The sequence below is a fragment of the Pituophis catenifer genome, unplaced genomic scaffold (genome assembly GCF_029215685.1).
Source record: "Pituophis catenifer annectens isolate HBS135680 unplaced genomic scaffold, rPitCat1.0.hap2 SCAF_1, whole genome shotgun sequence".
In the NCBI taxonomy this organism is placed as follows: Eukaryota; Metazoa; Chordata; class Lepidosauria; order Squamata; family Colubridae; genus Pituophis; species Pituophis catenifer.
The window spans coordinates 239,610,241-239,671,188 of record NW_027256881.1 but is presented as its reverse complement, the minus strand read 5'-3'; the positions used below and the strand labels follow the sequence as shown (position 1 = coordinate 239,671,188).

Below are 60,948 nucleotides of genomic sequence, written 5' to 3'. Positions count from 1 at the left end.
GACCTGCCACTGACCATCGTCACGAAGCAGCTTCCCAGCCTTCTCGGCATGGGGTGGTTCTGAGCCCTCGGCATGGGCTTCACCGGCGTCCACCAGATGCTCAAGTCATCGTTAAAAGACAGTCTCCTGACCGAGTTCCAGGACGTTTTCGGGGACGCATTGGGCAAGTATGTGGGGACCCCTATCTCCCTTAATTTAGACCCCAACGTAGCCCAAATAAGACTCAAGGCCAGACGGGTGCCTTTCGCATTGAAACCAAAGATCGATGCGGAACTGGACAAACTAATTAAACAAGGGGTGTTGGTTCCCGTTGACCATGCCAAGTGGGAAACCCCTATAGTGACCCCAGTAAAGTCTGACGGCTCAATTAGGATCTGCGCCGACTACAAGTGCACGATCAACAAGGCTTTGCAGCCGAGCGCCTATCCGGTGCCGATCGTACATCATCTACTACACTCCCTGGGGCCCGGAAATTTTTTTGCCAAATTAGACCTGGCTCAGGCCTATCAACAATTACCAGTTGATGATGCCACGGCAGAGGCGCAAACGATTGTAACTCATAGAGGTGCATTCAAATGCACCAGGCTCCAGTTTGGGGTGAGCGTTGCACCCGGCCTGTTTCAAAGCACCATGGAGCACCTTCTGCAAGGGCTCCCCAGAGTGGTGCCCTATTTTGATGACGTTCTAGTCAGCGCTCAGGACGAACGTCAGTTAGGGGACAGAGTAAGGAATGTCCTTTCTAGATTTAGGGAAGCGGGACTAAAGTTAAAGAAAAATAAATGTATGATCGCTGTCCCCTCCGTTGAATTTTTGGGGTACAGGGTGGACGGCACAGGCATCCACCCTACCGAAAGCAAGGTGAGAGCGATTAAGAGCGCACCTGCCCCCAAGACCAAAGCAGAGCTCCAAGCCTTTCTTGGACTGCTCAATTTTTACTCAATGTTCCTGAAAGACAAAGCTACCGTCGCAGATCCCCTTCACAAACTATTGGGGAAGAATGTACCATGGGTCTGGGGGAAACCACAAGCAGCCGCTTTTGAGGCAGTAAAGAGACTTCTATCAGAAGACAGTTTCCTAATCCAATACAACGCAGCGCTACCGCTTGTATTGGTTTGTGATGCCTCCCCCGTAGGAATTGGTGCTGTCCTGGGCCATAGACTGCCGAACGGCCTAGAGGCGCCCATTGCGTTTTACTCTCGCACTCTGTCAAGCGCAGAGCGAAACTATAGCCAATTGGACAGAGAGGCTCTGGCTGCAATTGCGGGGGTTAAAAAGTTCCACGAATACCTTTTTGGCCGGCAATTCGAACTTGTGACTGATCACCGGCCCTTGCTAGGACTTTTGGCAGGCGACAGGCCCACCCCCGCTGCTCTTTCCCCACGTTTGACTAGATGGGCTATTTTTCTTTCGGCCTATTCATATCAGCTGGTACACCGACCCGGACGGACCCTGGGTCACGCGGATGCCCTCAGCCACTGTCCCCTACCTGACTTACTGACCAATCCAACACCAGAGGCCTCCGTCCTTCTACTGGACACATTAACTTTGGGACCTATTTCCTCTGCCGAAGTGGCAAAAGCCTCAGCCAGGGACCCGATCATTCATACTGTGATGGGGTGGGTGCTGAAAGGGTGGCCGGTCAAGGTGGACGGGGGGGACTACCAAGGTTTTGTAAACAAACGAAACGAACTGTTTATGCAAGGTGGTTGTTTGTTATGGGGTGACAGGGTGGTAGTGCCAACAAAACTACGAACAAGGGTCTTAGAATTGCTGCACGAAGGGCATCCGGGCATTGTCAGTATGAAAAGTTTAGCCCGCAGTTATGTATGGTGGCCCAACATGGACCAAGTTATCTCCGAGTGGGTGGGAAAGTGCAGACCCTGCCAGGAGTCTCGCCCCGATCCCCCGGTAGCGCCCATCCGAGAGTGGGAGAAACCAAAAGGGCCATGGGGGAGGATCCATATTGATTTTGCTGGCCCCTTCCATGGGCAAACATTTTTAATTGTAGTAGATGCCTTTTCGAAATGGCTTGAAATAATTCTAATGCCCTCTACCACAGCCGAGGCAGTTATTAAAGCCCTTCGCAAGCTGTTTGCCACACATGGCCTACCGGATACTCTAGTATCAGACAACAGCCCGCAATTCATAGCAACCCTGTTCGAGGGTTACTTGACCGGACTGGGCATCCGCCATGCCCTATCGGCCCCGTTCCACCCAGCTTCTAACGGATTGGTCGAACGTTTTGTAAGAACGGCCAAAGAGGCCCTATCCAGACTAGATAACGGGGACTGGCAGGCCAGGATAGACCAATTCTTAGCTGTCCAACATGCCACACCATGCACAGCCACAGGGAGAAGCCCAGCAGAGCTCCTCATGGGCAGGAAGCTTCGGTGCGTGTTAGATAGGCTTCACCCCAACTATTCGCATGAAAATTTCAAGGGAGAGACCTCTGGACTAAGACAGTTTCAGGTTGGGTCCCCGGTGTTCGCTCGAAACTATGCCAGCGGACCACTATGGGTTGCAGGAACCATAGTGGGCATAACTGGCCCGAAATCTTATACGGTAGATGTAGGGGTAGACAGACTCTGGAAGCGCCACATAGACCAACTGAGAAAAAGGGTAGTCGGCGAAGCAAACATAAATTTAGACATCTCCGAGCCTAACTATAACAACTTTCCCAAAACAGCTAACTCAAGCCCGGGTTCGCGAGAATACTTAGCTGACAAGCCCTGGTTCCAGCGCTGCCCCAGCAAGTCGCCACTCCCAACCGGGGATAACCACGCCCCGGACAAAATCCAGGAGGTTCCATTGGCGGAGCCGGGAGAGACAGAAAGTCCCTCCGACCAGCTTGATGCCCCACCAAACACTGAACTGCGCAGGTCAACTAGGACGAGAGCTCGGCCTGGGCACCTGCGAGATTTTGTGTGTAGTTATGTAAATTTTTGAATGTTAGTGCCTTCTGGGAAGGGAGGGGTGTTATGTATTGATACTTTTAAGCGGGAGTTTCAAACCTGCCTACGTTTCTGATCGGCTGACAGTCCCTCCAGGATTGTATATAAGGAGGGCTGCAGCCTCTGAGTTTTTGCTGAAGTCTCACTGTAAATTAAAGAGCTGTTGTCACTTGCTTGGTTGTGCCTCTCTTTATTCCCGGACCACTTCAGTCCATTCTCTAATGTGCTTGTAAGCATGTTGTTAACAGAGATTGGTTTTTGCTCGCTTTCTAAACAGACATCTCCTATAATGACCCATCCTAGGCTTAATTTCTGGACATATGGAGCATTGTGGGGACCACTAATCTGAGGTCTTGCTTTGTGGACTTGTAAGATATCTCTTCCTAGGAGCAAAATTATCTGAGCCTGAGGATCAAGCTCTGGTATCAGGTGTGCTATGCAGTTCAAATGTGGGTGATGAATTGTGCATCTGGTGTAGGGATTTCAGATCTATAGTCAGGAATCTGGTTGCACTCAATAAGAGCTGGTAAATTCAGGCATGTTTTCCATCTACTAATTCGACTTAGTAACAAGATACTAAAGTCCACAAAAACAGAGAAGGGGGGAAATGGAACATTGTACTTTCTTTTGTATTTGGAGTCCTGTGTGAGCCACTGTTTTTGTAAGTTATGGGATAATTTTTGTGCAATGGGGTTGACAACTCTGGCTGTGTCAAGAAATGCAAGTCCTGGCAAATCATCTTTCAACTTAGCTTGAAGTTCTGTCAGTAAGTCATTAAGTTCCCTAAGTTTCTGATAAGGTCTGTTAGCTATTTTTGGAAAGCTATCAAGTCTTTTGAATAGTGCATTTTCTACTGCTTCTGCTGAACCATAACACTCATCATGTCTGTCCCAGATCATTTTAAGGCCTGTCACAGAGTAATTTATGTTTATTGTCCTGATTTGTTTTGCATGCTATGCAGATCCAATTCTGAGCCATTTAATTATGATCTCTTCACTGCATGACAAATCTAAGCCTATGATGGCATTTTGAAAAGACAATCACTAGGCTCTATAGCTTTCAGGGTGACCATTAAACACCATAAAAGTCATGTTGTTCCAAAAACTTGGCAAATCCTATGGTGCAGTGGTGGGTTTCAAATTTTTTTTACTATCGGTTGTGTGGGTGTGGCTTGGTGGGCATGACTTGGTTCTGTGGGTGTGGCTTGGTGGGCGTGGCAAGGGAAGAATACTGTAAAATCTGCATTCCCACCCCAATCCAGGGGAAGGTTACTGCAAAATCCCCATTTCCTCCTGATCAGTGGGACTCGGGAAGCAGAGAATAGATGGGGACGGGGCCAGTCAGAGGTGATATTTACTGGTTCTCCGAACTACTCAAAATTTCTGCTACCGGTTCTCCAGAACTGGTCAGAACCTGCTGAAACCCACCTCTGCTATGATGGCTTGATTATCTGACTGTGTATTGCTGTGGTGAAAAAGTATTGTGTAGTCATACCGTTTAACCGTCTCTGGTTTCAGCTGGTCCTTTCTATGCTGCTCTGGCATGAAGGCTGATCCTTAGGCTAACTTGCAGACTCAGGTACCTTGGATGTAGGGTGCAGCTTTGCTTGGAGCTCTCTCATTTGTAGGCTTGAGGCTCATCATTGGCTTGTAGTGGTACTGTGTAGCATCTCTGGCTTGCTTCTTGAAGGTTGTCTTTTCCATCTAGGTGAGTATTGCTGCTTGGCCTGGAGTGTTGATAGATGCACTCTGAAATGCATTGCAAAGTATATTGGAGTTCAGTTGCTGCATTTGCTACAGAGGTGGGTTTCAGCAGGTTCTGACCAGTTCTGGCGAACCGGTAGCAGAAATTTTGAGTAGTTCAGAGAACCAGTAGTAAAAATTCTGACTGGCTCCGCCCCCATCTATTCTCTGCCTCCCAAGTCCCAGCTGATCAGGAGGAAATGGAGATTTTACAGTATCCTTCCCCTGCCACGCCCACCAAGCCACGCCCACCAAGCCATGCCACGCCCACCAAGCCACACCCACAGAACCAGTAGTAAAACATTTTGAAACCCATCACTGATTTGCTGCATTCATTGTCAGAACATACAGCTCTTTCTGGGGCTTTGCCTTTGGCTGTGACAGCTGCTACTTCTTTCTCTATAGCAAGCCACTCTAGGTTCACTTCTAACAGGGCTTCCTGCATTTCCAGGGATGCCTCTTGCTGCATTCTTTCAGATTCTTTCTGTATTCTTTTGGCCTCTAACCATGCTCTCTCTTTTTTCATTTCCATTTCTTGTTCAGTAAAGGATGCTCGTGCTTTTGCTGCTTCAGCCTTTGCACTGGCAATAGCAAGTGCATTACTTGCTGATGACTGTTTGGAAGAACTACAGATTTAAGACTTTGTATGAAGATGGCTAGTTATGTGACATGGTGCCTTCTGGAAGTGCTCGACTGTGTGGAGACTTCTGTATTGCCATATGCAGGTGACTGCAGTGACTGGGTAGCAGGCCTCTGTGTAGTCACTACCCCAGATCCCAGTTGCTGGGTAGCCACTGTTTCACTATTCTGTCCTTACTACATGTTACTTTGTGTGCAGCTTGACATGTAACTAAACCCATCTATCCTCCAATAAAACAGACCATGTGAATAGATCTGGATGATTTATTAAAGGGACAGGATGGGTGAAACTGGGGAAAAATAGAACTACATACAATAAGAACTCAAATACAAAGTAGGCAGTGTTGAGTTGCTGGTGGGCATAACAATTAACAAATGCAGATAAATCTAAATTTCACCAGTGATGCTGTGTGTATGGGATGTGGATTTTTGTCCTATGGTAAACATGTGTCATGGATTAGGCTGGATTCTTCCTGGTGCTTCAGTTTCTTCAGAATGCTAAAGGAAATGGAGTCTGGCTTCCCAGGATGCATTTGTTTTTGGAGTGAGGGTTGATGGGAAGATGTCTCTTAAAGGGCTAGGTCAGCTTCCGAATAATACAGATTGGTATTTGGTCCCAGCCACTAGATGCGGCCAAAGAAGAACAACAGTTTATACACAAATTATATGCTGAGGGCATGGCATATGGATTGGCATATACCATAGGTAGATATAGCAGGGATTCACATAGTTGGAGATTTGAGTTGAGCAAGATCCATGTTAAAGGATGTGCTTAACATATGCAAAGTAGTAAGTAGCAGACAGCTCCAATTAAAAATTGTTCTCAGTATAATTGCCTTGTATAACCGCAGCCCAGCTATCAATGTATGCAAGCAGTTCAAAGTTCAATTTATGGAAAAAGAAAGCCTCACTTCTATTTGAACTGCACCTTGAAGAGAGGGAGAGAGGAGGGGGAGAGAGAGAGAGAGAAAGGCCCTTCTTTAATTAATCATAGGCCATGTAAGAAACAGAGGCAGCAGTGAAAACCTTCTCCTCATCTATCTGTCACCATTTTTTTTTTTAATTTGATTTATATGCCGCCCTTCTCTGGAGACTCAGGGCGGCTTACAGTGCGTTAAGCAATAGCCTTCATACTTTTGTATATTTATACAAAGTCAGCTTATTGCCCCCACAAACTGGGTCCTCATTTAACCTACCTTAGAAAGGATGGAAGGCTGAGTCAACCTTGAGCCTTGGAGAGATTCGAACCAGCAGTAAATTGCAGGCAGCTGTGTTAATAACAGGGTGCTTTAAACCACTGTAGTACCAAGGCTCTTACCATTTGCCTTAGTGGTCAACAAGCTGTTAGGTGGAAATAGAGAGTACAGTTGCCAACAACATTTTTGAATGGGCTGATATTTACATTTGCCTCTGAATGCTGTGCAGGATATGCCACCTCAAAAACTGTAGGGAGGAATACAATTTATTTCATTCCATTTGTGTGTGTGTAACGTGTGTTTGGGTGCTTTCGTGTCATTTTTGACTCCTGGCAATTGCTTAGACAAGTCCCCACAGGTTTCTTGGTAAAGGGTTTTTTTTTTTTTTTGAAGTAGTTTGCCCTTGCCTGCATCCTACGGCTGAGAGAAAAAGACTGGACCCAGATCATCATGCTGGTTTTGTGACTAAAGCAGCACTAGAACTCACAGTCTCCTGGTTTCTCATCTGATGCCTTAAGCCATGGGTGTCAAACCCATGGCATCGTGGTTGCCGTCATGTGACATTTCATGACGTTTTCCCCCTTCATGGAGCTGGGGTGGGTGTGGCCTGCATGATGGATCCAGACCACGGGCCGCCAGTTTGATACCCCTGCCTTAACCATTATATCAAACTGGTTCTCACTTTCATTTCTATTTACTGTACTTAAAACTAAGGATAAATGCCTATTTTCCAGTCTTATATTTTAAAACGTTCTCTTCCTTTTCTTCTATCAAATTAAGATAACAATTGTTCTTGGACCCTCAAATTGTACATGTCTGGCCTTTAAGATTTCAGTGCCAGTCTCTTAGGCACAAGGCTTACTATACAAGGTACATTGTCTATTAGAGCTAGCCTGAGTCAAACGTTTACATTCAAATGTTTAGAAAACCCAGAATGAACAAAGAGAAACCAAACAGAAGTCCAGACCCACAAGCCAAGAATAAGAGTTTCTTGTTACAGAGTCTCCCTATGATAGGAAGCAACAATGGCTGAAAAGGAATGGGCTGATTGGAGGGCTTCACCCACTGTCTCTTTCTACCTTAGCTCTCAGCAACATGTAACGTTGACCATTCCTGGTTCAATGACTGGTTCACTGGGCACCTGAACTTCCAGATTGAACATCAGTGAGTATGAGCTAGAGAAGAAGCAAGACCATAGAAGTGTGTGTGTTGGAGGGGGAGACCTTCAGGGCAGTCATACATCTCACATGGCCAATGTTAAGCAGGGCTGCCATGATTTGGATCTAGCAAAAGTTCTGGGATCATCACCTGACACCCTCTTTTCTTCTTGCAGCCTTTTCCCCACCATGTCTTGACACAATTACTACAAGGTGGCTCCTCTGGTGAAATCTCTGTGTGCCAAGCATGGTGTTCACTATGAGTGCAAGCCCATCCTCACAGCTTTTGCAGATATATTGCAGCAAGTTCCCGGCTGAGGGAGGCTCCTTTTGGGCACTGGCTTATCCAGAAAAGATTTCAGCCAGAAAGAGCACAGAAAAGATTGCCTGGTGAAGATGTTCACACTGTCGCCAATTCCCTTCTCCTTTCTCTTTCTGCAGCTGCCTGGAGGTACAGTATACAGGAAGGACTGGCAGGAAGCTTATCTCCATGAATTAGGAGTGGGAGATGTTCAGACAGCAACAGAACTACATTAACTTGGTAAGAAAGGATGACTTAATTATGGAGAGAATAGGATATTTCCAATAATGAATTGATCACCTCTCGATTCCTCTTCTTTAGCAGAGACACCAGGATTTGATCACCTCTGTGTATCACCATTTATGAATGGGAGACAGCCAGGGGGCTGAGATTTGGTGAACCTCTTTAGAACTTTCACTTTGGTAGCAAGAGCTGCCTGTTTTATTCCAGTTTGTTCCTTTCTCACTAAAGTAGTCAATATTCTTTCCTTTTCCAAGACGTTTGTATATATGGATACCCAATGCCTCCCTCTCCATATTGTCTCCTTATACTAACACAGTTCATTTCTCCACATCTAAACCTAATGAATGAAAGAAAACCAAAACACTCTTAAGAAAACCTATCTATTTCTGAGACTATTACTTCCCATTCTTCCTGTTCTGTATCAAACCTTTGTGCAGGTTCAATGGATGGTCAATGCTGAAAGGTTTTGTACTAGGGCTAGCATCAATCTGCGGCTGCTCTTCTGCTGGGAACACAAAGTGAGCCTTTTCCCCATAAAGATTCTGTTATAAGATGGTGAGAATGTGCTCCTAAAAACTGGATTATTGCTTTGAAACCTGTCCTGGGAAAACTGGTCACTTGTTTTCATTCCCCAAATCCTAAGAAACCATTTCATATCAAATGTGTTGCAGAATAACTGATGGGACAAACATACATTCGAAGTAACATCTGGTTGACAAGCCTTACTAAATCAGTTTTTATTAATGTTCTCATATCTCCACCCTATTGTGTGCTTATCCAAGAAAAAGTAAAAATAAAATATCATATAGTTTGCAGTAATATTTTTCCTCATATTCCCCAGCATAAAATATCTTTCCAGAGGAGACTTTTATAAGGGAAGGGGGAATGAATTAAAATCTATCATTTTCCCCCCAGATTTGTTTCCTTTGTTACTTGTTCTACTTCCACAGTTCGCAAGGCCAGCAATTTGACATTCACCCTCTATTTGCTACTAAGAGGAGCTATTAACCTCTTAAATCAAGAAGATATGAATGACATAAAGCCAAAATGATAAATCCTCCATTTTCTCAGACTTGATCTAAAGAATTAACCTTTAAACTGCTTCTTTTCTGAATACCTTATCGTTCCAAATAAAATAAGATCCCTGTAGGTTAAAGAAAAAATATTGCTGCATTTCCCCCTACATAGAATTGCAAAGTGGGTGCTGGAGGTTGCAAATAATTTGTAGTTTGTGGTTCTCTGGGACAGGGATAGGTTGGAGCCTTCCAAGATAGCCTGTGCCTTATCTGAAGGAGGTCTGTAAGGCACACACAGCATGTTGCTTGATTATCTTTTCCAGAATCTTCCCAGCCTGACATCAATACCTGGGAATATTCTGGAAAAAGATAAGCAATGAATCTGTGGACAAGAGATTTTCAGGTTTATAGAGGCAAACAAAGTCATAGCCAGATGCTAACATGGGTTTGTCAGAAACAGACATTCCAGACAAATCGTCTTACATTCTTTGACAATGTGACAAAATTAGTAGGCCACAGAAATGCTATGGATATGATTTAGTTGGACTTCAGTAAGACATTTGATAAAATAGACAAAAAACTACTACTTGATAAGGTTAGATAGCAATACCACCAGATGGTTTCATAATTAGCTGACCAAGCACACTCAACACTTAGTCCTGCATCTACATGGAGGGAGGTATGTAGTGGGATACCTCAAGGCTCTCTTTTTAAACATTCAAACCTACAGCCAGGTCAGGCATTTTCTGTTATACTTTAAAGATTGCATGATCCAGCCTTCTCTGTAATAAATGTGCACACCCTTTATGCTTTGGTTCATTTGAAAAGATTGTCTGCACTCTGCCACCAGTTTCCTTGTGGTTCAAAATATATAAATTGTTCAGTTTGAAATCTTGTCCACACACCCTATTATTCTTTATGGCCTTGCATATTTCCTTTGCAAAAATTACTTCATATCTTTCGTTGTCTAAGCAAAACATACTCAGCAAATTGTGATCTAAATTTGATAGACATAAAATCTTATCAAATGACTCACCAATGCATGGTACATATATTGTTCCTTGCCCATGTACAAAAGAATGATTACCATTTGCCAGGCTTACATATTCCTCATCAGCTGGTTCCAGACTGGAAAAAAGATCTGAGTTATTTACAATATGCTCACTTGCCCCACTCTTCAACAACCAAATGTCTTTAGTGTCTTTGCTAGTTGCTATTATCACAGAAATCTGTATGTCTTCTTTCTTCCTTTGTTGAGCTGTCTCTCTCTATTTGTATCTTTTAACTCTCTTACTGGGCAATTACTCTGGATATGCTAAGTGGATCCACATGCAAAGCCACATGCAAAGCAGCGTTTCACTATACAGACTTTTTCTCCCACCTTGTTATCTCTCTGGAATGTAGTTCCTTTCTGACTGAGTTGTAAATTAGTATCGTTTCTCCCACATTCAATGTTTCTCTCTAAACTTTTCTGCTCTTCTTCCAAAAGCCTCCCAGTCACCCAACTCATAGTTAGATCATTCTTGTCCATGGATTCAAGGCTTGCTACTAACACGTCCCAAATAAGGGAACTTAGCACAGCATATACTTTGTGTGCTTCTGAAAACATCATTCCTCATGCTTCTAATTCAAGGAAGGTTTTCCTCATGAACTGGAGGTAATCTAACAGATTTTGTCCAGACTTTAGCCTGGCCCTATAAAACTTTCTGTTGAGAATTACTTTGTGCACGCCTTTTCTCTTATATAAATTCTGTGTAAGGCAAGTCAGCATTCTCTAGCAGATTTTAGTCCACTCACATGTATTACCTGACTATCTCCCAAACACAAAATTATGCTGGCTAGTGTTTTTTCATTTTGCCTTTGCTGTTCCTCATTGAGATCTACTGGAGGATTGTTTATAACTGTCCACAAATCCTTCCTCTGCAGAAACATCTTTATTTTTAGGTTCCATGAGAGATACAGGTAATCCTCGAGTTATGACAGTTCACTTAGCAACTATTCAAAGTTATGCCATTACCCCCTTCAAGTACTTATGACACAGTCCCAAAGTTACGAATGTTGCAGCACCACAGCAGTTGTTCACCCTTACAAAAGACCACAGATGCACTCCAACATTCACCCTGCCTATTTCCCCCATCCCCCTGCCAGGTCTGCATAGGTACTGGGCCTGTGGATCAGTGGTGCATCTCTATTTGATTTTGGACTCCATGTGACTTTGCCAAGTAGGTCTTTGGCAGGGTGTCAAAGGAGATAAAGGTTGGTGATTATCCCAAAGGACTTCTCCCGAAGGACAGAAGTTTTGCAACTAATTGGGACTCAGCTGTGAATGAAAGTAATTAATAGCTGTTGCAATAAAAGAGGTTTTTAGGGCTACTCGTGTGTTTTAATGACTCAGTAAGCCTAGATCATAACACTTCTCTACAAACAGAGGCCTGGACGTGATCTGCGGCAAAAGATTTTGCAAATGGAGGAAAGGCCTTTGCCACCATAAACGGAGGCCTGGAGGGACACGTGCGCCCCTCCTGACCTATGTTCTTGGGGGCAAAGGCTTTTTGCAAAAATGACTGGACCCTATAGGAATGCAGTCTCTCATCCCTGCAGGTCTTGGAAAGTCTTTGCTCAAGGCAAAACCACAATAGAGAGGCTGGAGAGGAGACAGCTCCCTTGTATCATTGAGATCTATGTAAGGTAAGTGACCCAGTCAGGATGTGATGTGTGTGAAAGCCTAAGATATCTCAGTGGGTCAGGGGAGGCCTTGGGTGGTCAGAAACATTAGGCCCCTCCATGGACTTTCCCACCCAGAGATATCTGGTGAATTTAATGACCTGCGCATTTGATTAGCGAATGCGTGGGCAAAAGCAAGGAATGATCACATTCAAGTTACATGATTCACTCCTATGAATCCTCGGGTTATAAATGTAATTGGCAAACTCCATTACATTCGTAACTTGAATGGATTACCTATAATTTGTCTCACTAAGACGAGCCAAAGGAAATCCTCCTTCCATTCCTATAACAGGTAGCATTGTGTTGTTCTTACAAGCTAATCATCCTCAACCTCCCTCAGGCTCAGGCTCAGGCTCAGGCTCAAGAAACTTTTACCTCAAGAAAAATTATTACTGGCGCTTCAGGCCACTTCTGAGCCTGCAACCTATCAGGGAATTGCACAGCCAGTGTCCAAATGGAGTCAGAGATGCTGACACAAACTTGTAGTTTTATATAAATAAATATATTTTACATCTATATATACAGCAAAGAAGATAGTCAGGCACATCACTACATCATGAGGTAAATCACAGAACAGCATACAAAGCACACAGAAGAAAAAAGGCAGGAAAAAGGGAAATTCCCCCTTCTTACATACAGCAACCAATCACAGAATATATTGCCTCATGCAGGAGCCAGCACTATCCAACCAATCAACTGCAACTGTGTGTTCTGGCCCATATACACTTTACTGTTCCAGTATATTTAATTAAATATCTTAACAGAAACTAATCAAGAAGAGAACCAACCTAGAACTAGGGTTCCTGATGGAATTCCTGACAGAACATTTAGATCAGTGGAGCGACTTGCCTCCAGAAGTTGTGAATGCTCCAGCACTGGAGGTTTTTAAGAAGAGATTGGACAACCATTTGTCTGAAATGATATAGAGTTTCCTGCTTGAGCAGAGGGTTGGACTAGAAGACCTCCAAGGTCCCTTCCAACTCTATTATTATGAAAAGAATGAGGTTGAAATTGGGCTTTAATGCAAAGCATATTTATATTACTCTATAGAGAAAAGTATATGCACTGTGGGGTGAGTGAAGATAATTGCTAAGTTGAAACATGTAATGTTAAGTTATGACTCGTTTATGGGAGCTCACAAAAATGTTGTTCATGGAGAGATAGTCCCTAGGCAGGGTGGAGACCTTAGCGGTCAAATGGTCTTCCAGATAATCATTTGTAATCCCCAATATATGGAGACGGATTAAATTGGTCACAAGACTGGAATTTCTCCTGGATGAATGAAGGGGCTATACTGTCTGTCAGAGGAAATGACATCAGTTTTGGATTTTACTCCTTCACTGATTGCTTTGACATGTTTTATTTGGACTGTGATTTCCTGGTCCTGTGTATATGTTCCTTATGAGAATAATCAGATATTGTGGGATTGCCATTTTTCTAAGCACATCTCATAGCACCTGGCTGACATAATAAGCAATGAAACAATTGATTTATTTTTTGTTACTCTTTGATATTCTCAATTGTCCAGAATACTTCAAAATGTCTTTTGTTCCTCAGATTTTTCTGAAATTAACTTGAATTTCTGCCATCTCCCTTTCCATCAGTGGTGGGTTGCTACCGGTTTGCCCTGGTTCGGGTGAATCTGTAGCAGCGGCGGGAGGCTCCGCCCACCTGCCTGAACTTCATCAAATACGCTCTGCACATGTTCACCGGAGAGAACCGGAAGCAAAGGTAAGTGAAACCCATCACTGCTTTCCATGTAAAGCAGTGCCCCAGGCGAGAGGGAGAGAGGGAGGGGAAAGAGAGAGAGAGAGAGAGGGAGGGAGGGAGGGAGGGAGGGAGGGAGAGAGAGAGAGAGAGAGAGAGAGAGAGAGAGAGAGAGAGAGAGAGAGAGAGAGAGAGAGAGAAATAAAAGGGTGTTTGTAGTGTTTGTATTGTATTATTGTTATATAGCTTTTATGTATTGAAACCCAGAGCAAAAGGCTACTATATTATATATTCTATCAGTACCGGAGGGGGGGGATCAGAAACCACTCTTTATATATTTCTTTTATGTATTTTTCTAAGAAATGTTTCCTTCTTTTTCCCCACCCCTTCTATTTTTCCCCATTGTGATTTTGTATTTTATCGTTCTTTTGAAATTTGATAAAATTATTTGAAAGGCTATGAGCTCTCAAGGTGTGCAAGGAGAGGCACTGAATGCCATTGCTCTGCTTGCCATTGTATACTGTGTGCTCTGAGGCTGAATGGTCTTTCCAATTGCAATGCCTCACTGTCTGACAGCAGGCACAGCTGCTTCTAGTGACTGTTGATCAGCAAAATTCCTGAGCATGTTGATTAGCCTCAGCTGATTGAATCCTCGAAGCTTCCTCAGACTGAAGTCCAACCTGCTGTCCCACAGGAGGATCTTATGTGTCAGCATTAGGCACTCCTCAGTGTCAGCATTAGGCATGAAAACATCTGCATTAGACAATCCTAAGCATTATTTCTGTAGTATGTGAATTTAAAAATATTGTACAATAGTTTGTTCACTTTCTTACATCTCCTTTCTTCAATATCAATGCATGGAGTTACCTCTTCCAATCTCTAGATCATTGTATTGTTCCCCATATTTGCTGATGGGTTCGGTTAAAATCTTTATGGATTCTTCTGTTGGTTCCCATTTTTCTGAAGACATTCCATCAATACCATTAACCCCCTGACTTAGTAGCAATTGGAATGCTGATTTATTGTCACTTCTACTACTTGAGGCTCTGATATGTAAAGAAATAACTTCTGAAGTATTGTGGATGCTGCCATTCCTAGTATACAAAACTTCAGTATGCTCCTATTTTTGTTTAATCATTTTTGAATCAATTGCTAATCTGTCTAGTATACCAATTTAGTGTTAGAAATTTCAGAGTTCAGTGATCTTTTGAAATTCTTTCATTATTTTTCTGGGTGTGTTTCTATCTTTTGTGTTGGTATATATGTGTATATACACACACACACACAAACATACACACACAGAGATACACACACACATGATATATTTTGTGTTTTCTGGCTGTAACTCCATAATTAAGATTAAGACTGATGTTTTTACATAAGACATTGTGTTCCTGTTTGCTATCTCTTCTAAAAACTTTCTGAAATCCTTAATTAAATTGCTTCTTGAGATCTTTATCTTCCTTGCCTTTGGCTTCTTAACAATTTCTCTTCTTGATAATTTCTACAATTAATTTGAATATCCCATTTGCTTTCTTCTGCTCCTTGGTTGTTGGCTGTCTCTTTTACATATATTCTTAACAACCTCTTTGATTTAAGTCCATAGTTCCTCTGGTTTCTATCAATGAGGAGGCTTCCAAGCAGTTTCTGATGTTATCCTTAAAAATGGTGATATATTCTCAAGAGATGACAGCAAATAGCTGTCACCATTTTTCCTCTTTAGCTTGACTTGGAAATTACACATGAGCATGAACTTGAAATTCATGGTCTGTTTATCCTCAGTCTCTAGCTATGTCTTTATTGTTATAACTGAGCTCTTCCACCTCTTTGTACAATAATATTTGTTGTTGTTGTTAGTTGCAAAGTCATATCTGATCCATTGCGACCCCATGGACAACATTCCTCCAGGCCTTCATGTCCTCTACCATCCTCTGGAGTCCCTTTAAGTTCACACCTACTGCTTCAGTGACTCCATCCAGCCACCTCATTCTCTGTCATCCCCATCTTCTTTTTTGTCCTCAATCTTTCTCAGCATTAGCTCTTCTCCAATGAGTCCTTCCTTCTCATTAGGTGGCCAAAGTATTTGAGTTTCATCTTCAGGACCTGGCTTTCTAAAGAGCAGTCTGGGTTGATCTCCTCTAGGACTGACAGGTGTGATCGCCTTGCAATCCAAGGGACTCGCAATAGTCTTCTCCAGCACCATAGTTCAAGGGCCTCAATTCTTTGGTGCTCAGTCTTTCTTATGGTCCAACTTTCACAGCCATACATTGCAACTGGGAAAACCATAGCTTTGACTATACACACTTTTGTTGGCAGGGTGATGTCTTTGCTTTTTAGTATATTAGCATACTAAAAAGCAGAGACAATAATATAATCAATATTATTTCTGTGTACTTCATCTGGTGATGGGCATCTATACAGGCATTGTTTTGATGATTTGGCGATTGGGGAAATCCAAAGAATTCAAGAGAAATCCAGAGAAATAACTGGATTGGAAGAAAATGATGAACTATTATAGTACTTCATTTCTATTTTCTAGATGATATATTTCAATCCTTGCTGTTACAATACAATGCAAAATACAATTTTGACATTCTAATCCCCAACTATAGGTAACACTTCCAGTTTCCAGTTTCTGTAAGGACCGAAGATCACCACAAAACTTGTCAGCCACCTTTTCTGCATCAGGAGTTAGATCATAAACCTGGATCTCTGTCATTTTAAAATGTTGTCTATGAAGTCGAATCATCCTTATTCAGTTCTTGACTGCATTGTACCCAAGTACAGCCCTTGCTGTTTCTTGCCTGGTTATAAGGGCGAGCATTCAATTTGAGTCTCTTTCAGTTAGCTGATGCCTCATATATTAAATGAATTCATTCCATTTTTCACTGTTTTGAACTTTCCCACACTGATGCTTTTTTTTTTTTTTCATGTTCCAAATATAATTATCTTTGCATCTTTGGAATTTCTTTCACTGCATGGCAAGAATAGCAACTAAATATTTATAATCTTTTAATCTAGTTGCCTCATAAGCATTAAGTAGTCTGCAAGATATACACTCTTTCTCCATATTATGTTCATTATCTGACTCGAGGTGCCTATTATCTATCATTATTTTCTCAATCACTTTATCTTATATATCCATGTGATTTTTCATTGCATTCTCTAAGAATGAAGTTATTGCTTTGTCCTTGTTACTAAATGATAATCTACCTTCTGTATATTATACTACTGATCCCTGATATAGGTACCTCCTTGTTTAACTGGGCAGCTGAGACAATATTCATAACTTTTGTTGATTTTGGTAGGAGAATCTAATCCTATATACTTCCAGGGTTCTTCATTTATTCATTCAAGAAACACTGGAGTCCTGCACCTCACCATCACAATGTGGCAGCAGAACAGGACTGAGATGGGGAGATAGTCGGGATCTAAAATTAAACTTTCAGACAAGTTCACAGCATGTTAGCAATCTTCTAGACATTTTAGACTATAGCTCTTTTAATCCCTGGCTATTAGCTCTGATGGTTGGAATAGACATTCATAACACAAAGCTTCAAGAAGGCAGATGGTTGCATCTTCTCCTCACATTTGTATCTCTTTTCTTAAATTCACAACTATATTGACGTAAGTGTCTCTACCATTTTGAAAATGCACTGGCATCAGGAATTAAATTAGAGGTGATAATGTGCTTGAAAAAGTGAGTGGTTGGAGCATTCCCATGCCTAGCAGGATTTAGAGTTTTGGAAGCAGCCTTATGCAATGCTTCTCTTCCTGAATGGGTTTCCCAAGTCTCTGCTTTTCTGCTTTTGGTGTTTACAGAAGGAAGATCTTTAAAGTAACTGCTGGTGATGAGGCTGCTAAACTCCTATGGAGAACTGTTATGGAATTTATTCAATTCTTACCTAGAATATTTTACACAATTCTTTATTATTCTGTTTTGTATTTTTAAAAAACCCTCAACAACAATATCCTCATTAATCCAACTTGATACTCTAATACTCTCCAGGTTTATGCTCTCCGAAATAAGAGATGCCTCCTACAGAGGGGAGGAGAAGGAAGCCTTGCAAGACTAAATCTGGAGCAACAGAAGGTTAGTGGCAGTGTGGGTGGTTGATAGAAGTGTATATAAAGTTAGCTGCAACATTTAACAGAATCACTTCAACTTTCCACAGGGTAAAAAAATAACACCTCAGGAGTTAGTGGAACAGTAACTCTCAGTTTTTCCAGCCAGGATGCCCCCTCAGTCAGAGGCCAGTGCAGGAAAGCCAGAGATTGAGCCAGGGGTCCCACGGCTCTTCACCTGGGAGGAGGTGGGGCTCCGCACAGGCAATGGAGACTTGAAGGAAGAGAGATGGCTGGTCATTGACCGAAAGGTTTATGATGTTAGTCAGTTCTATTTGCGGCATCCAGGTGGGCCTCGTCTCATCAGACACTATTCTGGACAAGATGCCACGGTGAGTCCTTGCTGAGGGGAAAGACGGCCTTGGAATGACCTGAAGGCTGCCATAAAACACTGGCTTTGTATGCACACACTCCTAGCTGAGGCCTTATCTTTCTCCAAGGGTCTCAAATAGCAGAATGGGGGGGAGGAATCTTTCTTGTCTGAAGCTGTAGGGAATTCTGACATTACAGAACAGTCATTCTGGGTTGGACGGTCCGATGCTTTAACACAATGCAAGAAAGTTCCAGGTGGTGGTTGTATCGCTTGGCAATTTTGTAGTATTGAGTAGCAAAATTTGACCAAAATTTAAAAGCGTCATTGGAAAAAGTTCAGGGAAGGGGCCAGGCAGCTAATGTACAGATGTACAAGTTGATGTGATTTTCAGCCTTTCTTTTTTCCAGTTTTGGGTCAATGTTTGACTGCAGTTAAGTTACTTAACTTTATTGACTTCTAGACAATGTGAACAAAATACAGTTTAGGTTTGAGGATCTGATCAGAAAGTGTTTGTGCAAAAGCATGGACACAGTTTATATTTTGCCTAAGCAAAATTCAGTCTGGCAGACTTTCTCACTGAGAATATATGAGTAATATTGGTAGCATAGAAGTGTGACCTCTACCAAGTATGGCAGGATTTTAGCTTTTTTTAGTAAATACAGTGAGGACTGAATTCAAGTTAAGTTTAGAGTCTGTAGACTCTATTGTATATTTCATAATACAATAGTTTATAGACCCAGAATTTGATTAACATTTTGATTAAATGTTTAAATGAACACACACATATATACACACACATATTATTGCTTCAGTGTACGAAGAAAATATAAATATAAGCTAAATGAAAAATTATCAGAACAGAGATGGACTTTTTCTATTTACCTGTTGTAATTTGCATATACAAGGATCAGTAGTTGAGGCTCAGAAAGATCTTCTGTGTTCCTACATATCTATCAGGACTTTCAATCTTGGAAGGTCCCTAAGCGGGTGTGCATAAGCGCACTAGCGTGCCTACCGTCCCTGTCCTACTGTCCCCATTTATATGTAATCATTCTATATGTTTATGGCTATGTTTTCCCTATCTATATCCTTTTATTTGTGCCAACTTTTTTCATGTGTCCATGTCTATGTCTATACAGTTACTTGTTTCCTTGTAATTGTTGACAAACAAACAAACAAATAAATATCGGCAGCAGGTGAAAAAGGATCACACTTTTTACAGACATTCTGTTCTAGACATATCTGATAAATACCTGATATATTCTGCCCTCAGATTAACCTCTCACTGAAGGCTCTCTTTAAATTAAACCATCCATTATGGGACATTCAGGCATTGATGGTATACTTGAGACCAAGTCTAGCACTGATATTATTGAAACGTCTACATTGCCATTAAATCATAATGCTTTTGGCTATATGAAAAAGAATTATACTGAATGGAAGAATCCATATGCAGACACTCTAAGAATGTGAATATCTTCTGGGAATTCATGTGCATAGGAGATGGCAATGGGAAGGAAAGGGAATGGGAAAGGAAAGGGAAAACTGGGATGAGGGGTCCTTGAAGCAGGTTAGATAATCATGATGGGTTACAACCCCACTGTCTCTGTTAAGGCCTTCTGACGTAGTGTGATATTTCTTGCTATATGTAGGGTCAGCTGTCTCATATTTTGTTCTGCTGGTGAAGGTTTTTTGGGGTCTATTTCAATATAAACTGAGCATTTGATGGTATATTTGATGATCTCTGGAGGGCTCGGGACAGGGGTTGCTCCTCTGTTCTGGTCCTGTTAGACCTCTCAGCGGCTTTTGATACCATCGACCATGGTATCATGCTGCACCGGCTGGAAGAGTTGGGGGTGGGAGGCACCGTATTGCGGTGGTTCTCCTCCTTTCTCTCCGACCGGTCGCAGTTTGTGTTGGCAGGGGGGCAAAGGTCAACCTCGAGGCCTCTCGTCTGTGGAGTGCCGCAGGGATCGGTCCTCTCGCCCCTTCTGTTCAACATTTATGTGAAGCCGCTGGGCGAGATCATCCGTGGCTTCGGGGTGAGATACCATCAGTACGCTGATGACACCCAGCTGTACATCTCCACCCCAGGCCACCCCAACGATGCCCTTGAGGTGATGTCTCAGTGCCTGGAGGCTGTGCGGATCTGGATGGGGAGGAACAGGCTCAAGCTCAACCCTTCCAAGACTGAGTGGCTGTGGCTCCCGGCATCCCGATATGGTCAGTTGACTCCATCACTGACTATTGGGGGCGAGTCCTTGGCCCCCACAGAAAGGGCTCGCAATCTGGGAGTCCTCCTGGATATGCAGCTGTCCTTGGAGGAACATCTGACGGCTGTAACCAGGGGGACCTTTTATCAGGTTCGCCTGATTCGCCAGTTGCGGCCCTTTCTTGATCGGGATTCCCTGTGCACAGTCACTCACGCCCTCATCACCTCTCGCCTTGACTACTGCAATGCTCTCTACATGGGGCTCCCCTTGAGGGGCACCCGGAGGCTCCAGCTGGTCCAGAACGCAGCAGTGCAGGTAGTGATGGGAGCAGCATGGCACTCCCATGTAACACTGCTTCTGCGTGAGCTGCACTGGCTCCCGGTGGTCTTCCGGGTGCGCTTCAAAGTGTTGGTTATCACCTTTAAAGCGCTCCATGGCATAGGGCCTAGCTATCTTCGAGACCGTCTGCTGCTACCGACGACCTCCCAGCGACCCGTGCGCTCCCACAGAGAGGGCCTCCTCAGGGTGCCATCAGCCAAACAATGTCTACGCCTGTAGACCCCCAGGAGGAGAGCCTTCTCTGTGGGGGCACCTACCCTCTGGAATCAGTTACCCCCAGAGATAAGGAGAATCCAAGACCTCAGTGCCTTCCACCGTGCCCTTAAAACCCACTTTTTCCAGCAAGCCGGGCTGGCTTAGGAAGAATTTTTTTAAAATTTTTAAATGTTTAATTGGTTTGTGGTTTTTTAAATTTTGGGCCAAATTTATATAGATTTTAATTGTTTTTAATATTTGTATTTCATGTTTTTAATTCTGGCTCTGCACCACCCTGAGTCCTCAGGGAGAAGGGCGGTATATAAATTGAAAATAAATAAAATAAATAAATATTCTGGATGGAAACTGGAAGCATGTTGGTATGCATGGTGATTTATAAGCTTCCTGGTGTTTATGTGTCCATCATGTGTCTATTATCAGAAAAGTGGACTTGTTGGATACATCTAGGCTTAGGTTGATAATGGGATTGAAGTATTGGAAGTGTTGAAGTCTGATGAAATTTAATATAGGGACTTTCATGGGTACGGATGATGAAAATGTCATCAGTAAATTTCATATAAATTCAGGAGTTAAGAGTTGACAACATTTGAAATCTTCCACACATTGCCATATTGCAGAACCATATATGTACACATAAGTGTGCCATTCATGTGCAGTTATATCTGTTGCCAATATAAAAATAGTGATGAATGAGATCAAAGTCTTGAATTTCTCCTTATTTCTAGGTTGAGTCTCTCCTTGATCAGCTTCCATCCATTATTCCTTGTCTGGCCTTCGGATGCTTTAGAAAATAGGTTGACCCACTCCTCTCTGTGACAGCCTGTCAAATATTGGAAAACTGCTATCATGTCTCCCCAGTCCTTCTCTTCACTAGTCTAGCCATGGCCAAATCCTGTAATTGTTTTTCATATGTTTTAGCCTCCAGTCCCCTAATCATCTTGGTTGCTCTTCTCTGCACTCTTTCTAGAGTCTCAACATCTTTTTTATAGTATGGTGACCAAAACTGGATGCACTATTCTAGGTGTGGTCTTACTAAGGTTTTATAGAGTGGTATTAGTACCTCATGTGATCTTGATTGAATCCCCCTGTTAATGCAATTTAGGATTGCATTGGCACACTATAGGCTCATATTTAATTGGTTGGCTACTAAGTCTCCAAGATCCCTCTCACAGTTACTGCTGTTAAGCCTGTTTTTTTTCAATCTATATGTGTACTTTTGGTTTTTCTTGCTTAAGAGTAAGACTATTTTTCTCTACATTGAATTTCATTTTGTTAGTTAGGGCCCAGTGTTCAAGTCTGTCAAGATCCATCTAGATCTTGAGCCTATCATCTAGGACAGTGGTGGCTAACTTTTTTGCTGTTGCATGACAAAAGCAGGGGGAGTGGGTGGGGTCGCGCACGTGCCTACATCCATAATTTAATGTACCCCACCCCCGCATGGGAACGTGCGACCCTCCTGCTCTCCCCCCGCTTTTGGCATGGCACGATGGGCCCGGTAGACCCATTTTTCACTCTCCATAGGCCCCAGAGGCTTTCTAGGAACTTGGGGAGGGCGAAAGCAGCCTCCCCCCACCCGAGGCCCTCTGGAGGCCAGAAACGGCCAGATTTCTAACTTCCGGTGGGACCAGAAGGACCGTTTCTCCCCGTCCCCAAGCTAAAGCGGCTTTCTAGGAGCCTGGGGTGAGTGAAAACAGCCTCCCCCCCTCCCGGGGGGACCAGAAATGGCCATTTCCCAATTTCCGGTGGGACCAGAAGGCCTGTTTTTCGCTCTCCCCAGGCTCCAGAGGTTTTCTCGGAGCCTGGGGAGGGTGAAAACAGCCCATTTCCCAACTTCTGGTGGGACCAGTGGGATGTCTCTAGATGTTCGCAGATCTGTTTTTTGATTATCTTTTTCAGTATCTTCCCAGGTATTGATGTTACGCAGATTGATCTGTAGTTTCCTGGGTCTGGTTTTTTTTTCTTCCTTTTTTGAAGATGGGAACCACATCAGTTGTTCTCCAGTCCTCTGGTAGTTGGCAGTGTTCCAGAATTTTTGAAAGATATGGTACAGTGGTTCTGAGATGACATCTGCCAACTCCTTTAGAACTCTGGGATGTAATCCATCAGGTCTGGTGATTTATATTCATCAAGATCAGACAGGTGTTCTCTTACCATTTTTTTTTGTTTATTTTAACTTTTATTTCTAGTCTGTCTTTTACAGTTGTGTTCTTGGTAGGTTGGGCTATAGTTTCTTTTTGTATGAAGACCAATGCAAAGAATGAGTTAAGCAGCTCTGCTTTCTTTCTGCTGCTTATTACGTCTTTGCCACTTTCTCTCTTAGTGGACCAACTGTTTCCTTCATTTTCTTTTCTTGTTATTTGTATGTTGAAAGAAACTTTTTTTATTATCAGGAAGTATGTAGTCTTTCTTGCATAGTGGGATGGGAGCACTGGTAGAATAAGGTTCCTGAAACATAGTCTTCTAGATGTAATGTTTCCAGTGTTTGAAATATGAGATAGGATCAGGGGTGGACTCCAAAAATTTTAGCAAAGGATTCTCTTCCCGGTTGCTGGGTGGATGTGGCCATGGTGGGCATGGCCTAGTCGGCCTCCTGCACCATGGCGGATGGGGGCGCTTTTGCCCTCCCTGGATTCTAGAGGTTTTCCTTGAGCCTCTGGGAGGGCAAAAATGGCCTCCCCAGGCTCCGGAGGCCCTCTGGAGGCGAGAAACTTCCGAACTCCTGAACTTCTGGTAGGCCCATTTTTCACCCTCCTAAGCCTCTGCACGTGCCCTGCACTTACCTGCATCCAAAATGGGCCATGTGGGGACTCCTGGGCAGAGTGGGAGGGGCAGGGCCAGCTAGAAGTGGGATTTGAGGATTCTCCAAACTTCATAGAATCTTAGCTAGAGGTTCTCCCGAACCCCTGTGAACCCACCCCTGGATAGGATTGCATGTTTATATATTTTGGGTAAAAGGCAGAAGATGCCTGATAAGTGTTTCTGCAATGTCTGCACATAGATTCAATCCTGTATGTCCTTAGGAAATTCTTCCATGTGATTGCGCAATTCATTGTGATGAATTATGTGGTAGTCAGTGCGGTACAATATTGGAGGGTTGCCTTTTAGTTTCATACACTTAATCAAACACATTCATAATGACAACTATTCCTCATTTGTCAGCTTGTTTAATTATAAAAATATTGTTGTTCTTAAAACCTTAGATGGTATCTTGTTTTTTTCTGCTGAGAGTATTGTGCAACTGTGGGTTGTGTGCTAGTTTTGCCCTTTCCTGGACCAACAATCTCTACTCATGGTCACTCATGCCCTAGTCACCTCCTATCTTGACTATTGCAATGTGCTGTACATGGAGCTGCAGCTGGTTCAAAATGCAGCAGGCTGTATGGTTTTGTGAAGACATTGGAAATTAATTAATTAGTGTGATTTATCAGGATACTGAGCATGGAAGTTATGTAAGAGCTTTGGTGCTCAGACATGTTGGGCAGCTACCCATTCAGCTTCAAAGGAGGCGGGAAGTTTCCATTAAATAAGATATTAGAGTTTGCCCCTATAAGTCCAAAATATTCTTTACTTCAAAATGTTGTTCGCCATCAATGAGATTGGAAGGAGAAAGAGCTTCTGCAGGTGGGGAGATTTTGGCTGGTTTAAGAAGACTGCAGTGGAAAACAGAGTGTACCCTTCTAAGGTTTTTTGACAACTTAAGATCAACAGTCACTGGCATGGCTACAAAGTCTCTGCAACTCTTGCAACTTGGAAAGGGGCAAAACCAGCGCTGCTATGTACTGCATTGTTATTTGCTACTTCCGCAAATGGGAGCAGGTCGGTCCAATTATCTTGCCGATAATTGACATAACATCTTAGGTACTGTTCCAATCCACTGTTGGCGTGTTCACAGGCCCTGTTAGTCTGAGGATGATACAGGGACCTAAATCCTTGGGTTGTCCCTAGTAATTTCAAAAACCTTTGCCAGAATTGGTAGGAGAATTGCATCCCTCAATTGGAGGTAATCCTTTAGGAGGGATGACTTTGAAGGAATGTTTTGAGGAAGTACAGTCTCGATTTCCCAAGCATCCCCTTCTCATCGCAGTTCATGGCAGTCTGTCACCACATAACAGTGAAGCACAGCAAGTATAAGGTGACAACTGACAGTGGGGTTATTTTAAAAAAAAAAAATTCTATAGATTATGTTTTTATTATTTGTAAGCCTCCTAGAGTCACTATGAGCGAGTAGACGGCTATATAAAATTTGTAAATAAATTGTGTAAGGAGCTTTTTCTTTAAATGATGATTGTGAGTTTATTGGGTTTATTGGTGAGAGCAATAAACCCTAACCTTATTTGTGTGTGTGTGTATGTATGTATGCTTTTAGGATGCCTTTACAGCTTTCCACAAGGATAAGGACCTGGTAAAGAAATATTTGAATTCCCTCCTAATTGGAGAGCTTGCCCCAGATCAACCATGTTGTGAGCCCAACAAAAATGTGAGTATTGGGTGATCTCAGCTGTTGGATTCCTTTTGCAGAACCTTTATTTTAGATAGTTAGGCATACATGTGTATGCATATGTGTGTGTGTGTGTGTGTGTGTGTGTGTGTGTGTGTGTATGGTAAAAAAATAGGTAAAGGACAGCTAAATCTAATTTACATCCATACTATCCACTTTTTCTCTTCATATTTTTCTATTAGAAAGTGAAGATGAGTGGCCACCAGAAATGTGATAGACAGATAGACAATCAAGAGATATTCTTACAAACTTTAATTGTTTCATCTATGTCTATTTATCATTTCATTCATTATCTATTGCACTTTTAACTTCTTCTCTCTCTCTCATTTTAAGGATATCCAGTCACAACTTTCTCAGTCTTCCTCTTGACCCATTCACCTCTTACTAATTTGTTTTACAGGTCAATCCTCATTCATTCTTTTTCACTGATCAAATCACCTCTACATATTTATTTCATACAGTCACTCACTTTTGTATTTAATAAACTTCATTTAGGATCTTTTAACCCTATCTCTTTCTTTTACTACTTTTCAGTACCTCATTCCTATTAGAGATTTTTACTATTACTGCTATATTATTATAGTTCTTGGTTCTTTGTTTTAAGATCTGGATGTCCTGTTTAGTGTAAAGACAGAAGGGCAGTGGGAAGCATTTTCCAGATGAGACATTGACTTAGTCAATGACTTAGATAATATTTTCTGGTCATCAAGTAATATCATTGAAATAAATCTTTGGGTATTGACTTCATTCCCTTTATTATCTAATTGAAAGGAAAATGCATAGTAATTTTTGAAAGCACTCTGCTTTTCTCCCCATTCTGAGGAGAAAATATTAGGTCCCACATGTGAGAATCCCAAAACCTCTGGGCTGTGGAATCAAGATGATAGACCATTATTTAGTTAAGTATTGCATTTACATCATGCACTTTCTTTGAACCTCCAGATGACATAAATGGGGGTCTCCTTAATTTATCTCAGCAAGTTGTGTTACAACTTGGTCTGAGAAAGAGCAACTGATCCTAAGTCACTCAATAAGCTGCATGGTCAAATGGTTCATCCTGGTGCAAATCCAACTTTAGGTTTAATACATAAAACTCAAGATGGGCTTTTGGTCTGATCTACCAAAAGGGTTCTAATGTTCTGAAGCAAATAAACAAACCTGTCATCACTTCTTGTAGGAAATGCTGGTAAAGGATTTTCATGAACTGCGTGCAACAGTGGAGAAGATGGGGCTCTTGAAGTCAAGATTCAGCTTTTTTGCTTTCATGTTTCTGCATGCTTTCATACTAGACATTGCATCTTGGTTTACTATCTGGTATTTTGGAAAATCCTGGGTGCCTTTCCTCCTTGGAGCAGCAATGTTCACCGTTGGACAGGTAACCTCTTTGTGTTGCAGAGCATAGTAGTGTTGTAGAACAGTCTTCAACATATTTAGAACAATTTAATTGCTTTCGTAATTTAACACCTTGTGCACTTATCTCAGTTTTCAATTCTTTGAGCTGTTGCATCTAAACATAGTAATTCAACTACACACACATTAAGAAAAATGCTTTAGTGGTGTTCCTCTACCAATTAATTCATGCAGAAAAAATGTGAAGAAATTATATTCATATGTGTCATGTTTGTTGATTTTTACTTCCAGATCCAGTATGGTTTTCTCCAGCATGATTTTGGCCATGTGTCAGTCTTTGAAAAGCCCAAGTGGAACAGAGTAGCTCACTTCGTGGTGTTTGGCATTCTTAAGGTCAGAATCCATCCAAGAGAAGGGAAAATTTAAGTGATGATTTGTGATGATTTATATATTTGATATTGGGCGTGCCTATCCATCTTTATTTTCTGTCTCTAGGGTTTTGAAAAATAGGATAAGTATAATGAACACTTTTATAGAACCCTTTAAACACTGAAGGGCTGAAAATATAAGATCATCTTTTTGCAATATCTCTGTAAAGACTGATAGTATTATTAGTGCTTCCTTACAGAAAAGGGAGAAGGCATTAAGAGAAATAAAGTCAGTCTACATTTCATAGCTATGAATCATTTTTAACAATACTGCACTATACTTGCTTTGTTTTTTCACTACTGAAGAGAAAGTAACGAAATGTTTCTAGTCTATTTTTGTTTCACACAAACACATTTAGCATCAAAACTGCAATTTTCAATAGCCAGTCTTGGGATGAAATCCTTTTCAGATGCTTAATAGGAAGGAGAAGAAATGAAGCTAGTTTGCACAAAAATGATGGAGGTCAAGAGTCCTGCCACTGTACACAATTCAATTCCTATTAGATGGAAGGAAGTGTAAACCAACAGAACTGGTTTTTGTTTTATTTTGTTCATAGATAGTCAGTGGGAATACATAGGATACAGCATTATTGACAAATAGATGGAATTAATGTTTGTTCTTCTGTACTTATCAAGGGAGGACCAGTGAGCCAATGGAACCACATGCATAACCAGCATCACGCCAAACCCAACTGCTTCCGCAAGGACCCTGATCTCAACACGCACCCATTCATTTTCAGCCTGGGAAAGAAACTTTCCTTGGAGGTAAATAAATAGAAAGTCTTAGGCAGACAAAAGACCCTGAAAAAATATTAGCAGTACTAAAAGAAGAAAAAAAAACACCACCACCATATGTCTGATGAGCAATCTAGGAAAGTAGAAAGAAAGGATTCTTTCTATCTCTCATATTTCTTTATAGCAACTCTCACTGCGGTTGGATTTGTTCAGGCACTGCTTTATTTTCTAGTCTCTGCTTCTGTAATGAATCTGTCAGACTTCTTTTCTTCTTTTGGATAACATCAGAGCCTGTTGTTACATTTCAGTTTCTCCGGACTATTTGGCACTTAAAGAAGAGAAGGCCCATGATTAGAAAGTTGTTCCTGTCTTAACAGAAGAATGGGCCCTGACAACATGACTGATGTGAAATTTACATAGTTGTCAATTTAACTGTTTGCTCTCTTTCTCCTTGTGCAGCTCGGAAAGAAGAAAAGGAAGTATATGCCTTATCAGTACCAACAATATTACTTTGCCTGTAAGTGTTTTACCATGTTTACAGGTGCCTAAATTTGGAGGAGAATAACCAATGAAGTCATATACAGTATCAAAACTATAAAGCAGAACAGACTATGAAACCAATGTCACACAGGTTGGGATTATTTTTATTGGAACACCTAGAGTAGGCGTGTCAAACTCGTGGCTCACGGGCCAGATGTGTCACACACTGGCCACGCCCACCACATTTTAGTGAAGAGGGGAAAGTCGTGATACGTCACGTGACGACAACATGATGCCATGAGTTTGACACCCCTGACCTAGAGTAACAGGATCTTGTGAATATGGATGTGTTCTTCCTTTATGTGAACCAGGGAGTTGCCTGAGATATTTGCTCAAATTACTTTCTTGGAAAGGACTCATTGCTTTGATAGCAACTATTCTTCCTAGCTTTCAAGGCCATTCCCTATTCCCTCTCCATCAGTTCTCTCAATCACTACAGAAATAGCCTGATGAGCATTGGGGAAATAGGTCAGGGAATAAGGTGGTTAATTTAATGCCAAATGGGATTCAGAGGCAGATGTTTTTTTCCTCTAGGATATATTCTACTTTACTTTAGTCACACACTCATTTTTGTATTCTCCTTTTGTATTTTTATATTAGTCTTTGCCCCATTGATGTTTACAATTGGTGTCCAAGTGGTTTGCTATCGCTATTTATTTCAAAGAAAAAAATGGTTGGTAAGTCATAACACCTCTTTATTTTAGGAGATTGATGTGTGGTCAAATGTAACACATAAAGGCCTGAATCCTCCTTCTTTCTAATGAGCTACAGGAGATGCATTACAAAATGCAAGTTGCTTTCTTTCCTTAATCCCCCACAATATCATGGGAACGTTCCCTGCCATTCATGATTTCATTGGCCTTCTCTCTTGTCAGCACCATGGAACAGAAAATATAACTGGTTTGCTTGGGAAGGGAAGGGTAAACAATAGGCAAATGGTACAAGGAAAGCCAAGGAATGCTTGTCACAGCTGCAAAGAGCTGACCACAGTATCTACCCTGATGTTAATAATGATGTTAACAATGAACCTGTTCCACTGGGTTACATCAGGCATTAGTGAAGTAATCTCCTAGACTATGAATCTTTCCCAAGCCAACCTGAAAGTCAGAAAACAAGCATACACTCCTCCAGGCAGAGACAGTGGCAACAGCGGAGCAGAAAGTGATGAGGAGCAGAGGAAGAGATTGCCAGAAGATTGCATTTCTAACTGCCATGGATATTGGGGTGCATTTGCAGAGGGATGGGGAGAGATTATCTGGGCACTGATATGGGGAGTACAGATACAGTTTAATAATAATAACAATGCTTCCAGTTAGAATTTATATCGTGGGTATAAAACTTCATTCCTCCCCATGGGTGCAAAAAAACCCACTACTCAGGTTGAGTCATGCCACTATCCATTGCAATTCTCAGCCACTGCAAAAGACATTGAAACCTTTAGCAGCTTCAAGAATTCCATTTCTGTCGTAGAGAAATTCTTTCCATTTTGATGTAGAGCAAGGTTTCTGCACAACTGATGCTAGTATGCTCCACCTTCACTCTTTTTTATCATTGTGGGAGTTTTACTAGATGCACAAATGAAGAGACCCTGAAAGTCCTTCAGCACTACACCTATAGGCACTACACTGCCTATTAATCTCTGCATGTTATTGCATTATAGCCTTTAGCATCTCTATTTGCCATATTGCAGCTACTGTAATTAATCTGACATTGACAAAGGAACTATGATAATGATCCACATGTTGTTACTATTGTGCTTATTTAACACTCTGTTCTTTGACAGGAGCTGTTTAACTCTCTTTTCTATAACTTCCGTGTCTGCCTCATGTATGTTCCTTTAATGGGATTTAAGAGCTTTATGGCTTACTACTGGTTAATCAGGTAATAATGATTATGTAAAACTCTACCCTGCTGCTATCTAATGCCAACTAATGCTTTTAAACACTGTAAAGTCAAAAGGCAACCTTCAATATGTACATAGCTAGCTTTGTTTACCACTCTGAAAAAAATAATGAGGTCTCCATTTCTTGTTGACTTAATATGGGGATCTAAACAAATAAACTCCTGTTAAAATTAGTATACACTGTTACCGATCACTATTACTGATTTGAGAAATACAATAAAAATCTTTCATAAGGTGCATGCCATAAAAGGGCAACAAGTAATATCTGTATATATGACTATATTGTTTGGGCTTTTTAACTTAAAAAATGATATGTCATCCTTCCTCAAGGTCACCTCAAACTAAAAACAACCATGCTATTGAAAAGAGCATGGTTCACCACAATGATCTTGATCAAACTCTTGTTATTGTTTGGTCATCACCAATTATCATAGTATTATTTACCAATACCTCTACAGCCACCAATTATCAGTCTCAAATGTTCTTCACTAATTGCCAAATACCGGTAGCTTCATCTGAAAACAGAGATTAATGTTTAAAAGCTTGATCTTACACTATGAGCAGGTTGGTATTTCTTTAAGGATTGGTCTGGTACTTTTATCCTCAGAAAAAAATATATTGTTATTTATTTGTCCTGCTCTTCACAGTTGGATAAAAACTGCATCTCAGTGGCTTCATCCAGGGAATGAGGGCATTTGGAGAGCTGCTTCCATATACATATATAGCCTGTCTCCCAACTTGTGTTTTAACCAATCTACCTCACGGCAAAAGGCCTCAAATGTAGTTTTGCTAACATGCCATTTTGTAGCCCTAAAACCCTCTCAGAAGTTGTTGGAACAATTAGCTATAAAGCTGATCCTACACCAGTGAAATGAAGGAATTTTAAACTTCTTCAATGTTTTCACAAATCAGTCCTCTGTTACAATCTGGCTAGCAATCTACTTGAAAGATTGTTTCCTAAACAAACTGACAAACACACAAATGCATGCTGCAAAATGCCTAGATCAGTGGTTCTCAACCTTCCTAATGCCGCGACCATTTAATACAGTTCCTCATGTTGTGGTGACCCCCAACCAGGGGTGGGTTCTAAATTTTTTTACTACCGGTTCTGTGGGCGTGGCTTATTTTGTGGGTGTGGCTTGCAGGTCATATGACTGGGTGGGCGTGTGATCGAGTGGTCATGACTATGTGTATAGGGACTACTCAGAGGGCTGAAAAAAGTCATTTCTGACAGGTCCTCGCACTTTTGACTGGTCCTCACACTTATGACCATCCTCACATTTATGCCCGTGCAGCATTCTTAACAACCATGTCATTCATTTCACAACTGCTTCTCTTCACTATGGTGATAAGATAGGGCAAAAAACGTAAAATGTGAGGACAGTCATAAATTCGAGGACTGGTCAAAAGTGTGAGGACCAGTCAAAAATAACTTTTTCAACCCTCTGAGTAGTCCATATGCATAAAAGGATACAGCAATAGAGAGGGATGAAGGAAGGGAAGGGAAATTAGAGTAAGGGTGAGGGTAAGAGAGGGAGGAAGAGAGGAGGAGAAGGAGAAAGGAAGAGGAAATAGGGAGGAGAAGAAGAGGGGGGAAGAGAAAGTAAGAAGGAAAGAAAAGAGAGAGGTGGTAGGTTTGAGGAGAAAGATTGCTGTACAATAAAAAAAAGATGAAAGGGAAGAAAACCAACCCCAAACAAATATAAAGATATTAAGATAAAGAATGAATTGTTAAACTTTAAAGAATAAAAGAGAACAAATATGAATAAATAGCAATAATTAGAAACACACATACAAACATAAAATGTATTTTCTTTGAACAGAGTATTTGGCCGGTTCACAAATTTAAACAGTGTTTAGTCATATTTATTCCTCATCTATTTTTTTAAAAAACCAATATTACCCTTCATCCTCATCTCTAATCTTAATCAAATTCAATTTTTCCCTTCTATTCTATATTATACCCCTTCGCATTGGCATCTATATTTATATCCATCCTCACATTGGTTAATTATGTAATTATGTAATACAGTTGTTTAATACAAATTCAACATTTTAATATAAATCAATTAGTTATATAACTATCTTTTTTGTATATTAATCAATATGAACAGGAATATTCCAATTATTTCCATGCAATCCAATTTCTTACAAATCAATTAATTATATTTACAGGAGCTCTACCTTGTTGTGGTGGAGGGGCTTGCGTGCTCTAGTGATCCTAAGGGCTATGCTGAACAGGTGCAACCATATCAGACAGACCTTAGGTGAAGGGCCAGACAAAATCTGCTCCACAACCCATTCAAACATGGTGAATACAGAAAAAATGAAATTTATGCCGGCTGAACCGTCACCCGGATTAACAAGGGTTCCGTTGGATGCTATGGCTCCTGGGCATTCTACGCAAAATGAGTTACAGGGCTCAACTCCCTCTGCTAGGCAACCAGGGCATGGAGCTGACAAGCTACTGGAAGAAAAACCCAAAAAGAGAAAAATCTGGACCAGGGAAGAAAACACCTCTATTATGTAAGCTTACTATCAGTCTGAGCCAGCAAAACATGGATTTCAAAAAAGAATGTATCAGATTTGGAAGATGAACCATACGGACTGTGACACCAGTGAACAAAGGTTAATGGACCAACGACGTGTAATCCTAAACCACAAATTTTTCACTACAGAAGAATTAATAGCAATAGAAGAGAAAGCAATTAATGGTCTGAGTACAACAACAAAGAAGAGTAACATCAAGAATGATTTCCAGACTCAAAAGCAAATTGAGGAAGAAAGGGAAGAAGAGGATACTGAAATGGATGAAGATAAAGAACAAGGAAGCACCAAAGAACAAACACCAACAGATAGTGCTCAATTAGCTGGAAAAATAAAGCACCAAATGGAAGATGATGAAAGAACATGTTTGCCAAAGCTGAACCAAGTGAACCGGAAAGAATTGAGAAATGTACTAAAAAAGGTCAATGAGGCTGTGCAAACTATTCGAACCACTACATTAGCCGAAACTAACCAACTGATGTATGCAGCAGCTGTCATAACCACCAAAGAACTGGGGTTGAAAATACAAAAGAACCAAAGAGGCAAGAAGGGGAAGCCTAAGTGGAAAATTCGGTTAGAATTGAAGATCAAAAAAGTACGTGGAGATTTGAGCAACTTGAAGAACCTAAGGCAAGGTCAGCTAAAGAACAAGCAGGTCAAAAGCAGCCTGGAAGCAAGATACGATCTAAGGAATAAGGAGATTGCAGTAGTAATTGAAGAGCTGAAGCAGAGGGTTGTTGCCATCGCTGAAAAGATTAAAAGGTATGAAAACCGAGTAATTCAGTTCAAGGAAAACTCACAGTTCAGAGCAAATCAGCACCAGTTTTATAAGAATTTAGAAAATGGAAATGGAGTAACAACAAATGAAAAGCCTGATAAAGAGAAAGCTCTGAAATTCTGGAAGAATTTGTGGGAAAACAACAAGAAGCACAACAGAAATGCAAAATGGATCAAACAGGTTGAGGACTCTATTAAAGTGCATAAAATGGAAGACATGAAAATAACAAAAGCAATGGTGCAAAGACAGTCAAGAAAAGTGAAGAATTGGAGTGCACCTGGACCTGATGAGCTGCATGGCTTCTGGTTAAAGGCACTTACAAGTCTGCACAAAAGATTGGCAACCCAGATGAACCAGATCCTAAAAACACCTGAAAATGATGGATGGATGACAACTGGAAGGACATTTTTGATCCAAAAAGATAAAGAAAAAGGAAAGCACCCTGGAAACTATAGGCCAATCACCTGCTTGACAACAACATACAAGCTTCTTACTGGTATCATTGCAAACCAAATCTATGGATACCTGGAAAGAAATAACTTGCTTCCTGTAGAACAGAAAGGATGCTGCAAAAACTCAAGAGGAACAAAAGATCAATTGCTGATCGACAAGCTAATCCTAAAGAACTCAAAGAAAAGACGAACCAACCTGTTCATGGCTTGGATAGACTATAAGAAAGCATTTGATTCAGTTCCCCATAGCTGGATCAAGAAATGCCTGGAAATATTAGGCATCAGCAGCAACATACAAAAATTCATGGAATCTTCAATGAACCTCTGGAAAACAAAACTTATGGCTAATGAAGAAGAACTGGGTGAAGTTGAAATTAAACGAGGCATTTTCCAGGGCGATTCCCTTTCACCCCTACTTTTTATACTCTCAATGCTACCACTGACAATCATTTTGAAGAAGGTGAACTGTGGATACGAACTTGCAAAGAAAGGACTGAAAATCTCGCACTTGATGTACATGGATGATTTGAAGCTGTTTGGTAAAACAAAAGCTGAACTGAATTTATTAATTGAAAACACAAAAGAATTCAGCCAAGACATTGGTATGCAGTTTGGAATTGACAAATGTGCAACAATAGCAACCAAAGCAGGCAAGATCATAAAAGAGGATGGAATAGAACTAGAGAATGAAGAAATGATAAAGGCAGTAAAATCAGAAGAAGGCTACAAGTACTTGGGGATTTTAGAAGCCTCTGACTTAATGCATAATAAAGTCAAGGAATTAACTTCAGCCAAGTACATTCGGCGAATTCGTAAGATATTAATGTCCAAATTGAGTGGAGGAAACATCGTAAAAGCCATAAATACCTGGGCTATACCTGTGATTAGATACTCTGCAGGAATAATTGACTGGACCCAGATGGAGTTAGACAATTTGGACAGAAAAACAAGGAAGCTTATGACAATGAATCATGCCTTGCACCCTAAAAGTGATGTTGACCGATTATATTTACCAAGAGCAGAGGGTGGTCGAGGACTCCTACAAGTAAAGCAGACTGTGGAAGAAGAAAAATGCAGCTTGAATGATTACATCCAGAAAAGTGAAGAACCAATGATTAAGGAAGTAAATAAAGGAGGCCTTTTAAAGACAACTAAAACAAAAGCAGAATATAAGAAAGAAGTAATTGAGCAGCGAGCTGAAAATTGGAAACACAAAGCTCTGCATGGTCAATACTTGAAAAGTATTGAAGGCAAAGCTGACCAGAAACTAACTTGGAACTGGTTAAGATCAGGAGTACTGAAAAAAGAAACTGAAAGCTTTATTTTGGCAGCTCAAGAACAAGCCCTAGCCACAAACTGTATGAAGGCAAAAATTCAACATGTTACCACCAACAGCAAATGCCGCCTCTGCAATGAGAAAGATGAGACAGTCGACCACCTGATCAGTGGGTGCAGCAAAATTTCACAAACTGACTACCTACAACGCCATGACCGTGTTGCTAAAATCATTCACTGGAAATTGTGCCAGAAGTTTGGATTTGAGTACAGCAAAAACCACTGGGAACATCAGGTTGAGAAAGTTTTAGAGAATGAGAAACTCAAGATCTTGTGGGACTTTAGGATTCAGACTGACAGGCACTTGGTCCACAACACACCTGACATAACAATAGTTGAAAAGAAAAAAGTATGGTTCATTGACATTGCAATACCTGGTGATGCACAAATTGAAGATAAGCAGCAAGAAAAAATCACAAAGTACCAGGACTTACAAATTGAAGTTGAGCGACTGTGGAAAAAGAAATCGTGTGTTGTCCCGATTGTAATTGGAGCCCTTGGAGCAATCCCCAAAGGGCTACCCCGCTATTTAGAAATTCTAAATTTGCCGGACTTGAACATTTTGACTCTACAAAAAACCACCTTACTCGGAACAGCTTACATCCTCCGATGATACCTTAACAGTTCCTAGGTCCTTGGTTAGGACTCGAGCTGCTGAGCTATTAACCAGCCTCAAAGGCTGTGAATCTCACTAAAGATTAACTAATAATAATAATAATAATAATAATAATAATAATAATAATAATAATAAACCAAATAATTTCCCCCATATATTCCTCCAAACCACAACTTAACCATTTCTGCTTTCAACACAATATACAATTAATAGTATCTCAATTATTACAATTCCCTAGTTAAATAGAACTTTTTTTCTTTTGTGTTTTAAAATCTTGAATCTCCTCTTTTGCCCTAAATTTCCCATTGTTTGCAGTTTTGCATCTACCTTTTTTGGTGAGGAAAAAGAAAAAGAAATATCTCTCTGCCTCATTTTGTCACGTTGCAACAAAGACCCTGCTTTACTTTCAGTTTCGCTTTTTCAGCATAACTAGCGGAAAAAAAATCTGCTCCAGCAATTTACCTCTTTGCAGCTAGCTAGCAACAAAGCCCTCCGCAAAACAGCTGAGAGCAAATCAGCTGATAGTCGGGAGGCTGATCAAATCAACTTATGGTAATTAACCTATACTGAAGCTGAAAGGGGCTGTTTTTTTCTATTTTTGCAGGCATCGGTCTACTCATTTGTTTTCTTTTAACACTGATCAGCTGTAGGGCAGCCCTTTGAAGCCCCGCGGCAAGAATTTAAAGTTTTTTTCCCTCTAGCCATCAGCTGGGACTCAGGAGGCAGCAATAGATTGGGAGTGGGCGGGGTAAGCGAATGGCGAACTGCGATCCAACAGAGGTAGAGGGTGAGAGTGAGTGAAGGTGTGGGGGGAGGGAGAGAGGGCTTTGGCGACCCCTGTGAAATGGTCGTTCGACCCCCTTTGAGATTTTTTGTCAAGTTAGAGGAAGGAACTGTTTGTAACTCATATGTCATTAAAAGCTCTGGAGACAATGCCTGTAGTGATATTCAAGCTAGAAGAAGATCACTATTCTGTTCAGGGGCTGGGATTCTTGGTGTAGCTGTTGGCCAGTTCAAACTGAGCAACAGTTGGCTCAGGGTGATATGTGTGAAGCCCAAAATCACAACTATATAATTAACATTGAGCTAAAAGTGTTTTGATCAATTGATAGTGAGGACACAATGGAGAAATCAGGCTGGTTTTAAAGTATATTGAGAATTGAGAAAATGGGAAGTGATTATGGAAAAGGAGCTGTGAAGGCAATTACAGACATATCTTAAGCACTTTCCCCCTTCTTTAGACACTAAACTGAATTTAAGCACTTTTATCCACCTTTCTTGCCCAATAGGTAATCCAAATGTGCGCAGTTCATCAAGTTGTCTAACTAATAGTACTACTTGCTTAATTGAGAACTCTGAAGAACATGAATTTTAGAATACCTGAAACTTCTAACTAGGTATGAGGGCTTAAAGTTGACAGATTGTACAAGTTTGTTACAAAATACCATAGCTTTAACTCCCTGATTTTACCTATAAAAATTATGCTTCTGTATAATCTGTTAGTGCAATGATGTGGTAATAGTAATTGTCATGTTATGTTTTGGGCTGAGAAAACCAAAATAGTTTTATTAGTGAGTGAACCATTTAAAGAATTTGTTTGAATCACTCTTGTTATTGTTTGTATGTCTACACAGGTACTTAGAAGCTGCATGGTTTATCTGGGTCTCACAGATGAACCACATTCCAATGAATATTGACTATGATCAGAATTTAGATTGGTTCTCTGTCCAGGTGAGATAGTTTCTATTTAAAGAGGAAATTTTCTTTCTTTGGATAATCTTATTCAGAAATGTTGGGTCCTCAGTTCTGAAACACAGGGCCAGATCATGCTGCTGTTTTCTTAAACATTTCATGCCCTTATCTACATGGAAACATGGTCTTATAAAGTGGCATTCCATGGAATGCCTATGCTGGCAGCTAGAACTCATTCCCATATTGCAGTTTCTGGGAAAATTACAATTGCACAGTGATGCCCTTTCTCATCTCATGGAGAAAAGTTACAGGGACCAACAATAAACTCATTAACAGTAGATGAACAGTAGATGATGAGATGGTAAACAATGTAGTACATTGCCTGTTAATCTCCCTTGCTTCTTCAGTAAAGCAGGAACAGCACCAATGCTATTCATCCTCCATCCAAAAGGACATTATATAATTCCACGTTCCCACATGTGGAGTCCAATTCACATCTCCAGAGGATGGTAGGGGACAGGAAGGCCTGGAGGAAAGCTATCCATGGGGTCGCAATGGGTCAGACACGACTTTGCAACTAACAACAATAACAGTAGTATGCAGCCAGTAGATAGCAGTGTTTAGAAGTTTGGATCTATAGTATATATTCTATGTTTTTTGTACTAAGTAGAGATTCCTGTTACAGTTCAGCAATTAAGCAGTAAAGCACATGGTGACTGTACTCTTTATTTGATCTGTGGTGCTATATATCAACAGAATTTGTAACATGGAGGGACTCTAATTCTCCTGATGGTAGTTACAGCAATCACCCCAGGAAGGGTAGAGTGACTGTGTACATGTGGAAAAAAAAACCCTACCCAATGATTCATTTTTTTAAAAGCATGTTTTTTCATGCTTTATTGGTGCCATTTTCCTTTAGGGCTTTTTATCAGATATTATGGGACTAGAGATTGGGTTGGATACACTCAATTTCAAACTGTGGTTTAGACAATATAATTAAGGGATGAGACTAAATGAATAGATTATGTGAATAGGCCTCTGGCTAGCATTAGGCAATTTAAAGTTGATACCTGAAACCTGATCACAGTGATGCAAGTTAACAAGAGAAACAGCATATGGTTGTTGTGACATTAATAACAGATGATTTCTGCATAGATAACCTGACCTATCACAAAGAGAGAATGAAAGATGATGAGAGACAAGCTAGGTTTTCTCTTTTTTTAACAGTAAATCCTAAATACAAATGTACAATGACTAGTTCTATATCATCTTTTATGTCCTCCAAATGTAAGCTAGTGTCATCCTGTATTATATCATTACTGTTGGTACAGCCATACCAACCACATATATGTTACCCATGTATATATTTCATTTGGATTCTACCTTTTCTTTATGGAACTTGCAGCCAGTTTTTAAGGTAGTTCTAAAGATTGGTTTATTCATGCACAGTTTTCCTGTTCTAATTTCTCTTTTGTTTTATTTTTATAGTAGCATGATATAACTCCTGGGGATGGGAAATGGTTAACTGCTAATGTATATTTATATTATTATTTTTATTAAAATTGGAGGGTACATTAATTCATATGATTTAGTTATATCCAGTTTTGATTTCTGTTTGGAATAAAATTAAAGCCCATAAAAGTAGATTTATGAACAAATGTTTATATAAATGTTATTTTGAATATATTCCAAAATCATGCAAGCTGCTTTTTAAAGGAATTACATGAATTATGAATTATTTTGTTGTTGTTAGTTGTAAAGTCGTGTCCGCAACCCCATGGACAATGTTCCTCCAGGCCTTCCTGTCCTCTACCATCCTCTAGAGTCATTTAAAGCTCACACCTACTGCTTCAGTGACTCCATACAGCCACCTCATTCTCTGTCGTCCTCAGCCTTTCTTATGGTCCAACTGTCACAGCCATACATTGCAACTGGGAAAACCATAGCCTTGACTATACGCACTTTTGTTGGCAGGGTGATGTTGTTGCTTTTTAGAATGCTGTCTAGATTTGCCATAGCTTTCCTCCCCAGGAGCAAGTGTTTTTTAATTTCTTGGCTGCAGTCCTCATCTGCAGTGATCTTGGAGCCCAGGAAAATAAAATCTGTCACTTCCTCCATTTCTTCCCCATCTATTTGCCAGGAATTGAGAGGGCTGGATGCCATGATCTTAGTTTTCTTAATATTGAGTTTCAAGCCAACTTTTGCACTCTCCTTCTTCACCAGCATCAAGAGGCTCTTTAGTTCCCCTTCACTTTCTGCCATTAGAGTGGTATCATCTGTATATCTGAGATTGTTGATATTTCTCCCAACAATCTTAATTCTAACTTTTGATTCATCTAGCCCCGCCTTTCTCATGATGTGCTCTGCATATAAGTTAAATAGGCAGGGTGACAGTATACAGCCTTGCCAAACTCCTTTCCCAATTTTGAACCAATCAGTGGTTCCATGTCCAGTTCTCACTGTTGCTTCTTGACTCGCATATAGGTTTCTCAAGAGACAAATAAGATGGTCTGGAACTCCCATCTCTTTAAGAACTTGCCACAATTTGTTGTGATCCACACAATCAAAGGCTTTAGTATAGTCAATGAAGCAGAAGTAGATATTTTTCTGGAATTCCCTAGCTTTCTCCACGATCCAGCGTATGTTGGCAATTTGATCTCTAGTTCCTCTGCCTCTTCGAAATCCTGCCTGTACTTCTGGTAGTTCTCAATCCACATACTGCTGGAGCCTATCTTGTAGGCTTTTAAGCATAACTTTACTAGCATGTGAAATGAGTGCAATGGTGCGATAGTTTGAACATTCTTTGGCATTGCCTTTCTTTGGAATTGGAATGTAAACTGACGTTTTCCAATCCTGTGGCCATTGTTGGGTTTTCCAAATTTGCTGGCAAATTGAGTGTAGCACTTTTACTGCACCGTCTTTTAAGATTTTGAATAGCTCAGGTGGTATACTGTCACCTCCACTAGCTTTGTTGTTGCTCAGATTTCCTAAGGCCCATTTGACTTCACATTCTAGGATGTCTGGCTTGAGGTCAATGACCACCCCATCTTGGTTATCAGGGACATTAAGTTCATTCTTGTATAGTTCTTCTGTGTAATTTTGCCACCTCTTCTTAATCTCTTCTGCCTCTGTTAGGTCCCTGCCATTTTGGTCCTTTATCATGCCCATCTTTGCATGAAACGTTTCCTTCAAATCTCCAATTTTCTTGAAGAGATCTCTGGTCCTCCCTATTCTATGGTTTTCTTCTATTTCTTTGCACTGTTCATTTAAGAATGTATTCTTATCTCTTCTAGCTATTATCTGGAATTATGCATTCAATTAAATTATAGTGAACCAAGTAAATGGTATTGAAAGACTGGGAAAACTCTATTTCTGGATATTAAGGACTGGATTCAAGAAAATGTAACATTTTTTAAAAAAAACTATTTTTTTCTAACCAAGTAAACATTTTAAAAATTGTTTCTGTTTTCTGTTTTATTTAATTAAAACACAATAATAATTCATAAATTATTTTAGAATGGTACCTTCTTTTGAAAATAGAAAAATTATTGGTCTAAATCTGTTTGCTGATGGCTGAATGGAGATTTGGATGCTGCTCTTCTTGATCCAAACCTAATGTCATAACTTTCACAGAAGTAATTACATAATATTTCCATGTCTACTTCTAAAGAAATAGTTCAATAAGGTTGACTCAGAGAATCCAACTTTAGATTCACAGGTTGGTTGATTCACTCCAAAAGAGAACTACATTTCTCCTGAAAAGAAGCTAGCCTGTTAAGCAGAATAAGCCATTGAATCTGAAATGTCACCAATATCCTAGTCCCGTGATGGCGCACCTCTGGCATGCTTGCCAGAAGTGGCACACAGAGCCATCTCTCTGGGCACGCCAGCTGTTGCCTGTTGGTCTTCTGAGTTTTGGCATGCGCATGCATACTGGCCAACTGGTTTTCGCACACATGGGAGCACTGGAAACTGGAAGAGCAGCTGCTGTTCTGGTTTCTGATGCTCCCCTGTCCGTGGGTGCGGGCTCCCATTTCAGCATTCAGTGCCAAAAAGGTTCACCAACACTGTCCTAGTCTGTGCAAATTTCTCCCCATACATATATATCATTGGATTTCATCGTATGCACATAGCACCAGTGCAGTAGTTTCCTGGCCTGGATTGCCTGACCTAGATTCAGGAATATTTCTAATGTCCTTCTGGGCAGTGACCATATTATAAATGTAAAATGAATGATGGTTTACAATACTGTAAACTGATAGAATTATTTACACCATTGATAGAAACTAGGAAGAAACATGAAGGAAATCATTGGAACTCTACATGTTTTTTATTTCCCCCTTAGCTCTCAGCAACATGTAACGTGGATGAATCTCTATTCAATGACTGGTACACTGGGCATTTGAATTTCCAAATTGAACATCAGTAAGTACAAGCTATATGAACAGGTTGTACAGTATATAATGCAGTTTTTGTACAGCTTTTGTCACCACTGTAAGATCTGTAAGGGGCATGCATAAGCATGCCAACGTGCCTACCCTCCCTGTCCTACTGTCCCCATTTATTCGTATCCATATCCTGTATTCATGATCATGTTTATACCTATATCTGTTACCTTATACATGTTTGACAAATAAATAAATGAAAATAAATAAATAAATAAATAATCAGAAGGACCTCAGCTTGTTCATCCCTACCCAAAACTCTTTGAGAACCAGACAGGTGAAAGTTATCCCCTTCTGTATCAACCTGCCTGTATGCAGTACTGAGTAGGAAAGGAGAACTCTCCAGCATTGAGATGGGAAGGGCAGTAATAACAGCAGGATCCAAATTACAGAAGTATCTTCTACTGTGTCCTCTTGATATTTTCCCTCTCTTTCCACAGTCTTTTTCCAACCATGCCTCGACATAATTATTACAAAGTGGCTCCCCTGGTGAAATCCCTCTGTGCCAAGCATAACATCAAGTATGAGTGCAAGCCCATGCTCACTGCTTTTGTTGATGTATTTCGGTAAGTATGAACCAACAGGAAAAAGGGCATTTGCAGGCATGTCATCAAGAGAATATCTCAAGTAAACAGTAGCATGAAAGAACTCACTGGTGTGCAAATGTGCTTTTGATTGATGTGTTCCCTGTTCTTTCCCCCCTGCAGCTCTCTGAAGGAATCAGGAAAGGTCTGGCACAATGCTTATTACCAGGAATAAAATCAATACCAGTGAGGAATTGGGATGGCTCCATTATTATTAACACCTGCTGTTCTCTCTTAGTCTTTGTGATTTTAAAATAATTTTAATAATAATAGTTTTTAATCTATTGATTGTTTTATAATGTTGTTGCCACCCAGTCAGTTTTTCATGAGATGGGCAGCCATGTACAGTTGATGAATAAATAAATAATATTGAAAAGGAATCTTGTAGTATTCTATTCTGGATGGATGGTTGGATAGATGGAAAGACGGACGGACAGACAGACAGATTAGAGAAGAAGAGGCCAAGATGATAAATGACCTATTCCACAAAGAACCATCCAAGATGTACTCCCAACTGCAGTGCAACACCATAGTAACATGAAACCTGCCTGTCAGCCAGCCTGCTGCTTGCTGCCATGGAAAAGGTGTGGGGGGGGGGCGCTCAGTGGAGAATTGTACTTTGCAACTTTGCAGCTACCAGCCTTAGTTTTGCTTATCTCTCCACAGTCATTTCTTCTAGCTTTGTATACAGCAGTCACAATGCATTTGAATCAAAGACTTTCTCAAAACATTTCCTGTCTGGTGCTTGCCCTCTGATTGCCTAGATACAAGAGGGTTGGGTTCTATGGTTTGTTTCAATTTGATGCTTCTCCCACTTTTGCCTCAGATCTTGGCTGAAACCTGTTGCCTTCAGTTCTCTCCTAGTAAAAGTACCTTTTCTCTGAATCTATGAAGCCAAGGGTTTTTCTTTCCTAGGCAGTAGATGGAGGAAGCCCTGACATTAGGCAAAATCTGCTTTAATGGTCAACCCACAGACAGCAATCTACCATGGGGACTAAGTGTTGAGGTGTAAATAAATCAATGTATCATAAACCTTTACCTCTATTAAGATCTACTTTAACAAATGAGCCTCTGAAGCAATTAACAATAAATGTTTTTATTTACATAAAAATAAAAACAATATATATTCAAATATTAAATAGTATTTCATTACTTTGCTTAAATATCCTGTCAGATATATATATATATATGTAATCGCTCTAAGCGATGTTAGTTCTGGCTATTCTTCCTCAGAAGAAAAAGTCTTGTAAACCATCCGAACTGCCCTTCTAACTGACTCCAAACTGCCCACAGTTTTCTAATAGAAGAGCTGAACAGAACACTCCTAACTGCCAACTGCCTTCTGAACTGCTTTCTGGACTGCCAACCGTTTTCTGTCAAGAATCTCCTTTTATACTGTCAACTGTGACAGTTAGGGGAGGGAACATAAAAGCCCTGGATATTCAAACCCATCAGCTGCCTCCTGATTGGCTCACCCACTTGTCCATTCCAAAAGCCATTAATAGGCACAGCAATTGAGAAATAACTTTTCTCTCACAATCCCCTTCTCTGTGTCTATTGATGCCATTTATACATTCGTCACATACAATATACCATACAAAAATACATCCTTTACATTATAAATGTATTTTACCTAAGAGATATTTGTGTTGTTCCCGGGGCAATGGTTTAGTGAGTAAATCTGCTATCTGTTCTTTAGTCTCACAAAAGGTAGTTTCAATAAAACCCAATTTTGATAGCTGTCTTACATGCTTGAATTTAATATCAATATGGTATGACCTTTGCCCCATTGCCCTTTGATATGTTGATTGCTGCCATATTATCCTCGTGAATTCTTACAGGATATACAGGTTCTTTCCATAGATTCATTAAAAGGTCATCAAACCAGACTAAATTGTTTGAAGCCTTGGATAGACAGACATATTCTGCCTCAACAGTAGAAGTGGCAATCAACTTCTGTTTCCTGAATACCAGTGGAGAGGGCTTCCATTCAGTAATATTACATACCCTGAAGTACTCTTCCTGGACTTGATGTCCCCTGCCCAATCTGCATCTGAATAACAATTTATTTACACGTCAACACTAAGCATCCAATAACCAACCATAGGAGTGAGCTGGAAGAAACCAGAGCTATGATGAGCATCCCCTCTAGACTGCACCGGGCTTGAGATGAGGCAAAATGGCGAGAGGAGCTGGACCTCAATGAGAAGCCTATCAGGCCCAGATGGTCTCTGAGTATAGGACAAAGGGAAGGCACCCCCCACCTCTGGGGGGAAGTCCGGAGGTGGCCATGCTGAACAAGGTACTATTCCTGATACAACAGGCAATGGGGAGTCAAAATTTCCTATAACAGCTCCTTTTACATTAAAAAAAAAAAAAAAGTAAAAGTCAGTCACATCTGACTCTAGGAGGCAGTGCTCATCTCTGCTTCCTAGCAGAGGGAGCCAATGTTGTCCAAAGATGCTTTCATGGTCATGTGGCCCGCATGAATATACACTGAGGTGCATGGAATGCTGTTATCTTTTGACCTGCTAGGTGGGCAGGAGCTGGAAGCTCACCCTATCACACAGTACTTGGCTCTCAAACTGCCAACCTGCTGGTCAACAAGCTCAGCCTCTTAACATTAGGCCACAGTAACCTGTATACCTTATACATACTCATTTTTCATTTAAAACCACAAAACCTTCTAATAATAAAATCAAGTTTACTTCAATATTGTTGCCGCAATAACTGCAGGGGCAGGAAATCATTAAGAGTCAAACTCTACTCAAGGAAGACTTGACTTTACTAAATGTTGTGGCCTGCCAGCTGCCAGTAGACCTGGCAGCAGACTCAGACGATAAGGAGGTTGGGAAGGAACTTGGGCCGGTGCTGGAGTTTGGGGAAGGCTCTGATGGATGCTCTGCATCAGATGCAGAGATAGAGCCAGGGCTGTCCAACATTTCCCAGCCACCAGAGAGGCAGCTGCCTTTAGAGGCTGATATGAGTGAAGAGGAAGAACAGCTGGAACCTGTTCCAGATGCATGTATGCACAGAATACATTAGTTAGAAGAGGTGAGCAACAGAGGACAAGAAGTCAACTCAGGAAGCAAAGCACACATGGACGCTGAATGGCCCCTCAGCTATTTATTCCCTGGCTGGGAATAAATAGAAGGAAAAGGGAGTGGTTGTCGTAGGAGACAACTGTTCATATTTCTGAAGGTTTTGCTCATGGTGTTTCATGCCACAAAGAACTTAATTTCAGCCTTTCGGCTGGGAGCTCACAGCCTTGCAATTATCACAAGCAACTGATAAGGTCTGTACTGCAGTTAACTCCTTGAAGGACTATTGCCTGGACTTTTCGGTGCGTGAATGCAATTAATTCACAAGTTGTAAATAAAGAGGGGTTTTTCGTGACAAAGAGTCTGTTTCTTGTTTCTGCTAAGGCTGGGTCAGAACACTAAAAGATGTTTTAATAGTGTTTTCTAGTTAGCTGTAGCCATACTTAAGCAACTTCTTCTTAAATTGAGATATATTTGCATGCAGAAGCCAAATACACAATTTTAAAAACTATATATTTAACAAAAATATATTTGTTACTGTATTCCAGGTGTCAGATCCATTCCTCCTGCTTTGTGGGACTTTGGTGGGACAGACCGATTATCATCACCATAATATGATATGAAATGGTACTTAATGGAACTCAGGTTCAAACTCATAAGAATTTTACCTTTTTAAGTAGATAAGATGTGATTAATCACTGCAGTATAGTATGTTTGGAAAAAAATTGAATTATAAATGATAATCCCACTATAAAATGAGAATGAAATAAAGTAAATTTCTTTCTCCGTCTTTTCTTGCTAGATGTGCTAATAGCTAATCCCATGCATTTCTTTCTGCTTTCTTTCTTCTGTAGGAGGTGTAGACCCCAAACTGCTACTTACCAGTCATTATATAGGCGCTTAGACAGTGTTATGTGTTCATCTGGGTCAAGTCCTAAATCAGAGATAGTTTTCAATAATCTTTGAAATATATTCGGTATTGCATATCCAGAAAGTAAATTCTAACTGAGGATTAAAAGTAATTAAAAATGATGATTACTTGAAAGAATATATCTTCACCAGAACTGCCATTTATATTCAATGGGAAGTTTTTCTCTAGTTTGTCAGAAATTTCTAAGCATTGCTTTTGAATGATACTTATGATTCTTTACTAATGCTGCAGCTCAGTTGTCTACCATAGGTAAAGGTAAAGGTGCTAGTCGTTCCTGACTCTAGGGGGTGGTGCTCATCTCCGTTTCAAATCCGAAGAGCCAGCGCTGTCCAAAGACGTCTCCGTGGTCATGTGGCCAGCATGACTAAATGCCAAAAGTGCATGTAACTCTGTTACCAAAGGTGGTCCCTATTTTTCTACTTGCATTTTTTACATGCTTTCAAACTGCTAGGTTGGCAGAAGCTGGGACAAGTAATGGGAGCTCCATCCATTACGCGGCACTAGGGATTCAAACCATTGAACTGCCGACCTTTCAATCAACAAGCTCAGTTTCTTAGCCACTGAGCCACCTCATCCCTTGTCTACCGTAGAGAGATCTATATAGAGATTTCTTAGTTAGTTCATTGTCCGAAAATACTGTCCAGCTTTGCTCCCTGTGGAAGCAGTTTTGTCCTTTACTGAGTTGTGTGATTGGATCCTAAGCTCATTAGTACTCAGGAGGATTTTGAAACGTTGTAGCTTTCCATATTTTTCCAAGAGCAGGCCCATTAAAAAATGAGCCTGCTCCTGGAATGATGAAATAAAGTTATTCTGGCAAGACTTGTAATTACAAAACCATACTTACTTTGGATAATTACTGCATTGTACAAGGCGGAATGAGACAATCTGCTGGTCACCGCCACTGGCTCACTGCTGCTAATTCACATTGGCTGGTTCATCCTGGCTGGCTCATCCTGGCCAACTCACCACCGCCAGCTTACCCCAGTTTGCTCACCCTGGCAGACTCACCCCTCTAACTCGCCCCAAGTGACTTGCTGATAACTGTCTGCAAGCAACTCACCCAGTGGAACAGCTCACTGTGAGTAAGCTAGTCATACTGTTATTTCCGCAAGTCAAATACCGGAGCAAGAGGAACGTCCTCTTTCTCCTCCTCCTCCTCCTCCCCCTCCTCCTCCTCCTCCTCTTCCTCCTCCTCCTCCTCCTGGAAATAACAGTACAATTAACTCAAGGGGTATTGGAGGAATAAGCCAGATCAAGGAGGGAGGGAGAGAAAGAGAGAGAGAAAAGGAGGAAAAAAAGTATAGAGCAAAATAGATTGTATATATACTTCTATATCTATGCCATTCAGGTATTTTTCTTCCTCCTTCCCCCTAATTGATAGATTTTCTTTCTCCAAATACTACTTAGTATTATCAAATTATCATTTGATAATGATATAATGTTTATATCATTTAATTATTAGAGCTTTTCTGATTATAATTATTGAGAACTGCTAGCAGATTTTCTCAACTTTCCCATCTGGGAAACAGATGGAAACTGTAATCTCACTCCTAAAATAAGCATGTTATAATTACACAGCTAAGGAAACTCACAAATCATCTTTGAACCATGCCCTTTCAGAGTTGCTCATTTCAGCTTTAACAGAATGCTTATTGCCTAATTCATTGTTTTATCCTTCTCACTGCCTTATTGTTGAAAATGTTTATAAATTTTTATGCTGCTGTTTGGGAAAACTCTTAACTATGTAAAATTTTCTCACCATATCCATTAATTGTATTTGGACTACAGCAAATTTTCATGGGTGTTTCAGCATTTTGTTTTACAATTTAGCAAAACATCTCTTATAAATTCCATTAGTTGAGACCCAGCTGTGGCCCACAACATTCACTCAGTTGTACTGGAAAGCTTGTCTCTAGGTTTCTGAAGCCATTTTTTTGGCCTGTCGCAATGCAATTATTCAGTTAGAATAAAAAATAAGAGAAATAAGGACTTTAAGACTATAGAGTACATAATTCCTAAACCTAAAATAAAGGCACAAACAAACTGGATCCAAATGTAGGCATTTGAGCAACTGCAAGATGTGGATATAGATTATTACTGATATGTCCCTGTCAATCCCCCATGACAGTCGAACAATACCAGTAGGACATGACAGAGGATTTGTCACTGTAATTTGTTGACAAATGAAAAACTGTTTCAGATTGTGCCAGTCTCCTTTTTGTGTAGCAGGTAGAAATTCTCATACCACAGGTTGAGAATTTCTACCTGCTATGGGGATGGAGAAGAGGAGGAAGGAAAAAAACCAACTCTACATTTCACAAATCAGCCTATTCTCTAAAATGAACAAATACTGGCAAAAGTGATTTCAGTCCCATCACTACTAGTTGGAGAGGTCAAGCTTTACAGACACCCCTCCCCTCCCCCGGATCTGGATTGCGGGATTATTTCTTTCACTCTTCTCCGTCCCAGACTTTTCACTTTTCTAGGAAGTAGTGCGCGCATCGTCCGTCTGTGGTGAGAACATGCAAAATAAATAACGATGACATTCAGGAAGAGCTTAACTTCAGACAGGATCGCAGATCGGTATGTGATCGAACTGCCTCCCGTGACTGCGGGGCTAAAGAAGTGGGGAGATGTTGCTTCTTAGTGAAACCAGTCAGAATAGAGCCTCCACAGAGAGACTCCAAAACTTGTTTGCCAATTTACTTGCCCTGCACGAAATCAACCTAAGGGTCCTTCATTCTTATTGTTTTGCTTGCGAAGAAATAGGATTTTTATGAAACCAAGAAAAGGAGTTTGCTCCGCTTACTGCAAAAACGCTGCCAGCCTCCAACTCCTCTTTCGTACTTGAAAAGCTGAACATCCCAGGCTCAGCCGAGTTGGCGCCTTCGGTGCTTCCCTCTCCGCGTTTGTTCTCCAGGGGAGCAGCGTCAATGACGCTCTTGGCCAATCGGAGATGGAAAAGGGGGTGGGGGGAAGCTCCCTCGCCAGGACCCTCCCAGTCCGCCCTCCCGATGGTGCTGAAAAGGACAGTGCCAAGTTCCCCGAAACCTCAGTCGCGGGGAGATGGCTTCCCAGGCGGAGGAGGGAGGCTGATTCCTCGGCCAATCAGTCTGGCCCTTCGGGGCGGTTCACCTGGGAAGAGATCGGGCTGCGCACGGAGCCGGCCACGAGAACTCTGGCTGGTGATTGACAGGAAAGTATATGACCTCAGCCGATTCCACAGGAGGCACCCCGGGGTATCTCAAGCCATCTGCTGCTACGCAGGGCAGGACGCCACTGTAAGGCGCGCTGCAGGTGGCGAGACAAAGACTCCGGTCTTTCCAGTTCCTTGCAACCGCGAATCTTTCACTCTTCATGTCAAAGCTGGATTCCTTTTTCTTGCAGTAGCTACCTCTTATCTAGCTTCTTTCATTTACATTGCACTAAGATATGTGTATGGGTAAATATGATGCCAGGCATGGATTTCTTCCTTCCTTTTTAGAAACACTTTTTTTCAATTCTATCTAATCTAATCTAATCTAATCTAATCTAATCTAATCTAATCTAATGTCATCTCATCTCATCTCATCTCATCTCATCTCATCTCATCTCATCACATCTAATCACAGATTTTCTCCATGGCATTCTGTCCCTAATCTGATGCTTCAGATCTTCCAATGTTCTTGTTTTTTCCACCTTTCCCAGCATTGGAACTTTCTCCAGAGAGCAGGGTCTGCCCAATACGTTCAGAGTAGGATAACTTTAGCCTGGTTATTTGTCCTGAAGTGAGAACTCTGGGTTTAGTTGTCCAATGAACCATTGGTTTGTTTTCTTGGCTGGCCATGGTATTCTCAGGAGTCTTCTCCAACACCAACGTTCAAAACCATCAATACTCTTCTGCTTCTTCAACTTTCATTTCCATAAAGTACCACAGGGAGTACCATTGCTTACACAATTCTGCTATTTATAGATATAGACATATCATAGCATTTGAGTATCTTTTCCAAGACCTTCATGGCTACTCTAAGTGTTGTGTGCCTTCCGCCGTTCCCTTAAAACTTTCCTTTTTCAACAAGCCGGGCTGGCCTAACAAATCCTTTTAAATGATTTTAAATGATTTTAAATTCGTTTGTCTTTTTAAATTTTGGGCCAAATTGAGATATTTCCTTTTAATCTGTTCTTAATCTATGTATTATGTATTATGTATTTATGTGTTTTTACTTGGCTATACACTGCCCTGAGTCCCTAGGGAGAAGGGCGGTATATAAATCTAAAGTAAAATAAATAAAAATAAAAAATAAAAATATTTCTTGACCGCTTGTTCCTGTACTGTTGATGGTTGATCCTAAAAGGCAGAAACTGTCTAACACTTCACTATCTTCATTATCAGTTCTAAGGCTGGCTCTTCTATCTGTTGCCATTCATTTGGTCTTCTTTATATTGTATTTTATTCTCATTTTTTTTCCCCATTGTACTCCTTGGCTTTTATTATTAGAGCTTGCAAATCCTCTGCATTTTCAGCTATTAGGATAGCATCATCAGCTCAGCCCAGATTATTGATGTTTGTTCCTCCAGTTTTACAACCATGTACATCTTCTTCCAAATCAGTTTCCCTCAATATACAGTATATTCAGCATAGAGGTTGAATAAATAAGGGAGAATATATAGCCTTGTTGCCGTCCTTTGCCATCCTGGAACCAGCCTGCTCTGTTCGTGTTGAGCCTTCTCGACCAGTATATAAGCTTCTCATAAGAACAGTGAGATGTTCTGGGACTCCCATTTTTGTAAGCTTGTAAAGTAGCAATTCAGAATAAATTGCTAGGTAGATAAAACACAATTGTGCAAAGTGTTGTAAAAGAAATCAACAATGTTCAGAAATCTCAATCATGCAGGTTGAGGAACTCGGCCTCATGAAGATGATTTCTCAATGCTTTTTTCCCTCTCAGGTTTATCTTAATATCAAGTTAATCATTTAAGAATGATGGCACAACTGGAAGTAAGCCTGTAAAAGGATTATTGTCCATTCTACAACTTGTATGTGTAATTCTTAAAGTTTGCAAAATATTATTGAAAGTGAACTTGACAGTATATAGTATTTAAGAAAACATACAAGAATTAATTGATTTTAGATATAAAGATGATATTTTTTAAAGAAATGTTTAGAATTTTAAATGAATACAAAAGTGTTCTTCCTTTAAGGTCAAAGCATTTAAAAGAATACAGTGATTTTTGTTAATTTAGATGCTGATAGTTCAGTAAGATTAATATGTGTAAATAGAAATATATCATTCCCCACAACAGGGGAAAATGGATTTTGTTAAGATGGCAAAGTAAACTGTTTGAAACAAAGATATTATATTTGTTCTTATTTCTTTTAGGGTATTGCTTCTTGTTGTTATGCTCAAAATAGAAAAAGTGAATTTTAGAATTTAGTTTGAATATTTAATAATTGTGATTTATAGAACTGGTTTTCAATATTGACAGTTAATCTAAAAAGTAGATGTTGTGTAACTATTAGTATTTTACTGTGTTGGAAAGAGTTGGAAGTCAACATTTTTTCTTTTCTTTCTTCCCCCCTTTTTTGAACTTCCCTCCTTTTTAAAATGTTTATTTTCCTAAATCTTAAGAGACATGGTGGTGCTGACTGCTAACTGCCAGAAGTTCGACAATTTGAGTCTCACCGACTCAAGGTTGACTCAGCCTTCCATCCTTCTGAAGTCGGTAAAATGAGAATCCAGATTGTTGGAGGCAATATGCTGACTCTGTAAACCATTTATAGAGGGCTGTAAAGCACTGTGAAGTGGTATATAAATCTAAGTACTATTGCTGTTACTATTAATAAAAGGAGAGAGAAAAACATTAACATGGTTACAATGTACTAAAGCACAGATGGAAAACGGAGAGAAAAACAGTAGATGGAAACCAGAGAGAAAAACATCTGTCCCATTTTTTAAAGAAATGGTTTTGTGCACCTTTATTTATGAGAACTCAATTACTCCCTTAAGTGGTTACCCAAACAATAACTGGCATGATAGCAAAACATGATTGCAAGTTCTTCTCACCTGCAGTCATTGAAAAGATGCTGATAGTCTTAACGAAAATCTACCTACTTCCAACTGGTAGCAGCAATCTCCTGAGATACTGAGAAGCCCATAAACGTTTCTCCTGCCTTCTCAGCTCAGGGAAATCACTGTGAAGATGGTGCTTGTGACCAAAATATGTAAGTACCATTATCTAGGCAAAAAAGGAGCTGAAACGTTTTTCTTTCAGTCCAAAGCAAAAGACAGCATTTGGAACTGGCTCAGGCACACACTGTGCTAATTCACTGGAGCATAAGAAGGGAAAGTAGGGACAGCACATTCAGACTTGCAAAATTATAACCAATCATAATCAAAGTAGCTTTAGCCTTTCTGATTTTTTGGTCTGATCCATCTCATGGGGCTGACAAAGGCTGTGACTTCTTGCTAGTTCCAAGATGGAGAACAAAGCGGCTGCCTGCAATTGGCTGAGGAGTCAAGTTAGAACAGAAGGAAATTGCCAGGGGAAGAGAGACAGGAAAATAATTGAAATATACCTCATCTTCTTTGCCAGCAGTTGCTTTTCTCTTTGAAACTATTCATAAGAGCATAAACAGTGCCTGCTGGATTGACCCCCTGGCCCGTTAACTCCCAATTTTGTGTATTTATTTGTGAGTATACTGTTTAAACACACACATGCTCATTCCACTCTGAGCTTCCTCCCAGCCTACACCAAATTATCCTGCAAACTACTTCCCATCTTCTACTTCGAGTTATTGTCTTCCTGCAATGTTCCCTCTAATTTCTTATATCCATTGGTGGGATTTAATTTTTTTTACTACGGGTTCTATGGGCATGGCTTGGTGGGCATGGCTTGGTGGTCATGTGACTGGATGGCCGTGGCCAACTCGATGTCACTCATGTCAAGGGGCACTTTGCCTCGCCTTGCCTATCATGACCATGGGGATGCTGCAATGGTCGTAAGTGTGAAAAACAGTCATAAGTCACTTTTTTCAGTGCCACTGTAACTTTGAATGGTCACTGAATGAACTATTATAAATCAAGGATTACCTGTACAAAAATACAAACAGTTTCTTTGCTTGCAAAAGGCTGCCCTAAATACCAATCACTAAATTAGAAATACCTGCAAGCCAAAGTTATAAATCAGGCAGGGTGCCAGAGCACCTTGAGGAATTAAAATAGTTAAAATGCAATGATAACTATCAACAGCCAACTCTTGCTCATAAAGTGAAACCCTTTAGCAGAGAAGTCATTTAAGCTCTCCAGAAAGAGCATACACAGGAGAAGCAATCCTTAGATCCATTTGCACCACTTAAAGATACCAGCTGGTCTCACTCACCTCATAAGATATCCTAAGGAAATCATCCAGATTTAAGGAAAGATCACATGCCCCCCCCCCCGAAAGGCAGTAAAAAGATCAATGCCAAGCTTGCATCCTGCCTCTTGGAAGTAGACCCCAAAAGGACAGTGCCAAGAACCACTAAAGCAGTGAAGGAAGACCCCCCTCCCCAGATAGAAAAATCACTTGAGATAAGCCTAACTACAAAGAAAGCAATTAACACTAGAATGAAGCAAAAGAGCAAACACAGCAGCTTTTTCCTGTTAAACCAATTATCAAAACAAATAGACACAGGAACTAGCCAGATTTCTGAAGCTGCTTCTTTTCAGGAATAGAGATTAACATTTTTCCTTCCAACAAAGCTGAATAGGGAAAATTATCCCATCAATAAACACAAGATTAAACATCACCAAGCACAGAATTAAACTTCACCAAAAACCAGTTTTAGACCAAAAGTCAGAAAGGGTATGTAAACTCATGTGTGAATGTCAATCTTTCTAGCTAGCCAAGAAGCCTTGCTGAATGTCATTCATCTTGGTTGTCATTAAAAGCTTCTTTCTGGCAGCTCTGCTTCATTATTCAATTATTTCTTCAAAGTGTTGATCATTGTATTCTGGCTAAAAGAACTCCAACAGGGGAGTATTTCCTCCCAACAGCACTGTGAAAAGCTTAAAACAACTCTTCCCCTTTAAGAAAGTCAAGCAAAGTACCAACAAAGGGAAAAAAAAACTGGAGAAGCTCAGGCGACAGTAAGACTAGGCATACTGCCAAGAATGTAATAAAGGTTAACGGAGAGGCAGTTTCTGTAAGCAGGGCAATAAAGATTAGGCTAGAAACACCACTAGAATGTTGTAATTCCTTACAGGATTAACCCTGTAAAGTGGAAAAAAACAAAAGGAGATTTCTTCTAACAACCGGTTCTCCAAACTGCTTAGAAAGTTAACAACCAGTACTAGCGAATAGGTGCGAACCCCACATGTGGAAAAAATGTTTTGTGTGGTTTTTCCCAAATTAAGTTCACTTTTGTGTGACACCATTCAAAATGTATGTAAATTGAAAATACATGTAACAGTAACATGTTGAAGTATTAAAGTGTCGACACTAGAAAGTTAAATAGTATACGATATACCAGCTTTCAGTCATTGGGGACTCCTGCAACTGTCCCCCTACACTTTTCCTGGCAGCATTTTTCAGAAGTCACCGGGCAATTTCTCTGAGAAAAGTGACAAAGCCAAGGTCACCCAGCTGGCACTCTGTCCAAGGCAAGATTAGAACTCACCATCTCCTGGTTTCTACTCTGACACAATAATCACTACATCAAACACCTCACTAGTCACTGCTAACTGCAATTAAAAAGAAAAAACATTAAACAAAAAACATGTGAATTGCCCTTTCTCTTTCATCCATCCACCATTTTTCCTTTTTCTCTGGATGTATGCTGAACTTGTTTAAACTTTATGAATTTAGAACTTTATTTTTTAAAAAAATAAAATAAAATAATTATTTTTATAGCAGTGGACCTTGTGCAGCTTGAAACTTAACGGATATTAATTAAACCTTTTGGGAAGGTGTGTGTGTGTAGGAGAAATGAATTCAACTTTCAATTTTGGTTGAAGGAAAGAAATTAAACTTTTTTTGGCAGGAGAAGTTAATTCAACCATTTTAGGAGAGAGGTGCTCTGTCATGCTCTGAAGGCTCTGGAGTCTGGAGCCCGAGCAAGGCTGTTCCCTGTCATCTAAGGAAAAGGCCCCATGTTCACTGCCTCAGCTTCATTGCCCTGGCACTTGGTGCTGCTGCCTGGAGAGTGAGGGGAAATTCAGCCAGCATCATGGCAACGCCGAGCAATCTTTGCTGCTGCAATTAAGTTGAAGCAGCAAACTTGTGCAGGATTTATTATAAATTACAAGGCCGGTAATTTTCGGGATTACCACAAGTAGTCCTTTGTTTAGTAACTGCAATTGGTTCCAGAGAAACTGTCACTAAATGAAACACTTGTTAAGTGGCACAATCACTGAATGAACCATATGACAGAAAGAGAGAGAAAGAGATGCTGCCAGATAGCTGGTTGTTGCCACCATATTCAGATAAAATTGTCTCGTGCAGAAACACTAGCTTTACTCTCACTCCAGGGTATGTTGTTCTCAGGTGTGGAAATTTGGGAATAAGTGTACATATTGGTCAGAAAATGATTTTATTATAGTTTATGACTGTTTTTGACTATCAGTTTAACAGTTTTATTAGTTTATGTTATAACATACAAAGAAAATACAAAAGCAAATAATAGGAAAAACAGGGAACATAAAGGGAAAGGGAAAAGTGAGGAAAAGAAGGTGGGGAAAGAAAGAAAAGGCATTGACTTCTGACTCCCTTTTGTGCAGTAGAATAACATCAAACCTCAACATTTTACTTTTATATAATAGTTTAACCTAGCCATTTCTATAACAACAAATTGATAAAACCCAAAATCAAAGTTTCATTGTTTTCCACCTCAAAAACAAAATCCAGAAGTTGTTTCAAGGTAGAAATAAAAGTATTTGTATTTTTTTCTTTGACCAAAGCAGTCAATTTCGGCTAACTCCATCAATTTCATCCATTGTGGGGATCAAACTGTCCTTCCATTTCTGTGCAAGAGTAGTCTTGCTGCAGTCAACATAATATAACATCAAAGTTCAAAAAACAAATTCCAAGACTTTTTCCATTAAACCCCAAAGTAAAGTCTTTGGTTTTTTCTTTATATTCACTTTAATAATTTTCTGTATTAATATATGAATCCTACTCCAATATTTCTTTGCTTTATCACACATCCACCATAAATGATAAAAAAGTCCCTTCTTTACATGTGAATTTCCAACATTAATTGGAAATACCTTTATACATTCTTGACAACTTTTCTGGAGTTAAATACCAGTGATACATCATCTTATAGAATTTTTCTTTTAAGTTATAATTTAATCAGTGGTGAGATTCAAATAATTTAACAACCGGTTCTCTGCCCTAATGATTTCTTCCAACAACCAATTCACTAAACTGCTCAGAAAGTTAACAACCGGTTCTTCAGAAGTGGTGCAAACTGGCTGAATCCCACCATTGAATTTAATGTACATTTTAAACATTTCTCCCACATATTCTCCCTTTGTTCAAGCATTACATTATATCCAAAGTTCCTTGCCCACTGAATCATACACTGAATCATACACTTTCCAGATTTAAATTCAATAATTAAGCAATAATATGTTCTTCACTATCACCCATTAGGATTTTCAATTCATTTTTAATGAAGTCAAACCCAAAAACATTAAATCCAATAGTTTGGATAATGCTACTGAAGAGTTGAAAAGGATTCACAATTGTACAGTCTTTGGCTCTGTCCTGTGGTCAAACAACGCTACTGTAGTAAAAGAGACAGAAATAAACCTGATCTCTGCCTCTTTGTATAATAGCCCACACTGATAGACCAATCATAGGTGAATAAAATCAAAGCTATTTCTACCAGCAAGAGCAGAACACAATTTAGGCAGTCTTTATTTTAAAAATGGAAACGTTCAGCAGAGTCTACTGAAAATATAAAATCCTCTAAGAAGTTTAAATTCAAAATTTCAGAAATAGTTCCCACAGTGATTTCCAGTTTCTTTATTTTGGTTTGGATACACCAATTCCTCCCCTCCTCCCCTCCTCCCCTCCTCACCATCTTAAAGTCCCGGAGCAGGGGTGAAATCCAGCAGGTTCTGACAGGTTCTGGAGAACCGGTAGTGGAAATTTTGAGTAGTTTGGAGAACCGGCAAATACCACCTCTGACTGATCCCAGAGTGGGATGGGAATGGAGATTTTGCAATATCCTTCCCCCAGGGATGGGGATTTTGCAGTATCCTTCTCCTGGAGTGGGATGGAAATGGAGATTTTACAGTATCCTTCCCCTGCCAAGCCTGCCAAGTCACACCCACCAAGTTACTCCATACCCACCAAGCCATGCCCACAGAACCGGTAGTATAAAAAATTGAATTTCACCACTGTCCCGGAGCCTCAGAAATGATGATGTTTCCACAAAAAGGAAAAGGCAAACTGCAGTCAAAGGAAGCCTCATTTAGAATAAAAGTTAAATATTCAAAAGCTAATGTCTAAGAAGCAGTGGCAGACTTCATTGTCCATTTAAAATGGCTGCTTCTTCCACAGTAAACATATTTCTTGCTTACCCAGCTCTCATCCAGAGACTCACCCGATTACCTCTTCTTCTTCAAGAAGCTTTCTGAGAGTATCCAGCTATCCAGGGGAGCAAAACAGTTGATTTCCAGAACTTCCCCTTTCCCAGGAAAGTATCTTCTACCTTAGAAAACATTCTAAAGCATGAAACTGTGGAAAATCTATAGCAGTCCAAATGAAAGGCTACCAGTAAACCCCCAGACTTCTGACTGCTTTTAACTATTGTAAGGTCCCAAAATACACTTGAGTCACCAGAATGCCAAAGAGAGAGACTCAAGACGAGGCTTGCAAAAAAAAACCAGATTTTATTTATGGCCAAAAACAAAATACTGGGTGGAACTATATCCAGAACATACAGATACAATGCATGCGAGGAGATAGCCACACCTTGGGGAAGGTATGGCGTCCTTTTATACCCTCAGAGACGTCAGCTTAGTGCCCAACTCTGGCCTCCCAATCCAGGCCCGTGCATTCCTTGTTGCCCTGCAAGGGGGAATAGAAACTTCCCAATTAGTCATCTTGAGCATTTCTTTGTTTACTCAATTGGCCACTTAGGCCCCCTGGCCCTGGAAAGTAGGAGTCTATCCAGATCAACATAAATTAAGACTGAGATAGTACCATGCTCTTAGATGGCACAAGAAAGAAACAGGGAGAAGATTAATATGGGTTCAGGTCAAATGGCAGGGACATATGTCTGACAAATACCAGATACATTACAGGCCTAATAACAGAATATGTTTGTTACAGGAGATACAAATATAAAGGCATATGTGTATTACAAGAACCTAATGGTTACAGAATCTAGTATACCAGTATATCATATCCTAGCATTATTTATTATATCCTTATTATTGTTTCCCTTCATTCCACACTTTTTATTTAAATGATGGAATGCTTTCCATCGCGGGAATCATGTGACTATTCTTTGGATTAAAGGAATGAGACAAGGGAGAAGAAGGAAACCTCCAAGGGTTAACAATCATCAATTTTGCAAACAAAATTTGTGGAAATAATTTTTCCATACACACCTACTTTTGCTAAGAAATAGTGAACAGCAAGTCTATTCTGGGATATTGCTGTTTTCAACAGAGTGTTGTTTTAAACAGAGAGTGCTGTTTAACTAAGAAATTTAGAGCACTAGCAGTTGTATTAGGTATCATTGTAATCATTGGCTGTAACCTTACAATTCTATTCAGCATATAAAGGGAGTTCTATACCATCTTTTGCCCAGGTGGCTGGTCCGTATACCTGAACTATTATTTCTGGAGGCCACTCATCTTTCTATGGCCTACATCCACATAAATAGGTATACCCAGTTTTTCACCTTGTTGTATTGTCAGTAGAAAAAGGAAGAAAAATAGATTTCACAGTTCCTAATACACATGCTTCATACCATCGGCTAGGCAATTGCACATAGGCAAATTTTCCATTTATCCAATATAAGCCATCTGGAGCATGCCAATTAAGAGTTACCACATCCGTCCATAACCCACTCAGTCTAGGTATATTTTCAAATGGGTTACTAGGTTGTGTCAGGTTAATTCCAGACTGAAAAGTAACAATAAGCAAAGAAAACACCCTTACATGTAAAATGATTTTTTACACTGATCATTGCATTATATTCTCCTCATATTAGTCCTATGCATAAGAAAATTAGTCCCAAATATTGAACCATTGCATTAAATCAAATATAGAATTGATATCTATATCTTCAGGGATCATAATATCACTATCTCCTAGGACTACTGTGTTCAAGTCAGATTGACCTGATTCAATGTCTCAATTCTCCAGTGTAGGATAGATATATACATAGGAATAGAGTTTCTATGGGGAGCAATCCCTTGCACATTTACACAAGCACAGTGTCCTATTATTCCCCACAGGTGTGTATAAGTTCACAATTACAACAAGAGTAACAATAACATTCAGTGATACAGTTACAATCACGGGACCAACACAATCTGGAGAGTGTGAAGTTGCACAGCTGCTGTTGGGATCTTCAGGCAGAATAAGAGAGGCCACCACTCAAGCTGGAAAGTCCAAAAAGTTGCTACTCCTGCAACAAGAAAAATCACAAACAAAACCCATTCATACCACAATGACCACAGCAGTTTTTGGAAAAGTTTATTCTCAGCAGGTCTTCTTCAGGAATCATTTGCCACTCTTTAAGTTCTTCCACTGGTCCTTTTACACGGTCCACCCTTTGTCTTTAGGTTGGACTGCTGTTTCAGTAGTCAGCAGGACTTGGTAGGACCTGTCCCAGGCTTGGCTAAGTTTGTCCTCATATCAGGTTTTATCAGGACCCAATCACCAGGCTGGAACTTATGAACAGCAAAATCGAGAGGTAGGGTTTGAGCTAGGAGTCCTTTGATTCTGAGGTAAGATAAAGAAGAATAGAGGCCAAGTATACAGTTCTTTACAAACATGTCTTTAGTTTCATATTGTGGAATTTCCCCCATTCTGTCCAAACGTGGTAATCCAAACATCATTTGGCAAGGCAAGGCAAGGGTAAAGTTTTGGTTCACAGCAGAGATGATTTTGCATTCCATGGAACATGACATTCCCACTGCCTCCATTATTAATTGAAGCACTTTTGCAATAAAATGAGTCTCTTGGTTGCTGTCTATAGCTT

The 60,948-nt window shown here is 40.4% G+C and overlaps 1 protein-coding gene across 1 annotated transcript; it reads left to right on the top strand.

Moving 5' to 3' along the window:
• The first annotated feature begins 17,914 nt into the window (after positions 1–17,914).
• Positions 17,915–42,963, top strand: LOC139327490 (acyl-CoA (8-3)-desaturase-like). The gene is made up of 12 exons (XM_070957329.1): positions 17,915–18,136; positions 25,252–25,362; positions 26,561–26,758; positions 27,025–27,126; positions 27,798–27,926; positions 28,356–28,413; positions 29,037–29,113; positions 30,220–30,317; positions 37,702–37,798; positions 42,105–42,184; positions 42,645–42,770; positions 42,912–42,963. The coding sequence occupies exons 1-12, from the start codon at positions 17,915–17,917 to the stop codon at positions 42,961–42,963; spliced, it is 1,350 nt and encodes a 449-aa protein (XP_070813430.1).
• The last annotated feature ends 17,985 nt before the right edge of the window (positions 42,964–60,948 follow it).

Coding starts and splice junctions, on each gene's coding strand:
- LOC139327490 (XM_070957329.1), top strand. CDS start 17,915: ATGCCCCCTCAGTCAGAGGCCAGTGCAGGAAAGCCAGAGATTGAGCCA. Junction 27,127..27,797: donor TGGTGTTTGGCATTCTTAAG/GTCAGAATCCAT, acceptor GTACTTATCAAG/GGAGGACCAGTGAGCCAATG. Junction 37,799..42,104: donor TAGATTGGTTCTCTGTCCAG/GTGAGATAGTTT, acceptor TTTCCCCCTTAG/CTCTCAGCAACATGTAACGT.